Source organism: Urocitellus parryii, chromosome 4 (genome assembly GCF_045843805.1).
Source record: "Urocitellus parryii isolate mUroPar1 chromosome 4, mUroPar1.hap1, whole genome shotgun sequence".
Classification (NCBI taxonomy): Eukaryota; Metazoa; Chordata; class Mammalia; order Rodentia; family Sciuridae; genus Urocitellus; species Urocitellus parryii.
Window position 1 is genome coordinate 9,968,971 of NC_135534.1, and position 72,089 is coordinate 10,041,059.

At 36.9% G+C, this 72,089-nt stretch overlaps 1 protein-coding gene across 1 annotated transcript; it reads left to right on the forward strand.

Annotated features, from left to right (window-relative positions):
• Positions 1 to 12,855: 12,855 nt before the first annotated feature.
• On the forward strand, positions 12,856 to 51,559 carry LOC144254458 (steroid transmembrane transporter SLC22A24-like). The gene is made up of 10 exons (XM_077797624.1): positions 12,856 to 13,257; positions 14,083 to 14,186; positions 20,896 to 21,050; positions 21,150 to 21,318; positions 23,045 to 23,168; positions 34,132 to 34,247; positions 48,021 to 48,235; positions 49,850 to 49,958; positions 50,395 to 50,598; positions 51,499 to 51,559. The coding sequence occupies exons 1-10, from the start codon at positions 12,856 to 12,858 to the stop codon at positions 51,557 to 51,559; spliced, it is 1,659 nt and encodes a 552-aa protein (XP_077653750.1).
• Positions 51,560 to 72,089: the final 20,530 nt, after the last annotated feature.

The following is a 72,089-nucleotide window of genomic DNA, read 5'->3' on the forward strand; positions in this document are numbered from 1 at the left end:
GGCAACAATTAAGCACCAAACATCTTTTCAAATACCACCCTCACTGTAAGTCAAAATATTGCTAACAAATCCTGCAGGTGTCATAGAAGAACTTTTTTGTAATTGTCTTTTATCAATTTTTGGAGACCAGTCTAAAATATACCCACTATCTTTAGATACCTTATGTTGTACTGGAAAAATATTTACACAATCTATCCATCTAGGAAAGGTGCCAATCTCAATTGTAGAACTATTAGGACAATGAGGTATTCATGGAGGTTTTGCAGAAATGACTGGTTTGATATGGGAAAGTCCCATTTTGATCACTGATCTAGTATAAGGTATTAAGTCTCCATAAATAGTATGATTAATCAGTCTAGGTCTCCCAGTCACTGTATTTTCCTCAAATGATACTCTCAGACAGCCAGCATGTTTATTGTGGGACCAACACAAAGGTAATTGGTCACTGTAGCCAGAATAATTAAATCTAGTCTCATGATTGGGAGTAATATGAGTATCTGTAAATCCTCCCATCATGAATGAGTCATTAGTAAACACTGGAATAGATTCTCCAGTCCACACAGCTGGATGTACCAGGGGTGGATCTTGGAAATATGTCCAGTAAGTGGTCTCAAATCCCTTTTACCTGACAGCCCAGCAGGGTAATCAATCACTGTAGCTACCATCATCAATTGGGTCTTATTCCTTCCTAGGAGTTGAATTATTCATGAATCGTGTGTTGTCAGCTTCTTCACATCTTCCCATGAGATCAGCTTTACAGCTAGGTCATGTTGGTATCTCTTCATTCTTCTTCAATATCTCTTCTTTTTGAGTGGAGGCTTCTCCAGGTTGATTTTCAGTCAGTTGAATCTCGGCTCTATCTCTTCCATGTCTGATTGCGTATTCAGGCACTCAGATAGGATGGAAAGCACCTTCTGGAAAAATACAAGCATGACCTCTGCCCCACATAATCACTGTATCTGGGCCTTTCCATTGTCCAGTCTGCCTAAAGAGCCTGTTGTTGTGGAAGATATATGTCTCTCAGCTGCAGTGTGACCTTCTGTGTCACAATTTAAAAATTTTAAAACAAGGCATGGTTGAGGCTGTTTTGGGGAGTCATAAACCTATTCCCCCTTTTTAATTTTGTAATTTCAGCTTAATAGATAAATGAGCTCATTCCACAATGGCTTGATCTTGGGGGTTATAAGGAATTCCTGTTTTATGGTCAATTTGAAACTCTTGGCAAAATTGTTGAAAGGAGAGCTTGCATTTTCTGTTTTAATCTGTAAAGGGCATCCTAACAACAAAGGTATCTAGGCAATGAGAAATTACAGGTTGAGTATTTTCCTTAGTACATGCTGTGGCAAAAATAAATCTGGAATATGTATTAACTATTACATGTACATAACATTGCTTACCAAATTGAGGAATATGAGTAACATCCATTTGCCATACTTGATTGGGTTTTAATCCATGGGAATTTACTCCTGATGGCAGAGATGGAATGTGAATAACACATTTATGGCAGTGACTTACAATTTGATGAGCTTGTTCTCTGGTAATATTAATTTTTTTACATAAACTAGAAGCATTTTGATGATGTATAGAATGTGAAGCTTGTGCACACTCATATGGAGACATCTATTGACAAACAGCTACCAATTTATAAATTGTGTCATTACCTGATGTTAAAGATCCTGGAAGATTAGTGTGAGCTCATATGTGTCCTATGAAACATGGGTATTTTCACATTTGCACTACCTTTTGTAGATTATGAAATAATTTAAATAGCTCTTGTGATGAGGTATATCCAATAACTGAAGTTTCAATATTTTTGGTAACTCCAAGTGTATATAAGCTGTCAGAATAAATATTAATAGGTTCATTTGTAAAGTAATTTAAGGCACAAATGAGATACCTCTGTGTGAACATAGCTATAAAAAACTGCTTTACCTGAACTTGAACCATCGGTGAACACCGATAGGAGTCCATCTATAAGCTGGCCATGTATAATCATTGGAAAAATAAGTGGTGTTATTGACTCAAATTAAATAATTTTATCATGAGGGTAATGACTTTTTATCTGAGCAGGAAAATCATCAAAGACTATTTGCCATAAACTAGAAGCTTGAAAAAGCCAATTATTTTGTTGAATAGAAAATGGAATAATTATAATATCAGGTTCAGATCCAATTAATTGTAAAACTCTCATTCTACCTTTAATTACTAATTGAGCAATAGAGTCATGAAAAGGAATTAATGTCTTTTGGGGAGAGTGGGCTAAATGAATCCACTCAATGACTCCCAATCTTTTCCATATGGCTCTTGTAGGGGCATGAGCAGTTGGAAATAATAAATATACCAGCTCTTGAGGATTAATTCTGGTAAGCTGTGCATTTTTAATTACACTTTCAACCTTTTTAAAAGCTGCTCTAGCCTCTATTGTCAGCTGATGAGGAGAGGCTGGAGAAGGATCTCCTTGTAATATCTGGAATAAAGGACTTTATCAGAAGTAGTTAGTTTTAAAGATGGCCTCAGCCAATTGATATCTCCTAATAGTTTTTGAAAATCATTAAGGGTACATAACTCCTTAACTTTTATCTGTAGATTTTGAAGACAGATTGTACATCCTTGAATTATTTGACCCAAATATTGAAAGGGAGGCATCTTTTGTATCTTTTCAGGAACAATGCACAAACCCATTGCTGTAAGTGAAGCCTCTAACTGAGTAAAATTTTCTGAAAGTACTTCTGGATTAGCATGAGCCAATAATATATCATCCACAAAATGAATAATATATGCACCAGGAAAGTTATTTCTTATAGAGCTATCACTTGAACCACTTTTTTTTACATAAAGTAGGACTATTACGCATCCCTTGAGGAAAAACCTTCCAGCAATATCTTTTAACAGGTTCTTTAAAATTAATTGCTGGGACACTGAAAGCAAATTTTTCACAGTCCTCATGATGTAACCTTATTGTGAAAAAAAATAATCTTTTAGATGTATTACCATTAACCTATAATTTAAAGAAATTGCTCTGGAGGGAGGAAGTCCAGGCTGCAATGATCCCATAGGCTGAATTGCATGGTTCATTGCTCTTAAATCCTGTAGTAATCTCCAATTACCTGACTTTTTCTTAATAACAAAAATGGGGGTGTTCCACGGATTGATTCTATATGACCAGCCTGAAGTTGTTCCTCATCTAACATGGAATTATCTTAAGTTTTTCCCCTGAGATGGGCCACTGAGAAATCCATATAGGCTGGTAATAAAGATCCAGGCTATCTTTTCTGATGTTTTTTGGATGGGGGAGACACCAGGGCCCCTAGTAAAAATTTTGGTTTGGAGTATTTACTAATCACTGTCAAGGAGACTGGTTTATAATCAGGTACTCTCCCTTATAATTTCCCTCATTATCTCCAGGAAGAAGCCCTTGATTAATTTCCTCAAATGATCTCATGGAATTTGGAGTTACTAATAATAATCCTATTTTGCTTAATATGTCTCTTCCCCATAGGTTTACTGTTAAGGACTCTAACACATAAGGTTTAAAAACTCCTCTGCTCCTATTAGGATCCACCCAACAGAGATAATTAGCACTTTGAGCAGGCTGTGAGATTTGTCCAGTTCCCTCTAAGTTAGCTGGTGCTATATGTAAGGGCCAATTTTTAGGCCAGAAGTGACTGGACAGGACTGATTTATCTGCTCCAGTGTCCACTATGCCTTTGAAATTTTTATGATTAATTTTAATTTCCAGTAGGGGGTGCTCCTGCTGAACTTATTAGACCAGTACACTCTATCTAGTAGTTTGGAAACTGAATTTACTTTTGGATGTCCACCCGAATTACAGGGTAATAAAATTAATTGAGCAATAGTATTTTTTGGAGTAAGCCGAAGGGGATAATTTGACTTTACAGTAACATTTAATTCTCCCAGAAAACAAGAATCTACCACTCCAGGTATCACCTCATTAGCCTCTTTTAAATTGTTACATCCCAAAATTAACACTATCCTTTCTCTAGGGAGTGGCCTGAAAATCCCAGTAGGGATTTGTTGTGGCCCTAATTCAGGATTTAATTCAATTATCATTGAGGGTGGTAAAAAAAACTGTCTGTGAGATCTGCTCTGGTAGAAATGGTAGCTCCCCGTGGTCAGCTCTGATGATGTTAAATTGTGCAATCTTTCTTCTTGTTCCCCTGTTTTTCTGGCCCAGGGATGGGTCAATCAGAAGTTTTTTGACTCCCTACTAGGCGGAAGTGAAGGCCAGAATGCGGGTTGATGAGCGCCATCTTGGCCTACCATGTGGTCTTCAACTCTGTAAATCTATTACCAGCAGCAGAGGGAGCCCTGGGCTTAAATTTGTGGGCATTACAATTTTGCACATAAGGGCCATTCCTCCCACAATGAAAGCACCTCCCGTGGGGTCTACGTACTAATTCTTGGGGCTGGAGAGTTTGGTTTAATGCCACTCCGAGTGTAATTGTTTGTAAATGGGGTGGGTTGATATCAGAACACAAACAAATAAACTCTGAAACCATACCCTTCTTTCTATGGGGTCTGAGAACATCTTGACAATATTTATTTGCATTTTCAAATGCCAACTGTTTAACAGTAAACTCACAAGCACCTAGATCTCCAATGGAGAAGTTTGCGGTCTGGTAGCGCCACCTACAAAATCAGAATAAAGTTCATTGACACCTTGCTTAACTTTAGTCAGAACTAAGCTAGATTGGACCCTGGAGGCAATTTGTCTCCAGGCACATTTAGCACATGCTGTAATCTTATGATACAACACAAATTCATAATTTAGTTGCCTTTCCAAATCAATAAATTCACCCATTCCTAAAAACATGTCCATGGGTGTTTGAAGAGCCAGCATCCAATTATTTCTGCCTGCTTGGAACAAAAGTCTGTCCAATATGACCACCAGGGTAAAAAATCCCCCCACTCAAGCAAGCTCTAGCGATAGAAATCCAATCACTAGGTGGGAGTGGCTGAGAACAAATAGTCTCAAGCAAGCTTTGCATGAATGATGAATTTGGACCGCAGGTGTTGTTTAACTCTTTAATAATTTTAAAAGGAATTACTGCATGGACTTGAACAAGCTGGTCCTTATCATTAACCTGCTCAAAAACCGGAAAGAGTTGAAAGTCGCTAGTGTCCTCCCCAGCTTCCTGGGCCTTTCTAATTCCCCGCTGGAATGGAGTAAGGAAAGTCATCGCCAGTTCAGAATATCTGTTAAAATTTGTCCTTCTAACAGAGAGCAGCCAAATTCGAATGACTGGGGCAGGTGCCATTAAATACAATCTGTTAAAAACCCTGGCAAATCCTGGACTTCATTGTATGACTCCTCTCCCTTAGACTGTGATTCCTCCATGGGCTCTTCCCTGTCACCATGTTGAATCTAAGCTTGTAAGTCTTGTGAAGGAGAAGGACTTTATGTTTCTCTATGAATCTCCTCTGGATTCTCCTTTCTGGGAGAAAGACCTTCTATCCCCCTGGAGGCCTCCTTTTATGATTCTCCTCTCTATGGTCTTCCTCCAGACTACTCTGGTTTGATTCAGGCAAGACTAAGTTTTTTACTTTCAGTCTTGCCCCAAGATTTTTTTTTTTGAATATAATTTGTTTTTATTTTTAAGCAGCTTAGAGGAAATGAGATTTCCTTAGCCTCAGGCAATTTTTCCATTTGAATAGACTTAATGGCTCTCTGAATACCTTTCAATAGATCTTTAGGGGGCCACAGACTATGGCCCATGTAATCAAAAAGACAGATCTCTGATGCAGTCCAAACCTTTTGAATATTCACAAAATTCCAGGTAATTCATTAAAAAGGTAAATTTTATGTAATTTCCTTCCTAATTTGTCCAATGTATGCAAATTTGGTGAATCTTAGTCAGAAAACCAAGGGCAAAATTCACCTACAATCTTCAATAATTGCAGCAAATAGGTCTTTTTGACCTGCTTTCACTTCTGAGTAATTACTGTCTCTAAAATAGTCAAATACATGTCTTTATTGATAGAAGTTGAATTCCCCATCATTAAAGATTTTTTAACGTCCATCTGCTCCAAAAGTGCCTGGTACTTTCGTGACCCTAAAAATTGTCAGAAATTCTGCATTTCTATAGTGTGCTTTCTAACTCAACCTAGTCGATTTAACTCACGAACCTCAATTCAGGGCACCACTTCTGCCAAGCGACCAGCACTGGCTTCATTAAAGATGGTTCAATTCATGAGTAAAATGCTAGGGAGTTTTAAATTAAAGAGACAAGACTCTAATTACCTTTAAAACCAGCTCCAGGTTGGCTTCTCCTAGCTCCTGCCTCCAGCCACCATGCGGTAGCGAGGTTTACTGAAGAGGCTGGTGAGATAAAGGGAACATGCCAGGGAGTGGGCTTTTATTTGGGTTACAAAAAATTCCAGGGAAAATCCTATCCAATGAAGGTTAAGGGGGGCAGCATCCCAAGGTCAGGGGCAGCAACTGGGACTTCCGGGCAGTGGCCAGACATGCCTCTGAACAGACAAGCCCTCCAACCTGGAATAGGGTGGGGAAAGCTCTCACACAGCTGTGTCTAAGAATCTCCCACCCAGCCAGGGTGCAAGGATGGCCTCCCACAGTGAATTAATCCCCTGATTGGATTAACTAAATGGAAACTGAAGGTGGGTGGGTTGTGGCTGGAGGAAGTGGGACACTGGGGTCCTGTCTTGTTGGTATATATTTTTTATCTGGCAAGTGGAATCTCTCTCTGCTTCTTGATTATCATGTGTGGAGCTTCTCTCCACTACACTCTTACACCATGATGTTGTGCCTCACATTGAGCTCTAAGGAATAGAGCTTGCTGTATTAGGATTCAAACCTCTGAAACTGTGAGCCCCAGACAAGCTTTTTCTCTTCCAAAATTGTTCCTATCAGACCTTTTAGTCACAGCAGCAAAAAAGCTAACTGAGAAGTGGGGCCTTGGCTATGACAATGTTGTTTGGAAACTTTGGGGGATTTTTGGAATTTGGGGGAGGAATTTGAGCTGTTTAGTAGCGCAGACTGGAAATGTTTTCGATTGTTGTAAGCAGAGCTTAATGACTCATTCTGATGTGAGCTCAGAATACGAGAATGCCAATAGAACCATGGATTGTAAAGACAGGGCTCAAGAGGGTTCAGAGAAAGAGAACCATATTGGAATTTGTAGTAGAGACAATTTGTGTTATGTTCTGTCTGAGAAATTGTCTGTATTTTGCCCAAAGTCTGTGAGGCTGATTTAAAATTTCTGGTGAAAGAAGTGTCTAGAAAGCATAGAATTTCAGTGGTGGCATACATGTTGCTGGTGGCTGTTAACCACATTTATGGTGATAATCAAGAGAAGAAAGCAGAGCAGAAAGATTTGAAAAACTTTGACTTGAAAGGTGGGAGTAAAACTGAGTCTATGGAAGTTGCAGTTGAGAAACACATTACCTAACTAAAATGCTAAAACCTTTTCCCAGAGACAATAAGAAAGATGGCTATAGAGCATCTCGACTCAAGAAAATCAGAGTAAAAATTCTCTTGAGAAGAGACCAGTGGGGACCCCTTCTTGCAGAAGGGGACCTAGGAGTTTTTTCAACAGAGTAATATACCCAGGCACTCAGAGGCTGCCACAGCCAGGGTCCTTGGAGGCTTAGCTAATGTTCAAGTTGGTGGCAGACCTTGCTGTCAACCACCTGGTTCTGCAGGAATGTAACATGGTGGAGTGTGGAGGTCAGGGAAGCCTTCATCAAGATTTCAAATTAAGGGGGCTGGGGATGTGGCTCAAGTGGTAGCGCGCTCGCCTGGCATGCGTGCGGCCCGGGTTCGATCCTCAGCACCACATACCAACAAAGATGTTGTGTCCGCCGAGAACTAAAAAATAAATATTAAAAAAAAATTCTCTTTCTCTCTCTCTCTCCTCTCTCTCACTCTCTCTTAAAAAAAAAAGATTTCAAATTAAGGTGTGGGAGTCCAGAAAAAGTGCAGCAGCATCATAGTTCCTGCAAGCAAGGAGGGCAATGCATAAAGATGTGAGGAAGAAGCAAAAGCTGCCATGGCAACCCTCCAGAATAAGAAATTCCAGTACCATGGAACATCCATTGAGAAAGACTGCAGCAACCGAGGTGAGTCAAACCAACAGAAAGGCCACGTGGGCTACAATCAAGAAGGCCACATATTGGAGTTAAACAAGCCCTTTGGACAGAACATCATGCTATGCGCCCCAGATGCCAGATGTGGAACTACAGGACTTGTTTTCCTAGCTGGATTTAGACTTCCTGAACTCCCTGTACATTTATATTTTGGATGCATGTTTATTGCTTTTGAATTTTTACAGGAGCTCATAATATGAGCTTACCCTGAGTCTCAGAGGATATTTTTTTAATATAAACTTTTGGGCAGCTTGAACTGTTCAGCCTATGGGAACTCTTGGAAATGGACTAAATGTATTTTCCATAATAAGATGAACATGAGCTTTTGTGGGTCAGGTGTGGAATGTTATTATTTAAATATTAGTTGTCCCCCAGAAGCTCATGTGTAAGACAATGCAAGCATGTTTAGAGGAAAAATGATTAAGGAATGAGAGCCTCAACCCAGTTAGTGGGTTAATCCCCTATCTGAGTGAAAATGGAAACAGGTAGGGTGTGGCTTGAGGAGGTGAGTCATTGGGGGTATGCCTTTGGGGTATATATTTTGCCTGGCAAATGGAGTCTCTCTCTGCTTACTGATTATCATGTAAACTGCTTCCCTCCATAACACTCTTTTACCATGATGTTCTGCTTCACATGGAGCCCTGAGAACCAGACCTTGCTGTCTATGGATTGAGACCTCTAAAACTATGAGTCCTAAATAAACTTTTCCTCTTCTACAATTGATCTTGTCAAGTCTTTTATTCACAGCAGCAAAAAAGTAACTAAAACATCAATAGAACAGAATAGAAGATATAAAGACAAAACCACATAGATACATAGCAATCTGATACTCAAAAAGGTGCTAAAAACACAGGTTGGAGAAATGATGATCTTTTTAATAAATGTTGCTAATGAAAACTGTATATTCATATGTACAAGAATGAAAGTAGATGCTTATTTTTCACCCTGACAAAAGTCAACTCAAAGCGGATCTGATACCTAGGAATTAGACCAGAAAATGCAACTGTTGGAGGAAAACATAAAGTCACCACTCCAATGTATTGGAGCAGGCACCAACTTCCTTAGCAAAACCCTAAAGCTCAAAAAATCCAAGAATGAATAAGTGGGATGGCATCAAATTAAAAATCTTATGCACAATAAAGGGAACAATTAAGTGAATGAAAAGAAAGCCTATAGAAATCTTTGCCAGCTACTCCTCATGGAGGGATTAATGTCCAGAATATATAAAAAAAAACTCAAAATACTTAACAAAAAGGAAAAACACAGTGAACAAGTGGGCAGAAGAACAAAACAGATATTTCTCAAAAGAAAAAATATAAAAATCAACAAATACATGAAAAATATTCAATATTTCTAGCAATCACGGAAATGGACATCAAAGTAATACTGAGACTTTATCTTACTCAATTTAGAATGTCAATCATGGAGAATGCAAAGAAAAATAAATGCTGGCAAGAGTGGTGCACTCAAACATTTTTGGTGGCACTGAAAACTAGTACAACCATTTTGGAATGTAGTTTGTAGATTTCTTCAAAGCCCAGGAATGGATCAACCCTATGACCCAGCTATCCTGTTTCTTGTTGGACATGAAAAATAAATAAATAAATAAATAAATAAATAAATAAATAATAAGGCCATTACAGTGAAACAAGAACATCACATCAATATTTATAGCAGTGCCATTCACTAATAACCAAGTTATGGGACCAGCCCAGATACTCATTAATAAATGAATGAAAAAATAGGATATGCCATATATACACAATGGAGTTTTACTGAACCATGAAGAAGACTGAGATAATGGCATTTGCTGGAAAATGAATTGAACTGGAGAACATAATGCTAAATGAAATAAGTTAGACTCATAAAGTCAAAGGTTGAATATTTTCCTTCACATGCAGAAGCTAAAGCAAAATAAGAGAAAAAGATAGGTGGAGGGCAGTTACTTGAAAAAAAAAGGCAAGAGAGTGGAGTAGTATAAAAGGATAGAAGGGAAAGGAAAAGAGAGAAAAAGTAAGAGACTGTGGAATAAAATTAACCACATTATTCTATGTATCTAAATTTGAATACAACACAGTGGCTGATCATGGTGGCACACCCCTGTAATCCCAGAAACTCAGGAAGCTGAAGAAAAAGGGTTGAGTGTTCAAAGCCAACTCAGTGAGACTCTGTCTCTAAATAAAATATTTTAGAAAGGGCTGGAATTGTGGCTCAGTGTTTAAATACCTCTGGGTCCAATCCTCAGTACCCCCCCCCAAAAAAAATTTAATACAACACAGTAGAGTTTTCTTTTATGTATATCTATAAAACATCCATTAAGAACAATAAATTCATCAAAGAAAGACCAGTAGAACAAAGAAAGGGGAATAGGGGACAGTGGAAAAAAAGAAAAGAGGTGGTAGTAGAGACTGAAAAGGAGCAAATTATTTTCTATGCATCTATGGTTGTGTGAAAATGAATTCCACTATTATATGTAAGTATAATGCACTAATAAAAACATTTTTATTAATTGAAAAGAGAAGCCATATGATCCAGCAATTCTATTACTGAGAATATACCCAAAGAACATGAAGTCAGTGTGGAATAAGATACCTGTGTGCTCATGTTCATTGCAGCCCTATTCACAATAGCTAAGAAGTGGAAACAAGCTAGAACTTCATAGATGAATGAATGTATAAAGAAAATATATATTCATATGTATACATATATATTCATAAAGAAGAATGAGAGGAGGAGGAGTTGCAAGGTGGGGGAGGGGAGGCAATGGAATGTGGAGTAATGGGGATTGAAATGGAGCAAATTACATTTCATGCATGTATGAATATGTCACAATAAACTCCACTACAATGTATAAGTATAAGGCACTTATGAAAAACATTGAATTTTTTAAATGAAAGAGCCTAGAAACTAGTGGAATGGAAAAACAGAAATTAAATCCTATCATTTGCAACAACATGGATGGATCTGGAGGTCTATATGTCAAGTGAAACAAAACAGGCTCAAGTATTGCATATCATACCAATGTAGAATCTAAAAAAATTAGAGTATAATGATGTTGCCAAAAGGTTAGGAGAATATAGTGGACAGATGGCAAAAGTTTGATCAATTTGTACAAAATGATAGTTGGATGGAAGCATAAAATATTGGTGTGCTATTTTACACTGAGGAGACTATAGCTCATAATAATGTGATGTACATTTTTAAAAGTTATAATAATAATTTTGATAGTTTTCACCATGAAACAAATGATAAGGTCTGGGACTCTGTGTCAGTGGTAGAGCACATGCCTAGCAAGTGTGAGGCACTGGGGTTAATGCCCAGTACCACATTTAAAAAAAAAAAAAAACCTACATAAACAAAAAGTATTGTGTCCATCACAACTAAAAATATTTTAAATAAAAAAATGGTATATATTTAAGGAAACAGATGTTTGGCCTGATTTAAATACCATATAATGTATACATGTGTCAAAACATAAAAGGGTACCCAAAATATGTACATTTTTAATGCTTTTATGTATGACTTAAAAACATTTCATTTAAATTCTCAAAAAGTCATTTCCTGAAAGAATTTGTGCATTCTGGACAGAAATCTGCATTTTAAGATGTTGCACAGGTGATGGATTTAAAGTTAAAGAATAAAACCCTCTAGTTTGCATAATTAATTCCAGATATTCTGTTTGGTTGCTGTTTTGGTTTTGTTCAACCAGTTCAACTCCTACCATTATTAACCTGCATGTTCTTCACCTTTGGAATATCCTACAGGTACAGTTATGTCAAACCTTTTTATATAATTAGGTACTTATAATTATGTACTTTCTTGATCAGAAACTTTCCTTTTAATCATTTATTTTCTCAGGAATTCTCCTTTACAAGTTCAAAGTTTTACTTCTAGAGGGATGACTCTCCTGTCCCATTCTACCAAGTAATAATTAAATATTTTCTGCAAAATTGGTTATGTGTTTATCTCTCACTAACTGTAACATATGACCTTATAACAGCAAACTCATATACTATTTCCAAATTTGTAAGTAAGTACACTTTTATATTGATATAAAAGACCAAAAAGCTATTTGAATAAATTAATACATCTAATAAAATAAACTATGGCATAAAAGTTCTGTTTCCTTCCTCCCTGTCCCTTATACTTGTTTCCGTATTTCAAAAACTTTAAAATCACTGTCACTATTTAAACTGAAACAGAATTTCAGTTACCAATAGTGAGCATTTATATTCAATATCCCTCTTTCCTTTATTTTAACCAAGAATATTTATCAGTAACTTCTAGTGAAAATTCAGTCCTAACTAAGAAAAGCCATGCTCTATCATTTACACAGTAATATCAGAAAGCTTTTTACTTTTGAGGTTCCAACATTCCTTTTCTAAAAAGGACAGATCATTGAAAGGTATGTTTAGGGTCATTTGGAGATTACACCCGCTGAAAGCCCACTGTTGACTTCTCATAAAGCTCAAAGGTCAGAATCATTCACAGAGTAATCTTTTAAGCAGGTTCAGTTGTCAGCAAGTAGAAGTCTCGTTGCCAAATATTTCTGTAAATTGAAGCTATCTGCCTGTCTAAACCCATTATTCTGCAGCAGTGAGTAATAGACCATCAAGGAGAAAGTTGAATGAGGATCAACATATTATAGGTCTTGGAAAAGAAGCATTTTCTCTTTCTGAATTTGCCTTCATAAAGTGATTCCTATAGGTGATCCCCTGTTCAGCCTCGATGTCCTTTGAAGAGCTCCTGGATCAAGCTGGAGGCCTGGGGAGATTCCAAATCTTTCAGCTAGTTCTCTTTTGTATCACCAACATCCTAACATACCCACATATTGTACTGGAGAATTTCACTGCAGCAATTCCTGATCATCGCTGCTGGGTCCAGATTCTGGACAATGACACTTCCTCTGGTAATGACACTGGGACCCTCAGCCAAGATGCCCTCCTGAGGATTTCCATTCCCCTGGACTCAAACCTGAAACCAGAGAAATGCCGTCGCTTCATCCATCCCCAGTGGCAGCTCCTTCACCTGAATGAAACTGTCACCAACACAGCTGAGGCAGACACAGAGCCCTGTGTGGATGGCTGGGTGTATGACAGAAGCTACTTCCCCTCCACCATCATAACTGAGGTAAGGTGCCTCATCCCAATATACTGTTTGTATGATCAAAGAGTTGGCAGGTAATACCAAGAAGGGTCTTCCTTTAAACATTTAGTCCTTCTGCAGGTAGCAATTGCTTATCTACTTACTCTATGATGCTGTTGAGAATGTACAGTATTGGAGTTAATGAACTGAACAAACAAAACATATACCTATAATTATCATTTAATCTAGTGAGAAACATCTATAATTTTAAAAGTATTCAAATGTTATACTAAGTCACTGGTTCTCAGTGCTGAAAAACTGACCCTGAGAGCAAATAAATCAGAATCTCTGGGCATAGAATCCAAAACCTAGTGTTTTTGATGTTCTTTAAGTGATTCAATGTGTGGCCAAGGAAGAGAGATATTGTAGTAGTTGAAGTATGGACTGCTGAGAAAAGTCAAAGGCAGGACCCTAAGTCACTTACATGATAAGGAAAAAAGTTAGAGTTTAAAAAATTTTGGTAATTGTGTTTTTATATGTTTTAATTGTAGTAGCTAATGAATATGTATAAGTTAATAGAATAAAGAGAGTTGGTGGCCTGAAGCTAAAATTGAATAAAGTCATGCAGAAAAAAGGTGCAGAATATTGGAAGCATATGAGGCAAGAGAGAGGCAAGTGCACTTGAAGGGCTGTAATAAGTGGAGGAAGGGCGACCAGGGGAGAGTGACTATAGGTGAAGCCAGACATCAGGGCAGGATCCACATAGCAGAGATCATATGAGGGAGTTTGCACTCTGTTTTCACTGACTGAAAAGTTTTTAAAGGCTCAAAACCTTCTAAAACTCCACTGTGCTTTTTTATTTTCCTCCAGTGGGACCTGGTTTGTGAATCCCAGTCATTAAAATCAGTGGTTCAAACTCTGTTTATGACTGGGTCACTGTTGGGAGGTCTGATATATAGCCTTCTTTCAGACAGGTGAGTGACACTTTTCTTTCTTTTGGACTCTTGATTAAATTAAGTATTCAGTAAATTCTTATTTCTTTTTTTTATTGGTTGTTCAAAACATTACAAAGCTCTTGACATATCATCTTTCATACATTTGATTCAAGTGGGTTATGAACTCCCATTTTTAGCCCGTATACAGATTGCAGAATCGCATCGGTTACACATCCACATTTTTACATATTGCCATACTAGTGACTGTTGTATTCTGCTACCATGGAAATTGAAGGAGACCCTCATTGTTATACAAAATTACATATAAGAGGATGTGAGGGGAAAGGGAAAAAAAGAAAAAAATAAGGGAGAGAAATGAATTACAGTAGATGGGGTAGAGAGAGAAGATGGGAGGGGAGGGGAGGGGGGATTGTGGAGGATAGGAAAGGTAGCAGAAATACTTATTTCTTTATTTAAGAAATCTTGACGAGGTCTCTGTGCTTTGCACTGAACTGTGAACTGGACTCACTTTCTGACTCTAGCAAACTAAGTATTAGCGCTTAATACATACACTGGAAGTTAAAACTTGTTGTGAAAAGTTATTTTTTCTGCATTAAGGAGACAGAAAACGGTATGTTAATCATATTAATTTCAGGGGGCAATTTGCAGAGCAAATCTACAAAGTGAGGTGTATGACTAACAGTTCAACAAAGGGAAAGAAAGTAGAGTTCAGGTAGAAGGCACTTGCATGTTTAAAAGTATGTTCCTGGTCTTGGCAATATTCTGAACCACCTAGATTCTGTAAGATAAATGAGCATAGATATTTTTATACCGGCCATAATTTCACACATGCAGTGTAGGCACACATACAGAGGTAATCATCATTATAAAATCTGAATCTGAGGATTGAGTAGCACTGTGTCCCTGATGGGATGGTAAGTCACTGGACCTGTAACCTGGATGCTGGTCCTTGTGAAATGACTTTAATAGGTAACATTTGTAACCATATTTTTGTAATCAGAAATGTTAATTATTAAGAAGTTAGGAGGATGAAACTTGGAGGTGAGAAGTTTGTGGCTTCTAGCACCCTGCCAGAGCTACAGAAGGCAGTCAACCATGGCTCTCATCCACACATGTCTCCCACAAGAACAATGATGGGAGTGCTGTTTCTGAAATCCACCTAGTATTCTCAGTTCAAAATTGTGACTTTGAGCATACAAGAGATAATTGGTGCCTGTATGGCTTTCTAGATCAGAGAGTTCATTTCCCCCTGGTTTTCAGGTCTCTGTACTACCAATTTGTATTGGAGAATGAATTAACAAAACAGTTAAAAGAAATATATGAATAAGTAAGTTTTCTTTGAGCATAGATTCAGGTTACTACCCATAAACAGTAGAATAAAAATGTATTATATTCATATAAATTTCTATTGAGCCACAAGAAAGAACAAACTACTGCCACATGCAATAACAGGGGCAATATTACATAACCCAGGACTATATAATACATGATTTCAAGTTCCATGAAGACCAAAGCATACAGAATAATATATGGTGTTAAAGTTCATGATCTTAGATATCTTTGGTGAGAATGGTGTCCAGGAGAATGTCCAAGAACAACTTCATGAGACTGATGTTCTATTGATTTAGGACTGGTTAAATAGAATGGTTTTGTGAAAATAATTAAACTTGTAAACGTTTGATATCTACACTTTTATGTGTAATTTAAACCTCAATGAAATACTTAATAAGGGATGTAACAATGGTAGGGATGTAACTATTGAATTAGAAGTATAATTTGATAGAAGGCAATAGTAGCAGCCAGGAAACAAGTTGTAAAAGGATTAACTTCAGTACTGATGACAGAGATTTGTAAGATGGCCCTTTCAGATCTAAAGTAGTAAATGATGGAAGGCAATAAAGAAATTTACTTTATTAATTATTTTAATTCACAAATATATGGAATACATTAATTTGGTATATTTATATACATTAAATACATACAGTGTGTAATTATCACGACAATGTAGTCAATATTTCCATCACCTTAAATATTTAAAAAATGTTTATAAACACATAATAATTGTACTATGAAGTACTATGTGATATTTCATTTTATGTATACCTTATATAATAATAAAATCCAGGTAATGAACATTTCCATCTCCTTATCATTATTTTGGTTTGGAGCTTTCAAGCTCCTCTCTTCTAGTGATTCATAAAATATACTATAGGTCATTGTGAATAATAGTTGCCCAATTTTGCTCTAAAACATTAGAATTTATTACTGCCATCCACTTGTGCTTTGGTGCCAATTTTTCAACTTCCTTCTACACCCACTCACCTCCCCCTGCTTCTAATACCAGAAGTTATGGAGTTCAAACCCCCTATCAAATGAAGGGACCTCTGCATTTCTGACAAATAACCACCCAGTTTCTTAGAACACTTTAGAGTATGTGTAGCTCACATTTGAAGCTAGCATTTGGCATGCATTAATAACACACATTATATCCACACACTATGTTGACCTGTGTCTTCTCAAGCTTGAAAATTTTCTGCCTTTCTTACACAGGTAATAGCCAGTGATTTTCTGTCATACATAGAATAAAACCCCGAGTTTCTTATCAAGTCTTGCCATTCTGTCATATGGCCCCAGCCTCCCTTCCTCACCTTGTCTACCCACTTCTCCATTCTCTGCTAGTCTTCAGAACATCTAGCTGGATTCTACCACATGGCATTTACATTTTCTATTCCTTCTGCCTATAATACTTTCCCCTGTGCACTTGTCAGCCCAACTCAGAATCAAATCTTACCTTCTGAAACGTCTCTTCCCTGATTCCCTATTTAGTGGTACTTCTACCCATGTTATTCTTGTTGCAATTCCCAGCCTTTAAATTTAATGGGTGTGTGGGCTCTCTCTTGTCCAGCAAGGAGGTCCACAAAACTGGGTACAGGAGTGTGTGGCTGTGGAGTCCCTAAACAAGTTCTCTGGAGGCCAAGCAGGAAGCAGGTCTGATTTTATTACACAGTTACCACGTATTTATACTAGGGCAATAGCTAAGCAGATTACTGGTAGACACCAATGCAATTTCTGATAACTATCCTTGTAGCAAGCAATTGAGGAGTGAGCCGTGGAGCAAGCACAGGCCTCACACCCATGGTCTCACACCCAAAGCTGTGCTTACAGGGTAAGTAGTCTGCCACTCACATGCCTAGCATGAGTCGAGTGGCCTGCCACTCAGATGCCCTTAATGTATGCCATGTGTGCAGTACTCCATGCACTTATCCCCACAAATGGGAATTTTATAACTTTCCTTTTAAATGTCTTATTTCTCCACTGAGTGGTAGCAAGGATCAACTGTCTATCGAAGTATCCCAGAGGAGAGATGATAGGAGTCTAAAGTATGTAGATATCTTGGAGATGGAAAGAAGGAGTTGGATTTGGGGAATGTAGAGGCATCAAGACCTTCTGGAGATTAAGATTATTTTCCACTATTGTAGAATTACTAGTGAGAGAAATGGAAGAATCAAAGAGGATATAAGCTTCTGGCCTGAAAAAATGACTAGATACTAGAATTAATGCCACTGTAGAAGAAGGAAGATAACTAGAGAAGAAGTGGAGAAATGTTGGTAGAGAAAATTTAGAAATCTCTGTTGTGTTGGACTTGCTGAGTGGGAGCTATTTGGCATTGTTTCGGTCAGCTTTTTTTGGTGCTGTGACTAAAAGAGCCAAAAAAAAAAGCAAATTTAGAGGATAAATGTTTATCTTGGGGCTCACAGTTTCAGAGGTCTCAGTCCATAGGTGGCTGACTCCATTCCTTGAAGTATCATGGTTGAAGAATATACTGGAGGAAAGTATTAGCCAGGAACATAGCACAAAAGGGGAGTGGGGGAGAGAGAGAGAGAGAGAGAGAGAGAGAGAGAGAGAGAGAGAGAGAGAACTCTCCTTACCAAGACAAAATATAAACTCCAAAGGCATACCACTAGTGACCTACCTCTTGTTAGCCACATGCTACTCAACTATAGTTACCACCCAGTTAGTCCATTCAACTGGATTTATGCACCAATTGGTTAATACTCCCATATCCCAATCATTTCACCTCTGAACTTTCTTGGATTGTCTCACACACATCAACTTTTTGGGAACAGCTTACATCTGTTCACATCTAAACCATAATATATATATTTTTTTCAGGTATCTAGTTGTACACGTACATTTGGGCCATAGAAAAGTTCAAGGCTGTGAATATCTTGAAATTTGCTATCATACAAATATTTGTATAGTTAGAGGAGTGAGAATAGGAAAAATATCAATTACTACAGTGATACAAAGTAGTTTAAACCTGCCTAAAGCAATAACTCACCATGTGCACCATTCTACATCACTGTAACTGAACAGGTGTTGTTGCCTCACATGATCAGGCAAGTTTTCCAGTCCTGACATCTTTCTTCTTCAGATTTCAAATGCACACAAATTTATTTATTATGTACAATTCAGTATCCATCTATACCCTTCTTCCTTGTACTCAAGGATAATGTCATTATTCTCATCTACAATGTTCTTATTGGTTTGGGAAAAGACTCTTTTCCTTGTGTATTCCCATTCATGTCCATGAATTTCCATTAATCTCCATTCCCATCTGTCATGGCAGAGAAATGTCCCATGTTTTTACTATTTCTCTTTCTACATGCTATGAAATATGTGATGTTTTTTAGTATGAAAGATTTCAAATTTATATAAGATGTATCTTTTTTGTCTAATCTATTTATTACTTTTTATCATTCACCACTAAGTTCTTTTTGGTCTACTTATATTTCCATGTATGTAATCTTTTGTTTCAAAGTAACCCAGAGCTCCCCATGATAAGCTCCCAACACTTTCCCTATTCTATTTTCCAGTGTTGGTTTCTTTGATTCCCACAGCATCCCTAAAACCACACCTATCTATTGAAACAGGGTTTTCCTCAGGTGAGGCTGACCTTAAACTTGTGATTCTACCTCAGCATCCTGAGTCACCACCATGCCTGGCAATGAGATTTAAAAATTTGCATCAGTTTTAGGTTTACAGAAATATTGGGTCCAAAGTACAGATAGTTCCCAATATCCCCTCCCACAAACAACCTCACATATTATTAGCATCTTACATTAGTGTAATGAGTTTATTATATGTGATAGACCAATATTTATATGGTATTGACTAAAGCTCATGGTTTACAACAGGACACAATCTTGGTGTTACATGGTTTTAGGGGTTTTGGCAAAAGTATAAAGCCATGTAGCTACCAACAGAGTATCTCTTTTAAAATATCCTGTTCTCTACCTGTTCATCCTTTCCACTCAAGCTCTGGTAACCATTACCAGAAGAATTTAGTTGTTATTAATTGTCTACTGATTATGTTTCATTTCTCAATATTCCAGTGATTGTTTCATCCTCAATCATGGCTTGTAAAAAGACACTTCTATCTTGAATTCTCTTATTCAAGTTTAGTAACACAATGTATGTGGCAAGAACCTACATTTTGTAACAGAAGGTAACATAGTTCATAAGACTTTTAATGACTTAGATTGCTAAGTAACAAAGGTTATAGGGAAAATGTTCAAAAGTAAAATTTTGTCCAGGTATTAATGTCCTAGTCAGCTTTTTCACTGTTGTGAGTAAAGGATCCAATCAGAACAACTGTAGAGGAAGAAAAGTTTATTTGAGAGCTCACCGTTTTAGAGGTCCTTAGACCATAGAAAGACAGCTCCATTCCTTGAAGCTGGAGGCAAGGCAGAATATGATGTGTGTGGCAGAGGGAAGCATCTCTCATTGTAAACAGGAAGCAGAGAGAGATGGCTGTCACCAGATGAAAATATATTCATCATAACTGTGACTCTAATAAACCACTTCCTCCAGCCACACCCCACCTGCCTCCATTTAGCACTCAGTTAATCCCACCATGGATTAACTCACTGATTAGTTTAATTAGGTCATTTCTTTTCCAAACATTCTTGCATTGTCTCACATGTGAGATTTTGAAGACACCACATCTAAACCATAAAAATTAACATTACTGAAAACTTTGTATCAGCTCATGGAACTTTGTCCAAGTTAACTCCAGAATGAGACCCTTCCCTGGAGCTTCAAGACACAAATATTTCCCTGTTCTTTTTGTGTGATATGTCCTTCAGTTTCTTATTCTCTGTCTCTCCTCTTGGACCTCCTATCAGTTCCTGTGCTAAAGGGAACAGTTGCCAGGTCGTCTTCTGAAACACATTTCCAGAGACCTATGAACACTGACATGGCCCACAGTAGTGGTTATGCCATCTATCTGCAACTTTGATGTATTGTCTTCCCACACTTCCTTTCAAATTCTTCAGCATTTACCTAAAGATTACACAGATCCAAGTATGGATCTCTTGATTTCACTCCTCAGCACTCTGAACATGACACATAAATCCACTTTCCTAAGTGAACGTTTTTAAAACAAACATTTGTTATGACCTCCCCTATTTCCTCTTCTTGATATGGCTCCATATGGCATCAGAGTCCTCTGCCATGTGCTTTGCTGTGCATTCTGACATCATTCTAAGATTAGCAGGGATGCTTACATCTGTGATTTTTGTTGTTGACTAGTATAATGATTATGCTAGACCATAAGTACAATCTCCTATTTGTTAAATATTTTACCCTAGTTATTTTATCTTTTCTTGTTTTCCACATATTACTTTTGTTCTGAAATAAGCTTACCTGTTCCAATCTTTCTTAGGTTTGGGCGGAAGGTGGTCTATCTGTGGTGCTTACTCCAGCTGGGCATCGTTGATACCGCAGCAGCCTTCGCCCCCACCTTCCTCATTTACTGCATATTACGCTTCTGGGCTGGGTTGAGTGTCATGACTATTATGATAAATTCATTTTGTCTCAGTAAGTCAATAATTTGAGACTTTCATTTTCTCCATGCCTGAATTGACTGTGAAATTACCCTTTGCCTGGAATGACAATTATGTACATATTTTATTCCAGTGTCAGAATGGACAACATCCAAAAGGAAGTCTATAGGAATAGTCCTGATGATGTCTTCCTACAGTATTGGGCAGATGTTCCTTGGAGGACTGGCTTTTGCCATTAGAAGCTGGCACACACTGCATCTGGCTATGTCTGTACCCTTGCTTGTCCTCCTCTTCCCCTCCAGGTATGAACAATCTCCACATTCTTTACAAGAGAGGCCAAGGTGATAACAGAAGGGCTATGTCACTGGGTATGTTTTTGGTTCCAATATTGGTCCCTATTAACACCCTTTGAGCCATCCAAGGTGCAAGAGAGGAAATAGGATGGCAATTTGAATGGTGGTTGGCACTATGCATCATCATTTTTGTATAATAGGCAGAAAATTGACAATGAATAATTGTAATACAAAAATAAAGCATTTTATTATACTTCTATGAGTGCAGTATGATAATACATAATAGTGGAGTTCATTGTGACATACTCATAAATGCACATAATATAATTTCCTATGTCTCATTTTCCCTTACCTTCCTTTTCCCTGCCCTCTAACTCCATTCCTTATGGTCTCTCTTCTACATGTTTACTTTCTTAATTGGTTCACTATTATCATATATAAACATGGAGCTCATTGTGATTTGTTTATACATGCACATATCACACTTTGGTTGATTTCAATGCCCAGCATCTCTCCTTGGCAACCCTCATTCTTGCCTGTCTTACTCTGCTATACTGTTCTCCCTTCTATTCTCATGAGCTCCTTTTATTTTTCCCTCTTTTTTCCTCTTTACCTCTCACCTATGAAAGAAAACATTCAATCTTTGGCTTTCTGAGTCTGGCTTATTTCACTTAGCATTATGCTTTCCAGTTCCATTTATTTACCAGCAAATAACATAATTTCATTCTTCTTTATGGCTGAATAAAAGTCTATGTGTGTATATACCATATTTTCTTTATCTGTTCATCTGTTGATGGACACTAACAATGGTTTTATAACTTAGCTATTGTAAATTGCACTCCTACAAACATTGAAATTCATGTATCACTAGAGTATACTGAATTGGGGGTTTTGGCATAAATTTCCTAAGTGTGGAACAGCTGAGTCATGTGGTGGTCCCATTTCTAGTTTTTTGAGAAATTTCCATAATGTTTTCCAAAGTGATTTTACCAATTTGCAGTCCTACCAATGATTAATGTTATTTTATTCAGTTTTTTTGTCACTGTGATTTAAAGACCAACCAACAATTGTAATTATCTTTTCACATTGTTCATTATTAGTGTATATGAATACAACTGACCTTCTATGTTGACTTTGTATTATGCTATTTGGCTGCATTTTCTATTCATTAGCTAAAATATCTTTTTTTCTGGAATCTTCAGGATTTTTTTACATGGAAGACCATATCATCTGCAAACAGATAATTTTACTTTCTCATTTTTTAATTAGATGCTTTTTATTTCTTTTTCTTGCCTAATTAGTACATATATAATTTTCAGCAGTATGTTGAAAATAAGTGGTGAAAGTGGGCATGCTTGCCTTATTTCTGATCTCTGAGAAAAATCTTTTAGTCTTTCACCATTGAGTATGATGTCCACTGACTTGGGTCCTACAAAAACATTATGATATGTGAATTATAGATAAAAATTATATATCAAAAAATTGGAATGCAAATGGATGATTTATACCATTTGATCTTTGTTTACTGATCTCTATAATTATTTTCACACATTAATGAACAGATATGTCCCTGATCTTAGTGAAAGACAAGTCCAGTGGAAAAGGAAGATTTGGTTAGAAATTACACAGCCACAATAATAAAGTATGTATAAATGGAAAGGCAAATGAATTTCAAGGTTGTGTGAAAATTAAGTAGTTGAATATTTATTATACCTTTCTTGTCTTCTTTAATCAGGAAGTTGGTGGAGTCCTTCCGGTGGCTGATTGTCACAAATCAGCTAGAAAACGGTGTAAAGGAACTTAGAAGAGTTGCATACATAAATGGAAAAATGAATGCTGAAGAGACCCTGACCATAGAGGTGATCTAGAAGGGGGATTGGGATGAAATGACATGACCTCATAATCACACTAGGCTATGTTCCTGGGTCTCTGGGGGTGACTAAAGGGTCTGAATGAGAATGCTGAATGAGCTCTTACATTCCTGTCCTGGTTTTCCATGGATTCATTGTAGAGAGGGGATCTTGAAAAAATGTATCAGGTATTTGGACATAGATGTTGCAATTCATTCATGGAAGTACACAAATTGTACCATAATTCATTCTCACTATTTAAATAAATCATGGTCCCTTTTAAAGAAAATCAGAAAGCTAGTAAGACAAAGAGTAGTTGACCATGAAAAAGATAGCATTAAAATTGTTTTTTAATTCTATCCATTTATTTATCAATTCAAAAAATATTTATTGTGCAACAAATGAATCACATACTCTTCTACACAATATAAACATGACAGTAAAATATATAAAATTCCTTTCCTAATTCTTTTGACATTTAACATTGTTCTCACTAGAGAGTAATAAAATTGAACCTCTGTGAAAAATCTTTGGACAAATCTTTTTTTCTTTTTTTTCTCCCTGAAGTTCCCTCCTCATGGGAGCCAGATTCTGATGTGGCTTATTCCAAAAATACTCTCATTAACACATTTAAAAATACTTATGCATCTCCTGTGTGCCAGCAGGTTAATATATATTAATAAGCAAATAAATCAGATTTTCTGCCTTTAAGGAACTTACATTTTAATTTGGGACAAAAATTAAGAGACAATTACAAAAAGAGTGATATGACAAGTCACGTGAAAAGAATTTTTGAGAGAACACAGCTTTAATGGACCAAAAAGTATTGGGGGTTAACTGATAAAAGGAAGGTAAAAGCATTTCAGGCATCACACAAAGTGCTTGGTGGAGGGACAACTAATAGACTTTCCCACATTAACCCTGAAAGAGAGTAAAATGCCCCAGAGAAGAAATTGTTATTAAAGGAAAACACAAAGGATAGATTCTATGGCTACAAAATTATTCTATCCTTCTTACCCACTAAATAAATTGACACATTCTCAATTTCCCCAAAAGTCTTATTTTTATACTATGTTCTTGAAGTCCAGAATATTTTTTAATTGCCATCATTTGAACTAAAGACTTTACACTTGATAGGAGAGCACTCTAACACTGAGATACACCCTGACCCCCAGAATCAAAATGCTTCAATGAGGTCCAAATGTGGATAAGACTACTTATGTGTTGTTCTCTAATCATAGAACCTGTATTTGTAAATACATGAAACTAAAGAGACAAAACACATGTCTGAAACATATCCAACATATACTGATAATATAAGTTTAGAATAACTACTGGAGACATTCCCATTCAAAAAGGAGATTTGAGATACAGAGTCTATAGCAATTATGAAATCAAGAAAGGCAAAGTTTAGAAATTCTTTGAGTAGGTTTAAAGGCTTGGAAAATTGAAGCAATTTGGCTCTCACAACCTCTTGTCCCTTGGCTCCAACTTCTGAATTTCTTCCCTCTCATAAAATGCATAAACATATTTTCATCTAAAAGATGTATTAAGTTAGCTTATCAGTGTAGCATTTTTGGGAGCCTTTCTCATTTGATAGTATTTCTGTTCCCTTCAGTCAAGGTGGAAATGTTTATTGTGACAAATATTTCTCAAAAACATTGTGGGAGCTCCTATGAACTTCATTGGGGTTTACAAAAAATTGTAACACTCTAACAAATATCTTTGATATAAACCCTTCTCGGCTTTGGGTGCCTGAAATGGCTGAAAGAAAACACATCTAATTATCTCAGAAGTTCTATTGTTTGTTTGAGATCTGATCCCCCTGAGATCTTGAGAAACATTGTACAGGAGGTGATGTATATGCTTATTACCCAATTTGTTCATGTATACAAAACATACATTGTGCTTTATAAATGTCAACTAAAGTTATAATTAAGTACTAAGAAATATTGTTCTTTCACATACTGGACCTTATCTGTAAATTATGATTCATTTCCAGCCATGTTTTCCCGAAAATGTTCCAAGGCTATTCCTCAATGGTAGTTTCAATTGCCAAATGGAAAGGCTGAAAAATCCTAGTTCTTTTTATTTAGTTTTATTTCAATTTACCTTGCTCTCCTTGCTTTTATTATTATCAAGAAATCAGAATATTTCAACCCACTGCCCAATTCTACATCCATTCCAAAAATTCAAGCTATTTTTTTACAGTGGCATTTCACTCCTAGTACCAACATGTAATGAAATGAGTTCTCTGTTTTTATGGAGTAAATTGTTCCTAAAAATATATTGTCTTAAAACAGCAACATGGGCAGTGATTATCAGGGTTCTGTGGTTAACAGTCTCTCGTAGTTTGTGGTCAAGATATTTATTGGGGGTGTAATATCACCTAAAGTCTCCCTGGAGGAAAACTTCACTTTCAAGACCAGTAACATGATTTGGGGAAGGATTAAGTTGCTCTCAGACTCTTGGAATAAGGACTTCATTCCCTGTCATATTGGTCTCACCAAAATAACAGCATTTAATTTAAATGTAGAGCTGGATAGGGGATCCAGCAAGGTAGAAGTCACAATTTTTCATTGTCTACCTTTGAAAGTAGTAATCCATTGCTTTTGGTGTATTCTGTTTACTGGTAACAAGTCACTATCTGCAATCCACAGTCAAGAAAAGGGGATTACAGAATCATGAAAATCAAGAGGTGGGGATTAATGAGGGCTACCTTTATTTTTCCACGTTTTTATTGGTGCATTATAGTTGTACATAATGGTGAGGCTCATATGAGAACAAAATATAACAATATAATTTAGTCAATATCATTCCCCAGTATTTCCTGTTTACCTAGCCTCCTACTCCCTCCCTTCTAATCTACTAATCTCTCTTTGATTTTTAGGAGGTACATCTCCACCTTTGTTTTCCTTCTTCCTCTCTAGTTTCTACATAGGAGGGAAAACATACAACCCTAACCTCTGAGTTTGACTTATTTTACCTAACATAATCTTCTCTAGTTGCATCCATTTTCTTGCAAATTACACAATTTCATTCTTTATGATAGATTTATACTCCCTTGTGCATATAGACAATATTTTTTAACCATTCATCTGTTGATGGACACCTAGGCTGGTCCCATTGTTTGGTTATTGTGAGTTGTGATGACATAAATATGTGTATGCATGTACCACTGTAGTATGGTGAGTAATTCTTTAGGATAAATACCAAGGAATGGTATATCTGGGGCACGTGATGCTTCTATTCCTAGACTTTTGAGGAACCTCCATACTGATTTCCATAATGGTTGTACTAATTTTTAGTTCCACCAACAGCCTAACAGTTTCCTTTATCTCCGCCACCTCTCCACCATATGTTATTGTTTGTATTCTTGATGGCTGCCATTGTAACAAGAGTGAGATGACATCTCAGTGTAGCTTTCATTTGCATTTACCTAATTTTTAAAAAATTTTGACTATTTTTTATTTACTTGTGGTCCATGTGAATATTTTGAGAAGTGTCTCTTCAATTTATTTGCCTATTTACCATTTAGGTTAGGGGTGTGTGTGTGTGTGTGTGTATGTGTGTGTGTGTGTGTATGTGTGTGTGTGTGTGTGTGTGTGTGTGTTTAGTTCTTTATGCATTTTGGAAATTAATCCTGTGTCAGAAGAGTAGCTGACAAAGATTCTCTTCCACTCACTTCACATTTTAATTGTTGTTTTCTTTGCTGTGCTGATTCTTTTTAATTTTATGCCACCCCATTTATTAATTCTGGGCATTATTTCCTGACTTTTGAGTGTCCTTTTGAAGGGTCAGTGACTATGTTGAAGTGTTGACCCTGTTTTATTCTAGAAGTTGCATAATTTATGGTATAATTCCAAAGGTTTTTGATCAATTTTTAGATGACTTTTATGCAGGATAAGAGATAGGGGTTTAGTTTCATGCTTCTACACTTGGTTAACCAGTTTTCCCAGCACCATTGGTTGAAAAGGGTATCTTTTCTCCAATGTATGTTTTGGGAATGTTATCAAGGATTAGATGATTGTAGATGTATTGGGTCATCTCTGTGTTTTCTGTACCATTGGTCTATGTGTCAGTTTTTATACCAGTATAATCATTGTTACTATAGCTCTGTAGTATAATTTGAAGACAGGCTTTGTGATGCCCCCAGCATTGCTTTTTTGGCTTAGAATAACTTTGGCTATTCTGGATCTTTTATTATTCCAAATGAATTTTAAGACTGTGAAGGGTGTCATTAGCATTTTGATGAAGATTGCATTGAATTTATATAATGATTTTTGTAGTATAGATATTTTAAGAATATTAATTGTGCCTTCCCATAAAAATGGAAATCTTTCAATCTTCTTCTGTCTTTTTCAATTTCATTCTTCAATCTTGTATAATTTTCATTGTACATATCTTTCATATGTTTTGCTAGATTTATTCCTAGGAATGTGTTATTTTGATTTTGATTCTTTTATGTGTTTTTGTTTATTTGTTTGTTGTTTGCTTTTTTGTTTTGAGTTTATTGTGAATTGAATTGTTTTCCTGATTTAATTCTCAGAAGATTTATTATTGGTGTACAACAAAGCTATTTATTGTGTATGTTGACTTTGTAACCTGCTACTGTGCTGAATTTGTTTATTAAATATAACAGTCTTCTGATCAAAGTTTTAGATCTTCTAAATATAGGATTGTATTGCCTGGAAATAGTGATAATTTTACTTCTACTTTTCCTATTTTTATTCCTTTTATCTTCTCTCATATAATTGCTCTAATTACAATTTCTAATATATATTGAATAGAAGTTGTGAGGATATAAATCCTTGTCTTGTTCCAGAATTTAAAGGAAATGCTTTCAATTTTCCCTTATTCACTCTGATATTGGCTTTGGGTTTTTGGCATATACTATTTACAATATTGAGGTAGTTCCATCTATCCTTCCTTCCTTCCTTTTTTTGTCAAGAATAGGAACTGAATTTTGCTAAATTCTTTCTCTGCATCTATTGACATGACTATGTGATTTTTGTTCTTAAATTTATTTATGTGGGAAATTACACGTATTGATTCATGAATGTTAAGACATCCTTGCAAGATTGGCATAAAAATCAATTTGGTCCTGGTGTGTAATCTTCTCAATATATGATTGAATATGATTAGCTAATATTTTATTAAGAATTTTTTCATCTTAGTTCATCAGGGTCATTGGCCTGTAGTTTTCTTTCCTTGATGTGTCTTTATCTGGTTGTAGTATGAGGATGATAGTGGCTTTATAGAATAAATTTGGAAGTGTTCCATCCCTTTCTATTTTGTGGAATAATTTGAGGACCATTAGCATTATTTCTTCTTTGAAATTCTGGTAGAATTCAGATAACAATCCATCTGACTCTGGGCTATTCTTTGTTTGAAGACTTTTCATTACTTCTTCTATCTCATTGGTAGTTATTAGTCTGTTCAGGCTGTCATTCAAAGCTGCGAACAATTATTTCCATATGAAAAACAAACTCCCCCTTTGTTCAAGTTTATACTCTGGCCATCTTGATCGTTTTTCTTTTTCTTTTATTGGTTCTGTTTTAGTTATGCAAGACAGTAGAATTTACTTTGGTATATTTATACAAGCATGGTTTATATCTTATTCTAATTAGGTTCTCAGTCTTGTGGATGTACACAATTGTGAGGTTCATTGTGTTCTATTCATATGTGTACATATGAAATAATGTCAGATTAATTCGACTGTCTTTTCTATTTCTCTCTCCCCCCATCCTTTCTTTCCACTTTGTCTAATCCACTGAATTTTTATTCTTCCCCTCCTCCCACCTTATTTTGTGTTAACATTCATGAAATAGAGAAAAATCTGACCTTTGGTTTTGGGGATTGGCTTATCTCTCTTAGCATGAGTCTCCATATCGATCCATTTTGTGGCAAATATCAAAGTCATTTATTTTATGGTTGATTTATATTGAATTGGGTATAGTATATATACTACAGTTTCTTTATCCATTCATCTGTTGATAGGCATCTAGTTTGGCTCCATAGGCCTGCTATTGTAAATTGTTCTGTTGTAAACATTGATGTGGTTGCATCACTATAGTACACTGATTTTAAATCCTTTGGATGTATACTGCGGAGAGGAATAACTGTTGTTTCCATTCCATTTTTTGAGTAATCATCATACCACTTTCCAGTATGGTTGCACTATTTTGCAGTCCCACCAGCAATGTCTGAGTGTTTCCTTTTCCCCACATCCTCATTAACACTTATTGTTCCTTGTATTCTTGATAATTGCTATTCTGACTGAAATGATATAGAATCTCATTGTAGTTTTAATATGCATTTCTCTAATTTCTACAGATATTAAACCTTTTTTTCATATATTTATTGACCATTCCTATTTCCTTTTTTGATATGTGTCTTTTTAGTTTCTTTTCCCATTTATTGACTGGTTTTGGGTGAAGGTGATTATGGTAGTGGTGATGGTGGTCGTGGTGGTGTTAAGCCTTTTGAGTTCTTTTTATATCCTGGAAATTAATGCCCTATCTGAAGTGTGGGTGGTAAAATTTTTCTCCAATTCTGTAAGCTCTCTCTTCACACTTTTGATTGTTTCCTCTGCTGTAAATAAGCTTTTCAGTTTTATACTAACCAGTCTGTTGATTTTTTATTTTACTTCTTGTGCTTTAGGAATTTTGTTAAGGAAGTCTGTTCCTAAGCCAACATGGAGTGTTGTGCCTACATTGTTTTCTATCAGGTGCAGTGTTTCTGTCTAATATCTAGCTGACCACCTTAATCTTAGAATCTTTTCTTTCATAGGGAGAGTTAATATTGATAAAATCACCATATGACCCAACATGATCTACACATTCAATGCAATACCCATCAACATATAAACTCTTCATAGATCTAAAAAAAAAGAAAAAAATGAGTCCTAGAATTCATATGGAAATACAGGAGACCCATAATTGCCAAAACAATTTTGAACAAAGAAAATATATCTCAATATCTGATTTAAAATTATACAACAGAGTTGTATTAAGAAAAATTACAATAAATGCTGGGAAGATGCTGGGGAATTGGAACTTTGATATTTGAACTCTGTAAGAATGTAAATTACTACAGTCACTATGGAAATCAGAATAGAGATTCCTTAAAACTAGAAATAGAACCACCATATTGCCAGGTATTAGAGTGAGTAATTATCCAAAAGACTTAATATTAGCATACTCTAGAGATCCATTCACATAAATATCTATGGCAGCACAAATCACAAGAGCCAAGTAATGGAGCAGGTATTCATCAACAGATTAAGGGATAACGACAGTGGTATATTTATACACAACAGTGTTGTGCTCAGCCATAAAGAAGAATGAAATTTTGTCATTTGCTAAAAAAATAGATGGAATGTGAGATCATTATGTTAACTGAAATAATCCAGACTCATAAATTCAAGGTCATATGTTTTCTCTCATATGTGGAAGTTGGATAGAAAAAAGGAAAAAAGGAGAATGTCATAAAAATTGAATAAGATTGTCAGAGTAAAGGAAATTATCAGGGGGAGGAAATAGAGTTCAATGGGGTGTTACTTGGAAATAAAATTAACCAAATTATGTTATGTGTATGTAGGAATAAGCCACAATGAAACCCACTATTCTGTATGATTGCGATTTGCACCAATAAAATTTTGAAATTAAAAAATCATTCCTCATGTGTGCTCTCAAGCTGATTTCTGCTTGCTACTTGAGCACTTTGAGCATACAGGCACTTTTCCTCTCAGTAGACAAAACATCTACCAAACAGATTATATTTTTCTTTTAGTTATCTGGTAGGAGGAAAATAGTAATAAATCATGGCAGGGAAATTATGTATTTTCTTGGAAGCATAAACTGAGACTATCTTTAAACCAGGCAATAGCACTAGATTTTAGAAAGGGGGGGGTCAATATATTTCCATGCCAAGTAGTACTAGGGAATGAAGGGATTCAAAAGGATAAAATGCCTCAACTCAGGTATAACCATCCCCAAATAAGTCCTATTTCTCAATTAAGGCCAGGTCTGTTCACAAAAGAACCCATATTCTACTGCACAACCAGCATGTTGGCTTCATACTAGAGGTTCGAAGCATAGAAGTTAACTAGTGAGATCAAAATAAACACACAAAACTCAATTTAGCTTTTTCTTTGACCAGGTCTGAGACAACTCTCCCTCGGGCTCCTGCCTCGAGCCACCCAATAGGGCAGCGAGTTTTACACAGACTAGCAGGAGAGAGAGAGAGAGAGAGAGAGAGAGAGAGAGAGACAGAGAGAGAGAGAGAGAGACAGAGAGAGATAGAGACAGAGAGAGAATGCCAGGGAGTGGCCTTTTATTGGGGAACAAGTAATTCAGGGGAAAATTCCATCCAATGTAGGTCGAAAGGGATAGCATTCCAAGGTCAGGGTCAGTGATTGGTCTCAGGGTGGATGGTCAGTCACACCCCCACACGGATGGGCTCTTGCACCTAGAAAGGGTGGGGATTAGTTCCAACACACTTTAGCCAGAATGCCTCACACCCAATCAGGGAGGTGCCCAATCACGTGCGAGAATGGCTTCCCACACCATATAATGTCATATAAACCTGACATTATTCTTAAAACTTAGTCCTGGAACTTGTTCTTCATAGTTTTCTTCCCTCTACCTGTGGAAGATGAGGGTCTCCTTATACACTGATCTTTATATACATCTTCTGGTTTTCACATTCCACTTTAGATTGGTAGTCAATCACTACTAGTATTCCATTGTCTTTCTTAAATGCATTCATAGCACGTTACAAGAGCTACTGAATTCTAAAATCCTCACAATTATTCCTTTTTAAAAAACTTTTGAAATCCTGGGATCATAAACAACCCATCCCAGTTTACCACCAGTGAAAATTTTAATACTTGAATTACAACTGCATGCACCAGCTAATACCACTATGGGATATTCATTGGATGATCTAGTTCTAGATTCTCATTATAGCATCAATTTATTTGACTACTACCACACAAGTATTATAGATCTGCCTTCTCAGAAACTGGGAAATCTGAGATTTGTGTGCAGAAGGTTTATTGAGGTGTTCTTTCAAAACATTATCTATGAGGAGAAAAAATGGAAATAGCCAGAAATAAAAGTCGGAGTATAATGCCGTTGTAATAGAGAACCCAGGAGATATTTCAAGAAACACTGGAACTAGGATTTCCCATGAGAATTCCTCTGCCTTGAAGCAAGGAAGCATGATTCTAATATGCTTGAATTCTTCAGTTATTGGATAAAAACAAGGGTATAGCATTGGGTGAGGATATTTTCTTTATCTAAGGGCAATTCACAGTTGGGGCCACAACAACCAGCCATCAACACTCCCAGAAGCTGGAGAAGTGAATAAAACATGTGAGTAGGATACAATAGCATCCACTAACCAGAGATCAGCAAACTCTTTCCAGAATAACACCTGTTTTTGTAAATAAAATATTATGGAACATAGTCAAACCCATTTGGTCTTGTATTATGAATGACTGTTTTGTGCTACAGCATCATAATTAAGCAGTTGCAATAAAAATCATTGCCTGTATGGCCTAAAATATTTATTTACTGGAGCTCCAGGGAAACAATTGTCTGTGGTATCCTGTGCTGAGTCAGTATAATTTTTGTTGTTGTTGTTGTTGTAGGGAGGGTGTTTTTTTTTGTTTTGTTTTGTTCATTTGATTATTTTTGTTTTGTTTTGGGCTACTTTGGGGGAGTTGATTTGTTTGTTCTGCATCAGGGATTGAAGCCAGGGTACTTAACCACTGAGCAACATTCCAGGCCCTTTTTATATTTTATTTTGAGACAGGGTCTAGGTAAGTTGCTTAGTGTCCCACTAAGTTGCTGAGGATGGCATTGAACTTGCAATTCTCCAGCTGCAGCCTCTTAAGCTGCTGGGATTACAGGCATGTGCCACCATGCACAGCTCACTGTATTTTTATTATCAGAAATAAAGTATTATTATTTTGAAAATTATTAAGTGCCTTCTCTCTTGTTGAATACATTTGATATTTATATTGTGATAACTCCAGTAATAATGTGAGGGGCTACTTTTACTTTTTAACTGATGTGTAATAAATTTACATACTTGATGATATTATGTGACATTCTGATGCATGGATACATTGTGTAATGTTCAACTTGGAGTAAGGATATCTATCATCTCAAACAGTTATTCTTTGTACTGAGAACATTCAAAATTCTTTATTCTAGCATTTCTGGAAATACAGAATATGTTATCATTATCAATAGACACCGTGCTGTACCATAAAACACCAGAATATAACATTTAGGTACCTAATGACCAACCTTCCCCCAAATAAAAAGTAACAGTAGTGTCAGGTCTAAAAATTCTAACCTTTAAACCAAATGTTTTTGCAACTATTATATTTCACATGGAATTTCACCAAATTTCATCTGCTGTAACATCTGGCCTGAGTGCAAATCATACTCCATTGACAGATAACCTACTATTTACACTCTTGTAACTCTGTACACTCCAATCATGAGTGTAGACAGCATGCCTACAATACCTAGAAAAGGTCCACTTGGGACCAAATCATAAAGTGGACCTAGCTTTTATAAAATCCATTAATGTACAGAGATAGACTCTAATGCTAACAATGAGGGAAAAGTCTCATTTCCAGTGAATAGGAAAGAAAGGTCAAATCCATAAACAAGTAACTTTTCATTGTTTTTGATTTACAGTGAAAATCTTTTGGTTAATCCTTTTTACCTATTATACAATAAATGTTTAAACTGGCTTTATTTGTAGGTAGTTTTCATTCTCCCCAATCACATTGTAGCTCACGCTACATGAGGTAGATCATTTAGCATCCATATTCCCAATGAGTCAGATGTTTCAAACATAGTGAGCATATTTATCTCATCCTCTTGTACATACTACTATACCTGCCCATTATTGACATGTTATAAATGCCTTTTTTTTGTTGTTTCAGTATGTGAAATCCACCATACAGAATGTGCTGGATGCAGTCCAGACCAAACCATCAATTTTTCAATTGTTCCATGCACCCAAAGTGATTATGAGAACCTTCTGCATGTGCTTTTCCAGGTAAGTACCATCTGATGCTTAGTAACTTCAAAATGTTTAAGATGCAGCCACATTCCTCCTTTCAAAAAATGTTAGCCATGAGGGACAAATATGGTAAAGTAGAGAAAGGTTGCACCTTCCAGTTTCTCTATGGCTTTGAATTGAATCAAGTGAATACTGTGTATCAGTGAGGCGTAGATGTTTAAGGGAACTCACTAAAATTCAATACTGGACAGTCAAAGATTTGGAGAGAATCCTGGATGGCATCTACCATAAGGAGTAGAATACATGCTGTTAAAACAGGCACACAGAAGATTTCATCCAGGAGAATACAGTTCAGGGATACAGAGAGGAGTGCGACTTACTTTCCCATGGAGTCTGGCGACTCATTTAATCAGCTGAAGATATTTAGGAAGCCAAACAGGCAGGCATGATTACATTCAAGGATTGAGCCTTGGAAGGCCATAGTCCTGGATAGTGAAGTGTGCTGTGCCCCCTCACCCAGGGAACTTGGTTACCTTATGAATAAAATTATTAAGAAGTGTCTGGGATTGGGACAACCAGAATAGATTGCCATCTACCTGGTCTTATTGGTTTATTTTACTAATGTCTCCAGAATATGACAAAGAATAGGACAAATAATGGATGGATTTCAACTGTGGGAACTTTCCATTTAGATCTTTGCCTCATCTCTTCCAAAAGCATACATTAACCTAGACTTTCTAGACAACATTCCAACAGATGGTAATTCTCATACATACTACCTTGTACTGATGAACTGAAAACCCAAGAGTCATTTCAATGAGCTTTGAGTCAGACCACTCCATATTTGGTTCTAGGTATATCAATTAAGAAAAAGGAGAAAGGGTTAATAATCCCCAAATCTTTGCTATAAGATGCACATACCCCCAGAAAGAATTGGAAGGAAGAGCAGTCTGGCATTTGTAGTAAATATGCATCCTTGGTCAGTTGCAACCACCACAATGAAGACAATTCTTTCATTCATTATTAACAAATTTTTTGTTCTTCCAGTTGCATTTGCAGTGTGGTTTGTATGCATACATAATATATATGTATATACATTTTCTTTTTCATATTTTACCAGATTTTTATTTTATTATTTTGTTTTTTAGGGTTAGTGAATTTTATCTTTTTTTTTCTATTGTGACTCTTTCTCCCATATTCTTCTTCTAATACTAAAATTTTTATGTTCTCTCTCTCTCTCCCCCACACACCCCCATCCCTCTCTCTCTCTCTCTCTCTCCAATTTATTTCATTTTTTAAAAAATTTTCCTTCTTGTTTTGGGGCTTCAATTTATGCCTCTTTTCTGCTTTATTTCTGTCCTTTATAATATTCTAATCTTTCTTTTTCACTTTTTCCCATTTTTTTCTCTTAATGAACCAAAATTTTCCCATATTTTAACACTACTTTATGTAATTTATGCCCACACCATTCATATTTTTACAGTTATTATTATTTTGGAAGTCATAGTTGACACCTGGTATTTTCTTTAGTGATATATCTAGTTCATGGCTGATTATAATTTTTGCTGTTGCTAATTTTTGACCCCACCATTTCTGTTTCGTGGCTATTAGTGCTGAAAATGTCATAGTTGGCCTCTGGTATTCATTTTAATGCTATATATCATTTACTAATATTGTTACTGTTATTTATTTTTCTTTTTCTGGGAGATGCTGGAGATCTGGTTTTAACACTTTACCTGCATGTGGTAGATATTATGCTTCTGAGCCACACACTCTACTCATTTAGGAGACAGTACATTTTCCTCCATATACTACCTAACTCACTCAAACTTCAGCAACACAATATCACAAAGAGTAGGAAAGAACCCCAAAATTGACAACCAGGAATGGCTAGAGGGACTCAGTGCTCACTCATGATCATATTTCCTTATAGAAACAGCAAAGAGAAATAACACTAAGACTGTGAATACCACATCTATGAAGGGTTTCAAAATAGATTGCTCACATACTCTTTTAATATATACAGAATTATCAAGTCTAGAAAAGCAATCACAGAGGGTATATTCCTTAAGCCCTTCTATATATAACACAATTGCCTGACCTACCAGAAAGACCCCCCCCCTTTTGAGATCTCATAGAAATTGGAATTCTCAAGCTCCAATGCAATACACACTATTAGATTATACTAAGCTTGATATATGCTGTTTCAGGATCTTCTAGCTTTCAAGATCTGTGTTGAAAAATCTGCCATTATCCTAATTGGTTTTCCCCTGTAGGCAATCTGATTCCTTTCTCTTGTGGCTTTTAAGATGCCCTTCTTATTCTGTATGTTGGGCATTTTTATTATAATGTGACTTGGTGTGGATCTGTTTTAATTTTGTACATTCAGCATCCTGTAGGCTTTTTAATTTGGAATTCTAATTCATTCTACATGTTTGGAAAGTTTTCTAATATTATTTCACTGAATAGATTGTTCATTCCTTTGGTTTGTACCTCTATGCCTTCCTCTATCCTAATAACTCTTAAATTTGGTCTTTTTATGCTATCCTATATTTCTTGAATGTTCTGTTCATGGTTTCTTACCATTATCACTGTGTGGTCTATGTTCTTTTCAACTTTATATATTTTATCCGCATTATCTAATGTCCTATCTTTCAAGTGGTCTACTCTGCTGGTGATGCTTTCATTTGAGCTTTTAATTTGGTTTATTGTTTCTTTCATTTCAAGGATTTCTGTTCCTTTTTTTGAACCTCTGTATCCCTGTTGAGGTAATTTTTTTCCTGTATTTGTCAAATTGATCTTTCACTGCCTGTATTTGCTCTCTTATGTCTTCCTTGAGTTCACAGAACATTTTAACCATGTGAATCATAAACTCCTTTTCTGTAATTTCTTCTGCTGGGCTGCCAATGATTCTAATGATGTGGTGTGTTAATTTGTTTGGGGCACTTCTTCCCTTGTCTTTTCATGCTGCTTGTGTGTCTTCCTTTCCAGCTCTGTGGGTCTGGAGTGTTATTGTTTTTACCCTATAGGTTTTTAGTGCTCTTGTAGGGTTCCAAGACTCTCACTTGTGGGAAAGGACAGTGTTAACAAATCCTAATATCAACAATATACCACTTATGAACAATTTGTTGTTATTAAGACATTTACAGTTTAGTCTCAATGTCCAGAATTGTTGGATTCAATTATTATCTAAAGTATAATCAGTAGTTTTGTAAAAAGGTTTCCAGTTTGTGACAATGGAAAATGAACTGAAGGTGGGGTGTAGGACAATATGCTGAGGAGGTAGGATGTGAGGATATAGAGTAATATATCTTAGGTAGTGCAAAAGAGACATTTAATGAAGAGGGTTAGTATCCAGGGAATAGACAGGAAGTAATTTATGGTAGACAAATACGTGGGAAGACAGTGGAGTACATAAAACAAACACAAATATGTATTTAGAAAAATACAGATGCTAAAATAGTAAATTTTGAAGGGGGAAAATGAAAGAAGAAAAATGGCATATACAACACCTCTGTATTATATTATTCAGATGACTCAATCCTCAAATCCTATTTTATGCAAAGTTCTTGGTTTCATATATGTTGGGGTGTGAGGGCCAGAGAATAGAAAGGTAGAAGAAAAAAAACAACCTAAAGGAAGAAACCAGGGTTGTTGCTAGCTTTAGAGATCTGTATCTTTCCTTCTTCTATTCTCATCCAATAGGTGGGGTTGTCTGTTGTAAGCTGGTGTCTCTGCTCTTTGGAGGGTGGAGGTAACCTGGGTGGGAAGACTGATCCTGATGCAGGGCACCTGGAAGTGGGGAGTGGCACCCACCAGTCCCTGCCTGGAGACTTCACCTCACTGGTCTCCTTTTGGGACTGCTTGTATGACTTTAGCGTGTGGTCCTATCTCCCTATCTTGCCTGGAGTTTTCCCAGTTCCTTGTCTCTCTGTTAGGCTCCAAATTTAGCCCCACCTCCCTCTCCCTTATCAGTTCCCAATTGAAGAAACTCTCACCCCAGGACTCCCATAGGTGGGCCCTGGTCACACTGCACACCTGTTTTGGGCAGCTACTGTGTTGGGTTACCTCCACTGAGGGGAGGGGATGTGATAAAATACATTACAAAACAAGTATCAGGAAAGATATACTATTAAACACACCTGGAATTATATTCAACAATTTACAGCAACATGATATCCAAAAACACTTCACCAAGAAAAGATTGTACCCTACAAATTTCTTGACATAAAATTGGAAGAGAAATCCATCCCAACAGAAGCACTAACCTTAAAACTGGAAATATGAAAAATTGTGGTAAAATGAAATATCCAAAGGTTAATAACTCACAAACAATGACTCCAAAGATATTGCAGTATATAAAATGCTGGATAAATAATTCAAAATAATAAGTATTTAGAAAGAGGATTGAATACCAAGAAAAGTCAAGAAAATTGAATAAACTAAGGAAGGCATTACAGAAGATGAATGAGAAATTCAACAAAAAATATAGAGACATTGAAAAAACTGGAAGAAATCTTGAAAATAAAAGGCACAGTAAGTAAAATAAAAAATCCAGCTGAATTAAAGCCTTTTTAATGTATTAGAGCAGGTAGAAGATATATTCTCAAACCTCAGAGATAATGTCATCATTCAGACAGTATTTAAGAAAAAATGAAACTACAATAACAATATACAATATCTCTAAGACATTATGAGAGTAAATATAAGGCCTATATACATGGAGTAATGATAAAAGATAGAGTCTAATAGCATTGATAACCTACTCAGTGATATAATAACAGAAAATATTTGAAACTTTGGGTATGAGATGAATATCCAGATATTGGAGGCATGTAGAGACCAAAATAAATGAGACCAGAAAAGAATCTCTTCATGACATATTATAAGTTAAATGCTAAAAAGTACAGACAAAAGAAAGAATTTTAAAAGTTTCCAGAGAATAATGTTGAGTCACATTTAGAGGTAAACCAATAAGGATAATTATGATTTAGCTCTGACCCTATAATCCAGGAGGGCTTGGCATTAAATAATACAAACTCTGAAATAAAATATTGCCAATCAAGATTGCTGATAGCCAACAAAGCAATCAGTCACAATGGAAGGAAAAGTTAAAACTTCTCAAGATAATGATAAAATAAAAGAATTCATTATCCCAGAACTACAGGAAATACTTAAAGAAGTACTACACTAGGGATACAAGATGGTGGGCCAGACAGAGGAAGCATTCTGTGTTGCTCTGTGACCTGTGATTCAAGAAGTGAGAATACCTCTTCTCTCAAGCAATATTACTGCTTTTGCACAGGAATCACAGCACTATGCCATGCAGTACTCACCCATGCAGGACTACCTGGTGCCTGAGAGGGACCATAGGAATCAGCACCCACATGAAGCTTTCATCCACCCACCTGAGCAGATGTCCCAGATGCAGCTCCCACACAGGATACCTGACAGCTTTCCACACACTGGATCTGAAGCCACCACTCTTGTGTGGACTCCCAAGTCACTTCCATCTTGGGACTCTGCAGCAACAGAGATAGTCCCCTATGCACCATAGCCTGCCTGCATCAGAGAACTTCACATAGACTCTGAAGAAAGCCACAGCCACACACTGCATGCCACATATCCAGTCTCTGAACTCATCATCCAACACCATCACCTGGCTCCCCCCCCAACCAAACCCGACACCCCATGGATAAAACCAAATGCTTCCATCTTGGGTCGCCTACATGAGCATCTTTAGTGGGGAAAACTCCCATTTTGGAACTCCAGCTAGCCAGGTTCCCAGTTTCTAACTCCTCCTGCTCCCCAGCAGCTGTTTACCCAGCACAGTGACTGCCCAACACAAGATAGCTCTCAGCAGGGCAGGTGCACAGAATGCCAAAAGCATCACACACAAGAGCCCCAGAAGGAAATGTCCTGTATTAGGAAGCAGTAATGGAGAGAGTGTGATAAGTTTAGAGACACAGAGACTAGGAACTGGGAGGTCTTTAGGTGAGATAAGAAAATAAGACCAGGTGCTCACATCACAGTAGCAGGCCTCAAAAGAGATCCTTCTGGTGCAGTCTCCCCTTGGGGACTAGTGCTTGTCACACCCCACTTCCAGGTGTCCTCCACCCAGGAACAACTCAACCTCCCCTGGTTACCTTAACTATCCCAAAGGTGGAGTTACCAGCTAACAACAGAAGACACCACCTATTGGATGAGAAGGGAAACAGGAAAGATAATAATCTCCAACCAAAACAATCTATGTTCCTTCCTTCAATATTTTTTCTTTCTTCTCTCTCTCTCTATTCTCCTGCTCTCATTTCCCAAACATATATGAAACCAAGTACTTTGCATGAATTAGGATATGAAAAATGAGACGACTGAATAGTAGAATATTAGTTATGTTGTATATTCTTTTCCTTTTCTTTTTCTCCAATTTTTACTACTTTAACATTTTTATGTTTTTTAATATATATGTGTGTGTTTGTTTCATGTACTCTACTGTCTTCCCACTTACTTGTCTACCAAATATTACTTCCTCTCTACTCACCTGCTACTAACTTCTTACTTAGATTTCTCTTTCACACTTCTTAAGATATAATAATTCTGTATCCTCACTTTCTACTTCCTCAGCATATCATCCTACACCTCACCTCCAGTTCTTTGTCCACCATCAGAATATGTAAACCCTTTTACAAACCTATGGTTATATTGTAAATATTAATTGAATTCACCATTTCTGTAAATTATGACCAAACTGTTAACATCTATTATCAGCTATTTGTTTTTATGTGGTATATTGTTTATGTTGGCATCTGTTAACATTGTGCTACCCATCAAAGGAGGGGTATTGAAACCCTACAGGGGCACTATAAGATTATAGGGTAAAATGGTAATGCCTTGATCCACAGTGCTAGAATGGAAGACACACAGGCAACATGAAAAGACAAAGGAAGATAATGTCTCAACAAATTAAGATACCTCATTATTAGAATCCATGGGCAGTATAGCAGAAGAAATTACAGATAAGGAGAGGAGGAAAATAAGGAGCCCCCAAGGAGGGCAGAGAGGACTGGTATAACTTCAGGAACCAGATCAACGAAGGTTTCTTGCCACCACAGATCCATCATGATTTCAGTCCATTCGGCATAGGTCTTGACTGGAGGTATCATTAGTAGCTAGGAGTTGGTAATTCCTGAGGAGAAGCTGGTTAAAAGCTTGATTAGAAATTTTTTACCCACCCAAGTCTGAATGAACTTTATGATAAAGGGGAGGAACAGGCACAGTGAGTTTTTATACCCAAATATAATGAGGTCTCTGGGTCTGCAAGCTGCCTTGTTGGCACAAAGGGGATTAAGTGTTAAGCCTTGAGTGGGGGCTTGGGCGTTTGGGCTTGAAGCAAAGAGGTGATAAAGAACCAGACAGAGAGTTTGAGAAGCCAGGTCATCCTTCAGCTAACTTTGTTTGGCATGCCCTGAAGACCAGCCTGTCCTGCACCTAACACCCTCAATTCCACTCTTCATTCCTAGTCCAATCTAGCTCCCTTCCCTCTCTGTTAAGGCTGCTCTTCAAACTCTCTCCTACCTGGGTGTCTCTGAAGCCAGCTTGCTTCTCTCTTTACCTTTCTGGAAATATCCCAGCTTTCCAAACCAGCTTGCTTCTCTCACTTATCACTGTTCCCAGCTTTCCCTAGTCACACCAATTAAGCACGGGCTTTGTAATAAAGAAGGAAGCTTCTCCCACTCGCTGAATGAAGGTTGCCAAGGGAGGACAGTGGCCCATTTTTACCAGATTTCCCTTTGAGAGCAGTCAGATCTCTCCAGGTTTTATGTGAAACACCTCAAACTTAAATACTGATACTTGAAATTCTTATGAAACTGGGAGGACAAACAAAACACACATGTTTCTCCTTAGGCCCAGAAGGCAACTGGTAAAGTGCTCTCTTATGATAAAGGTAGTTCACACTTATTCAGGGGTCACTATGCTCTGGACACCTAAGTGTTTTGTCAGAAGGACAACACACAATAGTCCCACTACCAGCCAGATTCAAGCAAGTAGGGGAGGGGTCAGGCTGGAGGAGGCCTTTAGGGTCATTTGCCTTGAATCTACAGATTAGGGTGAAGAGAGGACCCAAGAGGGGCCCGAAATGAGGAGGAGCATTGACAAGAGTACTTAATGACAGGTAATGATCCTTGGCTCTTCTGATGAAGGTGTAGGAGCACCAGGCTTAAGCCTAGAAATGTGAATCCATGGGGTAAGTTGGTTATTAGACAGCTTGAATTTGGCTGCCAAGGGAGTGCACATAATCACCTGAGCAGGACCCTCCCATTTTGGTTTTAGAGGGGGCTAATCCCCCCGTGAGCAATAGTAAACAAGTTCACCAGGTGTTAAGGAGATAGGGTTTTGAGAGAGACCGGTCAGGAAGGAGCCAGTCTTGATAACGCCAGAATTCAGAGCATAGATGGAAGAGGAGGGGCAGGGCATAGGTTTTGGAGATGGATAGGGGTTCTGTAGGCAGTTTGGGAGGAACGAGGGGATGGCCATGCATGACTTCATAAGGTGAGAGATTAGAAGACTTCTTTGGCAAGGCTCTAATGCACAATAAAGCAAGGGGAGCACCTTTACCCAGTGAGCTTGGTGAGCTTGTTGAGGGTCTCTTTAAGGGACCAATAGATAGGTCCTTTCAACCTTTCTGGAAGCCTGGGGGCGGTAAGGGCAATGCCAAGATAGTGATAGCACGTGAACCAGTCCCTGAGTTATCTGTGAGGTGAATTCTGGGCCATTGTCTGATTGGATAGAAGAGGGCATCCCGAAACAAGGGATTATGTGAGTAAGCAACAGATCAACTACCATAGAGGCCCACTTGTTAGAAGTGGGAAAGGCTTCAACCCATCCTGAAAAATTATCTACCAATACAAGAGGATACTTTATGGTTTTTACTTGGGGCATGTTGGTGAAATCAATCTGCGAGTCTGCAGCCAGGGTATGACCATGGGCCTGATGAGAAAGGAAAGTTTTTAAGTTTCTTATTGTGTGGGGAAAGGGTGAAAAAAGAGTGAAAGAAAGTAGTGAGATTCTGTGGACTAGAATGGAATAGAGAGTGAAGAAACTGAAAGAGTTGTGGGAATCTTTGGGCTGATTCCTGGTGGTAACAAAGAGTAGCAGAGAGGAGGTAAAGCTCTGTAGAGTGGCTGATTGAGCTGCTTGATTGGCCTTTGAATTATCCATAGTAGTAAGGGAGGAGTCAGTTTGGTGGGCCTTGCAATGGATTATTCCCAGTTGGGAAGGCAGCCTGGAGGCTTGTAGTAGGCCAGAAATAAGTGTGGAATTATTGACTGCCATCCCTCTGATGGTCAAGAGCCCCCTTTCTTTCCAAATGGCTGTGTGGGAGATCAGGATATGGAAGATGCATTACATAGGGAGAGGGTTTTTCCCTCCACTAGTTTGCATGCCCTTGTAGCAGCTATGAGTTTAGCTTGTTGGTTGGTGGTATTGGGTGGGAGGGTTCCCTGGACATAGGCCTCCTATGGGATCTAGGAAAGTCAGCCCCAATGACCTTGTTGTTGACATTTAGGGCATGGGGTACGTGGAGTGCATGGTGCTGGGTATGCCCTGGCCCAATGTCCCTTCTAGCCACACTTGAAGCAGGCGCCCAGGGCGGTTTTTGGTGATGGGTGGAGACTCAAGGAAGCATCCTGCAGGGCCTGGGTAAGCACAAAAACCTTAAAGGCTACCACTGAGATCTCAGTCTGGGAGGGGGGGTGGCAGGACCTTGTTTGAGCTTTTTTAGTTTGGCCCGCATGTCAGGGTAGCTCTGTGAGAGGAAATATATCATAAGGACATGATGGCCTTCTGGGGTTTTGGGATCTAGGTTACTTCTGAAGGGCTTTCATAGGCCAACCCAGAAATTCCGATGGGGTCTCTTGTAATTTTTGGAAATTGACGGCCTTATGTGCTGCTTTTTTGATCCCAGCAATAATATATGCGGAGAATCAGTCCCTACTCTGTATGCCAGCTTGTGTATTAATCCCAGTCGGGAGTTTCTGGGGCAGCAAGTGGCCCCAGAGGGTGATTGGGATTAACTCAGTGAGTTTCATCCTCATGGGCTCTGGCAAGTTCCCAGACTCTGGTATATTCCTCAAGAAGGAGAGTATTAGCCAATAACATATATATATCATGGTGAGTGGAGCTATAAGCCTGGAGGACATTAAGACTCCGGGACCTAGTTTGGTGGGGACTAAATGTGTCCACCGAGTCAGAGGGAGCACCTGAGGGGCTGGATGAAGCTGACAGGGGAGGTCTGTAGAGAGGGGGTTCATCTGCAGGATAAGTCAGGGTGAGAATAAAGAAGAGAAAAAGCCTCAACATAGGGGATCTCCTTCCACTTTTTCGAGTGCTCACAGAAGTTAAATAGATCTCTGAGAACTGCAGGATCTAGGGATCCTCCTGGGGGCCATTGACTTTGATTGTCCAATTGATAGTAAAGCCAATCTTGTGTGCAGAATTTAATAAGGGGGAGTCTGTAGGGAGGGAAGAAGAGGCCCCCATAGGTCAGGAGAGGGACAAGGGTGGTTAAGAGAGAGAGAGAGAGGAGTGCCTGTTCTTTCACCCCTCAGTATCTCCCGCTCATGAACTGGGCTCCAGAGAGTCCACCATGACCATGAAGGTCGTGGTGGGGTGCGTTCTCTCCTCCAGATTGGTGTCAGAGGTTTGCCAGAAAATCATGGTCAAAGCCCCTGCATATAGCCCCTCTGAAGTTGGATACCCAATAGGGGAACTCACCTACTGAAGAGCTGGTTTTGTGAGCAGTGTTTGAAAGAGTGGACAAGGATGGCAAGCCTTGAGAGAAGGGCCCTCGAGCAGCGAGGCATTCCCCATCCTGGGTTTTGGCACCAATGAAAGAACTAACATGGCTTGTCGTTGGAGAAAATGCCCATTTATTGAGGAATGGCTCTGCATATTTATAGAGCCAGGGGTGGTTTGACAGTTATGACAGTTTAATGGTTCAACGGTTTGACAGTTGGCATGGGGTGCTTTCTGATTGGTGAGTAAGGATCATGTGAGCCAGCAGGGCTAGTCTGATTGGTGGGTAAGGATCATGTGAACCAGCAGGGCTAGTCTGATTGGTGAGTAAAGATCATGTGAGCCAGCAGTGCTGGTCTGATTGGTGGGTAAGGATCATGTGAGCCAGCAGAGCTAGTCTGATTGGTGGGTAAGGATCATGTGAGTAAGCAGGGCTGACCATTGGACGGCTCTTCTCGGGGGATGGGGAAGTTAGTCTTTGGAGACAGGGTGACTCCCAACAGCACCTAATTACATAAAATAAATTCCTCTTGACATTAAGACTAAGATAGACTTCAATACAAAAATACTGGTGATTTCAACACATCCCCCTCATAAGATGTAAAATCAACAGATATGTTATGGCTTGGGGATGAGGCGTCCTGACAAAACTCTTGTGTTTATGTTCTGAGGTGGAATGTTTTAATTATGAAAGCTATAACCATATCATCGGATATTTCCATTTGATGGATTAATAATTTTTTTTTATTTGGGGGGTACTGAGGATTGAACTCAGGAGCACTTGACCATTGAACCACATACTCAGCCCTATTTTGTATTTTATTTAGAAGCAGTGTCTCACTGAGATGTTTAGCACATTGCTTTTGCTGATGCAGGCTTTGAAATCATGATCCTCTTGCTTCAGCCTCCCATGCAGCTGTGATTATAGGCATGTGCCACCACCGCCATCTGGGTAATAATTTGAATGGACTAACTGGGTGGTATTTATAGGCAGATGGGTCTCTGAGGGTGTGACCTTGGAAACTATATCTGATTTCCATGGCCCCTCTTTGTCTCTCTGTGTTTCCTGACTACCACAATGTGAACAATATTCCTCTCTCATAATGTTCTTTCTGTCTCATCTTGGGCCCAGAGCAATGGAGACAGCTGACCATGGACTGAACCTCTGAAACTATGAGACTAAGTAAACTTTTATTCTCTAAATTTTTCTAGTCTGGTTTCTTACAGCAACAAAAACAACACAACACAACACTTCTGATCTAAATAATACCATAAATCAAATGCACACAACAGAAAATTATAGGCTATTTCATCCAATAACAAGCAAATTCACTTTCTTCTCTATAGCTCACAGAATATTCTCCAAAATAGACCATATTTTAAGTCACAAAACAAGTGTTTGAAAATACAAAATAATCAATATAATTCCTTTTATATTATCAGATCATAATGGAATTAAATTAGAAATAAACACAAAATTACATAAGCACATGGGGAATAAATAATACTCTTCTGAAAAGAAATGGGTCTTAGATGAAATAATAAGAGAAAGTTTATAAATTTCTAGAATCAAACAAGAATAGTGATACAACATTAAAAAGTTCTGGGACATTATGCAGAGAAGTTGCTAAGAGGAATTTTATAGAAGGAGATGCCTACATTAAAAAAAGAGAGAAACAAGTCCCAAATAAATTATCTAATGTTATATCTCAATGTGCCATAAAAGCAGGAACAAACTAACTCCAAAATGAGAAAAAGAAACTTCAAAGCCAAAACAAATGAAATAGTGTGGGGTTGGGTGGGGGGAGGATCAATGTAACAAATAATTCATTCCTTGAAAAGTTCAAAGACTGATAAATCTATCTATCCAAAAGAAAGAGTTTAGAGACCCAAATCAATAAAACTATAGATGAGAAAGGCGATATCACTACAAACATTTTTTAAATCAAGAGGATCATTAGGGACTACTTTAAAAATTTATATTCTGATAAATTGGGAAATCCAGAAGATAATGACAATTTCTAGACATCTATGACTTACTCATGCTGCGAAAAGAGAATATAGAAAACCTGAACAGAACAATATCAGGGAATGAGATTGAAGACATAAAGGAAGCTTTCAACAAAGACAACTAATATCAATCATCATCAAATTATATCATAAAATAGAAAGCGAGGGAACACTTCCAAATTAATTCCTTGAAACCAGTATCAGTATTATCCTGATGCCAAAACCAAGTGGAAAAAAATACAGACAACATCTCTGATGAATATAAACACAAAAATCCTTACTAAAAATATTAGAAAAATGAATTTGTACACTGTGATCCAGTTGAATTAATCCTGGGATGTAAATTAGTTTCAGCATATACAAATCAATAAATGTAATTCTCTCACTAAGTTGCCCAAGGTGGCCTTGAACTTGCAGTGCTCCTGCCTTGGTCTCCTGAGTCACTGGGATTGCTAGGTGGGCACCACTGCCCCTGACTAGGTCATTGTACTCTTAAAAACCAGGAAACACATGGAAAACTCTTCTCCCTAGTGCCTTGCAACCTTACTTACTAGGATTAAGGTGAAAAAAGGACTCCACACCAGGAATCAAAGAAGAGAGACTCACTGTTGCAAAGAAACAACTTCCCTAATTTCCAATGTCTAACCTTATCTATGTTCATTCCTTTATCCCCTGAAATTGAACAATAACCTCAGATTTCAAATTACCATTTTCTGCCTAGAATTAAGCAGTTCAAAAATTAACTTTTACTGGAATATTTGTGTATTTGCTATATATTATTTTATGGCCTCAGTAAAAATTATAGCAATAAAGAGCTCATGGTAATTTTATGGTAATTTAAGATCACTGCCTTAAAAACATTTTTTTCTATTATTCCATTCTATAATTATCATTGAACAGTTGCCATCTTGGGCCAGTATAATCATCATGTAGAATCTCCATCAAAATCTTACGGAATGTTCCTTAGGCTCTAAATGTTATTAGATGTCTCTTCTCCTTTCACTTCAGATTTTCAAGTGCTGTATCCTTTTATGGCCTCATCCTCAACCTGCAGCACCTGGGGAGCAATATCTTCCTGTTCCAGGTTCTCTTTGGAGCCATCACGCTCACAGCCAGATTTGTTTCCCTTTGGACTCTGAATTACATGGGTCATCGGACAAACCAGATATTGTTCTCATTCCTGGCAGGAATTTCCATTCTGGTCAACACATTTTTGCCCCAAGGTGAGAGAAACCAAGGTTTGGGGAAAGAAAGTGTTTCCCTCATTCCTTAGGAATTACATCATCTTACCTGCCTGATGCACAAGAATGTCATTAAAAGCCAAGGATTCTTTGCAGTTAATATGAAGATTTGAAATGGATTATGGCAAGCACTTGGCAGGACTTAGGCTCCAACTGTGCCTATGTCCTTAAGGTATGGTTCAGACACAAAGCTGCCCTGACCACATCCAAGATGAAACTGAATATCAGCCAATGGTACAAACAGTGTCTTTAGAAGAGGAGCTAACCACATGCCTCTGGCTAATGACACTTTTCAAAACAATCCTGGAGGGAGTAGGCCTTGCAATTGCATCTCCAAGTGGGCTTGTGATACTCTCCTTGGGACTCTTCCTGATTTTTAAGGCCTCCCTAACTCAATACATTTTTAGGGAAGGCTTCTTGAATGCAGTGAAATAAAAGTCCCTTGTCTTTAGACAGAAAGCAAGAGCACAGCAGGAGTAAGGGAATCATTTAATCTTAATATGTCTTCTAATGGGCTTTGTAATTTGTCCTTAGAGAAGAAAAGAATAATGACTTCTACTTTTATGTGTAATCATAATGCATCAATTAAAAACAATAAATAAATGAAAGGAAAATCAGTAGAATAGAGGATCAAGGAGATGGAGGAAGAGAGTGAAAGGGGAAGTACTAGGGGTTGAAATGGAACAAATTATGTCATAAGCACTTATGAATGAATCAAAATGAACCCCACTATAATGTATAGCAATAATGCACTAGGAAAAACACTAGAAACAGATTAAGAATACAACTCAACCTATTTTACTAACTTACCCAAATGATCTCATTAATGATTGTGGGAATTTCAGTGGTCACCATGCTCCATCGTGTTCCCAGAGCAGGAACATATTTTGTAGGATTTCTGACTGGAAGTCTCCATTCTTCTCCCCAACAGAAGTTTCCTGCCTTACAGGAGAACAATCTGTATTCTTTTACAGTCCTATTTTGATTATTTTAGTGAATTAAAAATAATCTGTTTAACCTCTGTTAATTCTGTAATTCAAAAGTATGTGATTAATACCCAGGATGGCATTATAAATTTCTGAATAGAATTTCTAATGTCAGGCCTTTGAAATCCTGAATTATTGCCTAGAACTCACCTCTATTCACATTGTCCAATCCCTTTGTCACTATGTGGAGGAAGACCTGCCCCACGTTACACATTGTTTCCAGACTCTTAGTTATAAGTCTTTCAAGACGTGGGTTATAAACTCCTCAGTTTTTTGTTCACATATAGTTCTAGGCCCTTCAGAAAATTCCCTGAAAAAATGATGGAATTAATAAAACAAATATTTCCTGATTTCTCTTTTCCCACTATTATGAGCAATACTCAAATGTGCAGAGAAAATTGAAGCAAAAGATTTAGATCCTTTGGTTCAGTGTTTCAGCCCAGCATTCAGCAGCTCATCAACCTCTCCGTCATCTCTGAGGGGTTGCATTTTGTCTGTCATTTGTTTCTCACCTGCAAACCCTACAACAGAATCACCCCACAATTAGTTAGGGAAAGACAGATTTCTTCAACCAAGATTTTTTTTATTCTCCCTGGTCTCTTCTCTCCAGAAATGCAGACTCTGCGTGTGGTTTTAGCAACTTTGGGAATTGGATGTGTTTCTGCTGCCAGCACTGGTTCTACTCTCCACCAAATTGGGCTTCTCCCCACTGTATTCAGGTACAAGTGCTAAAGGACCTTCTGACTGCTTTCCAAACAGGACGTTCTGAACTAATTAACACTTACTGCAAAGATAAAATTGAGGTTGCTTATGTGTCCAAGACATGAATTGTAATACAAATTTTAAAAGCAACAAATAATTCACAATTATTTAAAACAAACTTTGTGCCTTGTAATGTGCCAAGTCTTTTACTGCACTTTTTCACTTAATCTGAAGAGCCACTCTACAGGATTGATGCTATGAATATTCTTATTTTAATTATGATAAAACTGATTAATTAGAAATCAATAGTGGTCAATGTCACAATGCATTATCAAAGTCCATGCATTCTATAACTATGCTGTATTGTCTCCCAAAATGAAATAGGGTTGAGAAGTGAAAACATATATACAGATTTGTACAAGATTTTCTTTGTTTTGTTATTGTCATCCTAAGGTCCACACTTGCAGGCATTGTTTCAGGATTCCAGAGATCAGGGGGAATACTGGCTCCTCTCCTGATGACCTTACTAGGGTATTCTCTCCATCTGCCCTGGATCATCTATGGAGTCATCACCCTCCTTGCTGGCCTTGTTATCTTGCCCCTTCCAGAAACCAGGAATCAGCCTCTTGTTAACACCCTCCAGGATGTGGAAAATAAGTAAGCAGATGCCCTGATTGTCACCTGAGTAGGAAGTGGCTATGTTCTATAGATCTCTTATGAGGAAGCTAATGACCATTTTCAGCCATCTGTCCTACACATAGGCTCAGATCTGAGCTATTTCTGTTTAACCCCATGTCTTTTATTCAGTGGCAGCTCTCCTCTACCCACAAAGCTGTATCTCTCCTCGTGGGATTCTAGACACACAGACCAACTTGCACCAGTTCTTTAGCAGTGAAAGGGTCACAATTAGCCCTACTGTGAAGGGCACACACTTTTTGCCCTATGGAAAGCACAGTGCTGGTGTTTTCTTGTAAATATATGAAGGCTCAAATACTTAATTCGCATACTTGTGGTATTATCAGGCATCAGTCCAATGAGTGCTCAATATATTATGGGGAGGAAATGAGCATGCCTCAAAGATACAAACTTGATTACTGCATCATTCAGGAAGGATTGTGGGACTAAAACAGAACAACCTTACTTACAAAGATAACACTATATCTAAAGGAAGTGGATTCTATAAGATTTAATCTAATTTAATAGCTTATATAGTGAAAATTTTAAGGAGAGAGAGAAACTGAATATATGGGCTGACAGAATTTGAAATGAGGAAAAATGAAAAAGTGCCCTCAGAAATTTTTAATTTCCCTTTGATATCCCCCCCCCAAAAAAATGTCATTGACCAAATGTCTAAATTGACAAGGGTAAGAGTAGCAAGACTCAAATCTGTCTTCCCAGGCATTCCTAGATATCAAGGCCTTTCCCAGCACAATGGTGTCTAGGGAGTCTTGAGATAGAACAATATCATGTAGAACTTGATACAAAGCTCATCATCTAGCATGGAGGATGTGTGCACTTATTCTACATCTTTGCTTCTTTTTTTCTTCTTCTTCCCAGCACAAAATATTCAAGAAAAGTAAAGCAGGAAGATACTTCCACAGAAGTAACACAGTTTTAACAACTTTCCAAGAGTTGATTCAGGGAAGAAAAAAATAAGGAATTAAAAAGTCAAGATTCTTCTTTAGGCCAATAAAACTAGTCAAAAATTTAATGGACAAATGGATGCTACCTAAAATCACTCAATATATAAATTTTCTCAAAATAATTTATGAGTTTATGTAATTTCACCAAACAATTGTTCGTTTGAAGAAAGACATTGCAAAAACAGTTTGAAGTTGATCTTGAAATTAATAATAGAAAAAGAAGCCTTTTTTTCCATGATCCATCAATCCCATTACTTGGTATACATCCAAGAGAGTTTATATGCTAAAGAGATACCTGCACTTCCATGTTAATTGTAGCACACCTCAGTGTCCTTCAAAGGATGAATAGTTTAAGAAAGTGTATTATATTACATGAAATGTAACACTACTCAACCATATAAATGAAGAACATTCTGCCATTTGAAATAACAAAAATGGACGGGGAGGAATTTATTTTAAGGGATGTAGGAAGTACAAACAGAAAATGATAAATACCACATAACTCATTCATATGTGAAACCTGAAAATTTTGATCTCAAAATACAGTAGAATGGTGATCTCTAGAGACTAGGGCACTTGGGTAGGGGGAGTGAATGGAAGATGATCAAAAGATTCAAAATTACAACTAGATAATAGAAGTAAGTAAAAGAGATCTATTGTGCAACATATTGACTATAGTTAATGACATCATATTTTATTATTGAAAAATGCTTAAAGGATGGCTGAGTGCTATCACCAAAAGAAATGATGACTGTGTGAGGTAATTCATAGGTTAATAATCTACATTTAACCATTACACAATGCACATGTACTGCAAAACAACATGCTGCACAAAATAAATACATATAATTTTGTATGTCACAAAATAAAATTTGATAAAAATAAAAAAGATAAAATTTGAAAGCAAGAAAAGGAATTGGAGTAACAATGAGGTTGGCTCATATATCATGAATCATGTGCTACATTTTATCAAGTTTCAGAGATCTAAAGAGTAAATGCCACCACAAATCATAATAATTCCAAAAAACATGCTTGTGTATGAATAAACACTTAATATATGAATTTTTGGCACCAAAAACACTTATCAATTGAAATATTCTATAATAATATTAATTAGATATCTGGGAATAAATTTACAAAAATATTTGCAATGACTCTATTTATGATAATATTTTATTGTTTTTCCCCTGGATTCTTTCTGACTTCACACTTTAAACAACTAATATGAATCACTTAAAAATATTATAAATATTATCAGATACTAAATCACTATTGATATGATTTATGACTTCAACATATACATTTTTATATGTATTTCATATATAATTAGGAATAAAATGATACTTCCATACAAAAATGGGCAAAAGCAAGAGCAAATAATTCTCAGACAGAAAAAGTCACATAAAAATATGTAGAAGAAAAGATTTCTAAATTTGTGATCAAATAAATATACACTAAAATGAAATACCAACGTTTATTTGCCAAAATAACAAAAATTCTTAAACTTCTTATTTTTATTCTCCTGATACTTTTGATACAGTAAAATAAAAATTCATACAACACATTATCTCAATACAAATTGCAAAGCCATAGTGATCAAAAGAGCATGGTACTGGAATAAAAACAGAAACACACAGCACTGAAACAGAACAGAAAATCCAGAAATTAATTCTCATATTTAGAGACATCTGATGTTTTACAAAGGAACCAAGAACATACCTTGAAGAAAAGACCATTGCTTCAACAAATCATGCTGGAGAAATTGGATATACACACATAGAAGAATGAAACTACACCTCTACGACTCATTGTACACAAAAATCAACTAAAAGTGGATCAAGTATCTAAATGTAAGTGCTGAAACTATGAAACTAAACTACTAAAAGAAGTCTTAAGGAAAACACTTCAAGATATTGAAATTAAAAAAAAAATTTGGGGTAGAACCTCCCAATGCACCGACAGTAAATACAAAACTAGACAGGATAATATCAAACCAAGAAGTTTCTGCACAACAAAGGAATCAGTCAACAGAGTCAAGGCAACCCACAGAATGGGAGAAAATATTTATAAACTATTCATCAGAAAAGTGGTGATTGAAAGGTGTGTAACTCACCCCAGAGGGAGATTCAACCCAGAGATTTATTGGGGTCTGCCCAAAGGGAAAGAAAAGTAGAGGCAGAGAGCAGAGAGAGGAGGGGAGGAGGGCAGAGAGGAAGAGAGCAGAAAGAAGAGGAAGAGAGCAGAGAGAAAAAGAAAGAGAGTAGAGAGAGGAGAGAAAAAAAGACCTTGCAAGCTTCGTCTTAAGAAGGGTTGTGTAGGAGACATGGCCAGTGCTGATTGGCAGGGTGACTCAGGAACTGCTAGCTGACACTGTGACCCATGGGGATTGTAAGAGAAAAGATTTGAATTTGGCACTCTCTGGCTTGGCGCCCTTCACCCTTCAGAGAGGAGGGAGAGGGGTAAGGGATTACTCAAGAGGGAAACTTAACTTCAGCAGGGAATCTCCTGCACACCCAACAGTGATGATTGGGTGATAACCATTCAATAACAAAGAAAAACTGATTTTAAAATAGGCAAATGATTTGAATAGATGTTTCTCGAATGGCCATCACTAGTCATTGAGGAAATGCAAATCAAAACTATAATAAGATATCATCTCATCCCAGTTAAAGTGGATATTATCAAAAAGACAAAAATTACAAATGCTAGCCAAGATCCAGAGAAGGGTTAAGTTTCATACACTGTTGATGGGAATATTAACTAGTATAGCCATTGTGAAAAATAGCATGGTGAGTGCTCAAAAAACTAAAAGTAGAATTATACCATGATCCAGTAATCTCACCAATAGGTTTATATATCCAAAGGTAAGGATATCATTCTATCAATGAGATATCTGCGTGCTTATGTTTACTGCAACACTATTCACAAAGACAAGTTATGGACTTAGCAAGATTCAAAGATAATCATTTGAATGGAATTTTAAATGAGGGTATCTAGGGGAGTGTGGTGGTCTATGAGGCTCACAATACAAATAATGTGGTAGGATGTCTCTGGATCAGGTGAATGCCACAGATGGGGCCTGGCCAGCAGCAAGGGGGCCTGGGCTTTTGCCTCCCTCCAGTTCCCTAGAAGCAGGTTGCACCCAGACTTAAGCAGAAAACCAGAGGTGTCTCTTCCTGAACCCCAGCCTAAGCCAGAGGAAGACAGGCAACTTGGGTGGCCGGAGAGGGTCTACTGCCCAAGAATGAGAATTCTATTCACTCAGACATGGAGATGAGTTAATTTCCAAGAGCACAAAGTTATCATTGTTGAGTTGGATAATGCAGAGAAAACCAATATTCTTTACAAATTTTCTGTGAATTAAGTTGTAAATAATACCATAAAATGTAATGTAGAAGAGAGGATGGTGAAAAATACACATTAACAATGTTGGATATTGATGACCAGATGATCAATTCATTTTCCCTGGAGCACTTATTATGCTAACATAGAGTTTGTAATAGCTGTTGTGGACATAAAGAGGGCTTCTATAACTAGAGAAGAACTCCATAAAAATGTTCAGTGCATCAAAACCTAAAAAAACTAGGATTATTAATTTTTGTTAATAATCAAGATGTTAAAGAATTCATGGCTGTAGCAAAAATCTCTCACTTTTTGAAAAAAAGTGAGGTTAACTTTTCTTCCTTTTGAAAAGGTTTAGATCAGTTTAAATAAATATATCTAAACTATTAACTTCTGCAGCCCGTTGGTAAAGCCCAGCCTTTTATTGATAAAGAGTCTATGGAAAGGGCTGGGTATATAAGTTAGCTGGTAGAGTGCTTACCTTGCATGCACAAGGTTCTGGGTTCAATACCAGCACTGCACAAAAAAAGGCTTTGGAAATAGGATAGTAGAGATCTTCTCATCTTTGTCTGTGATATCATCCATTCAAGAATCACCATGTCAATGGGGACTCTTATTAGAAATTGATAAATTTATATAGATGAATGGCTTAGATGTATTTATCTGGGCTGAGAATATAGCTCAGTTGGTAGAGTGCTTGCCCCACATGCACAAGGCCTTGGGTTCAATCTCCACCAACAAACAAAATTAAAGATATTTATCTAATGGTTTAGATATATTTATCATAAACTGATCTAAATTTTTTGGTAGATATATTTAATATAAGTTGATTTAAATTTTTTGACAGAAAGAAAAATCAACATCACTTATTTGAAAACAAAGATGAAGTCTTACCTTCCAATTTATTTTCTCTTATTTCCTTCCAAAGTAAGATAGTAAAGCTGTGATTGACAGTTTCCCCATAATGAATCTATTCAGGACATGGTGTAGCCTGCAACAAATAAAAATTGAAATGAATATATTTTTGACATTAAGTGCTTTGTTATCAGTATAACCCTCTGTAGTTGAAGGTCGATCCCTTCTTCTTCCATACAGTCCAAATAAATCAGCACAGATATTGTTTCTAGTACTTGAAAATGTTGTAATTATTTATATAAAGTATTTCACACACTATTGTGTATGTATTGTGTATACATCTCAAATTCAAGTTAATGGCTTTGATTTATGTTACAAAGAAAAGTGGATAACAAAAATATTAAGAACTTCTTTATTTATAACCCTAAAAAGATAGGTACTGGCATTGGTGGGAAGTTCCATTTTGTTATTTTCCTCAGGCTTTCCATAATATACCAATCAAAACCCAAAATCACTTAGTGACTTTTAAAAATAAGGAAATAAAAAGAAAAAACCTTAAGAAAAAGATGCATATATACACAATGGAATATTATTCAGCCATAAAAAGAATGAATTCTGGTCATTTTCAACAAGTAGAGAAAATGATGTTATGTGAAATAAGTCAGGAAATTACTGGAATAAGAAAGACAACTTGTGAATGTTTTCACTCATTTGTGGAAACCAAAAACCAAAAATAGTTAATCATATAGCAGTAGAGAGTGTAGAAGTCACTAAAGGTTAGGAAGGGGGAAGTTGTTCATCTTTCTGTCATTATGAAAATATATCTGAGAAAATCAACTTAAGGGGGTAAAATATCTATTTTGGCTCACAATTTTACCATGGTTGCTTGTTCCTGTTGCTTTGTCAGCAAGGCAGTTCACCATGACAGGGAGTGCTTGGTAGAGCAAAGCTGCTCATCTCTTGGTGACTGTGAGCAGAAAGTGATAGAAATGAGTTGGGTTCCCAATATCTACTTTAGGAGCACAGTCCCAGTGACCTAATAGCTTTCAACTAGGTTCTACCTCCCAAAGCCACCATCCCAATAGCCACCTCTCCACCCCTCCATCTACTAAAGTGCAAACCTTCAACACATGAGCTGTGGGGGAACAACTAAGTTATGAACTATACTGGGGGAGTCGCTCTAATGTCCTGTAGTGTGATAGGAGAACTACAGTCTATGCAGTCTATGGCAATTAGGTACATATTCCAATATAGCTAGAGAACAAGAATTTGTAGGACCCAATACATAAATGCTAACTGACTAATTTGATTGTTATACGGTATATATATATCTCTTTATGGAGTTACAATACTGTACTCCATAAATGAGCACAAATACATGCCAATTAGAAAAAATAAAATTAGTATTTAAAAAACAGAAGCTATAATTTTCTGATCTGTTGAGATAATCTATTTTCTTTCTTTTTACTCTCCAACTATGGAAAAGTACAGTGATGACTTTTTAAATGTTGAAACACCCTTATAATTCTACAATAACACAAACTTGGTCATGATGTTTTGGGTTTTTTTTTCTCATAGAATTCATCAGTCAATCTATGTGCCGCTGTAGTTTTTATTTTATTTTCATTGTTTTTTTTTTTTTGATAATCAGTTTGATTTGCTTCTTGCTTTTGTTTAATTTTTTTAAAGATAGAATTAGTATTGTTTTACCTACAAACTATATTTTTAGTAGATATATGAGGCTATTAATATTGTCTAATTCTTTTATAGTGATTTTTGTCTTATTAAGAATTTTAAAATGCAAATATAATCCATGGTAAATTTTATTACAATTATTTTGAAGTCAGAGGAAGGATTAAAGTTTTTCTGAATGTAAAGAATATCCTCTAATATCATACAAAGAATGGCTTGGAAATTAGATTGTGCTTTTAACTCTATAATGTTTCTTTATGAGTTCAGCCTAAAATTATAAGTCAAATCACTGAGGGATGAACCTTATAATACATCAAACTCACTCAGATGACAAATAATGTTTTTTGAATAACAAGCAATGTCAGCTGCTTTATATAATTCCTGTACTGTCTAATGTTCATGCAAAAGGCAAGAACCTTAATACCACACAAATTTTCAACAAAAAGCATTTTGACTCTTGTGAGAATTCACTCAAGGGTGACCAATATTCCCTTCCAGGGATAGGTTCCCAGTGAGCTAACGACATCCTACTACACCTCACAACTTAAAGGGTCCACCACCTCCCAATACTACAGCCAAGTTCCTAATGGAAGAACCTCTGGAGAGACAGACAACACCCAAACCATAATAAAATCTATTACCAGTTTTTATTTCGGTTTGTGTTATTTGTTTGTTTGCTTTGCTCTTGAGTTGTTGGAGTTCCTAATGTGGTATAGACATCAGCCCCTTGTCCAGTGAATAGCTTGAGAAGAGTTTCTCCCATTCTGTAAGTTATCTTTAGGCTGTTGATTGTTCCATTTGCTGTGCTGAAACTTTACAGTTTGATGCAATGCTGTTTGTCTAGTTTTGCTTTTGTTGCCTGTGCTTTGAGGATCATATCTAAAAAACTTCTTGTCCTGTCCATCATATTTAAATATTTCTTTCTTAAATTTGTTTTGTAGTGTATATGGACATAATGCCTTTATTTTATTTGTTTATTTTTATGTGGCGCTAAGGATCAAACCCAGTGCCTCATGCATGCTAGGCAAGCACTCTACCACTGTGCTAAAGCCCCAACCCCATATTTAAGGATTTCATGTATGTTTTCCTCTACAAACTTCCTAGTCTTAGGTATTACATTTATGTCTGTAATTCATTTTGAATTGATATTTTTGTGTGATAGGAGTCAGAAATCTGGTTTCATTCTTCTACATGTAAACATCTAATTTTCTCAGCATCATTTATTGAATAATTTGTTTTCTTTTTTTCCTTTTTTTTTAACTAATGTGTGTTCTTGGCACATTTGAAAACGATCAGTTAACTGTTGATGCATTGATTAATTTCTGAGCTCTTTTTGGTTCCATTGATCAATGTGTCTGTTCTTATGCAAATAATATGCTGCTTTGCAATCCAGGAGCTTTTGTGTAACCTAATATCTAGAGAACACTCTAATAGAATTCTTTTTTTATTAGTTCTTCAAAACATTACATAGCTCTTGACATATCATATTTCATACATTTGATTCAAGTGGGTTATGAACTCCCATTTTTCCCCCGTATACAGATTGCAGAATCACATCGGTTACACATCCACGTTTTTACATACTAGTGTCTGTTGTACTCTGCCGTCTTTCTTATCCTCTACTATCCCCCCTCCCCTCCCCTCCCTTCCCCTTCCATCTTCTCTCTCTACCCCATCTACTGTACTTCATTTCTCTCCCTTGTTCCCCCCCTTTCCCTTCAGCTCCTCTTATATGTAATTTTGTATAATGATGAGGGTCTCCTTCCATTTCCATGCAATTTCCCTTCTCTCTCCCATTCCCTCCCACCTCTCGTCACTGTTTAATGTTAATCTTCTTTTCATGCTCTTCCTCCCTGCTCTGTATGCTCATGAATTAATATCAGTTTTTAGTATTACCTACCTGTGTAAAAAGACAATTGCAAAGATTAAATATGCACAAGTTCTTTATGGATCATCATTAAAACATGAATATGTACAATTGGCTTTCAGAGGTAGCACTAATTTTGAACTCAAATAAATAAAATGTCTCAAAGGAAAAATAATTTAATTCTCATTGGCAGGCTTTTATTGCAAAATTTTTTACTCAATTGTTGTTATAGTTTAGTCTTGTCAAAAAACTAATTAGGAAGGAATCATATCTGCCATGTGTCACATCTAGGCCTCAGTGTCAGTGCAGGACTCCCAGCTACTTGTCTATAGAGCACCTCTGGGTGACCAAGTAGGAGCACCTGCATTAGCACCCATGCAAAACACCTGGCCACAGCCCATGGGCAGGAACTCTGGCCACTACTCCTGTGTGGACCCCTGTCTACTAATGTCAGGATCCCCTGGTTGCCTCCATCTTGGAACACTGCAAGCGGAGTTGTTGTCTGGAGACAGCTGCCAGTCAGAATACTGCCACAGAGCTGCATCTCTGAACATGCTGCTCAATGTGACTGGCCAGCCCCACCTGACCTGACACCCTATTGCTGAAAGCAACCACCTGCATCCTGGGACACCTTAATCACCATATTTACCTGTGTAAACTCCCAGCTTGGAACACTGGCTAGGGCTTAGAAGCAATATAAAGGTACCAAAATCCTCAACTCCCCTCTCATTGGCAGCTGCTAATCTGTCACAGTGCTTTCAGCTATGAGGCTGATCCTGTAGCTCACAAAACTGGGTCCTGAACTGTCCAGTATAAAACATCTCTCCTTAACATGTGTGCAGCCCCCAGAACACAGTCCACAAGACCTCTGGAGAGAAAAGTTCATGATTGGGAAGTAGAAAGGGTGGGAGTAAGAAAGATACAGTTTAGAGACATAATTAGAGACCAGGAATTATGAGGTCTACAGGCAATATAAGGAGATAAGATCAGGCGCCCACATCACAAAAGTGGTCCTAAAGGAGATCCTTGGGGTGTAGTGTTCTATCAGGGATGGGAAAGTGCTATACCCTACCAGGAGCCATGCCCCCAAAAGCAATCCTCCCACCCTAATAAGTTTCACCATCCTGAGTGTGGAGAAACCAGCAAGGAACAGACAACCCCACCTATTGGATGAGAAGGGAAGCTGGAAAGATACTGATCTCCAACAAAAACAATCTTAGTATCTTCCTTTGAGATTTTTTTCCTCCTGCCCTCATATCCCCAAAATTTCTGAAACAAAATACTTTTCATGAATTAGGCTACTGAGTACTGGGATATCAAAATAGTATACTGCAATGGTGTTCTATATTCTTTTATCTCCTATGTTTATATTTTTAAATGTTTTAAAATATTTATGTTTATTTATTTTTAGTACTCTACTGTCTTCCCACTTACTTGTTTCCCCCAAATTATTTTTCTATATTCTTCTGCTTTTAACTAACTTCTTTTGTGCTAGAAAGGAAGACACAAGAACAATCCATAAAAAAGGAAAGATAGTGCTCCCTAAAAACAAAATATTACATTATTAGAATCCATGGCCAGCACAATAGAAGAAATGACAGAGAATATTACTTCAATAATGAGATAGAGGTTCTGAAAATAAAATCAAACAGAAATTCATGAAATGAAAGAAACAATAAACCAAATTAAAAGCTCAATAGAAAGCATCACCAACACTTTAGATTACTTGGAAGGCAGTACCTCAGACAATGAACACAAAATATGTTTCATGCTTTCTAAGATCTAATAACTCTATATCCTTACCTCCTTCCTTCTAAGCATCTCATACTACACCTCATCCATGGTTCTTTGTCCTCCATCAGAATCTGTAGATCCTTTTGCAAACCTACTGTTTTTATTATAGATAATATTTGAACTTACCATTTTTGTTTATTGTGACAAAACTGTAAATGTCTTAATAGCAGCTATCTGGTTTAAGGCTGTGTATTCTTTGTATTGGGGTCTGTTTGCATTGTTCCCTCCATGAAGGAGAGGTATTGGAAACCTGAAGGAACACTATAAGCCTTCAGACACTATTACACTTCAGATGCACAGTGTCACAAGGGAAGACACAAGAATATCACGAAAAAGCAAGGGAAGATAGTGCCCTAAACAAACCAAGATATTACATTATTAGAATCCAAGGCCAGCACAACAGAAAAAATGAGAGAGAATGAGTTCAAGATGTACATAATTAAAATATTCTCTGAATTAAATGATAATGTAAGAGAAAATACAGAAACAAAAGATCATTTCAATAAACATCTACATAAGTCAAGACTGAAAGCAAAAGATTACTTTAATAGGAGTTGGAGCTTCTGAAAACAAAACAAAACAAAAAAACAGAAATTCTTGAAATAAAAGAAACAATAAACAAAATTAAAAGCTCAACAGAAAGACAATAAAGACAAAATATATAATCTTGAAAAGAATGTAGACCACACAGTGAAAATAGTAAGAACCCATGAGTAGAATATTCAAAAATTATGGGATAATATAATAAGACCAAATGAAAGGACTTATTGGGATACGGGAAGGCATAGAGTTCCAAAACAAATGAATCAACAATCTGTTCAATAAAATAATATCAGAAAATTTTCCAAAAATGGAGAATGAATTGGAAAATTAAATACAAGAGGATTACAGGACACCTAATGTACAAAACCACAACAGATCCACACCAAAGCACATTATAATGAAAAAGAGTAGCATACAGAAAAAGAAGAGAATTTTAAAAGGCACAAGAAAAATGAATCAGATTAAATAGAGGAGAAAACCAATTAGGATATCTACAGATTTGTCAATCCAGATGCAGAAAGCATCCTGGAACAACACATACCAAGCTCTGAAAGAAAATGAATGCCAACCAAGAATCGTATATCTAGCAAAATGAAGATTTAGATTTGATGATGAGATAAAAACCTTTTGAGATAAACAAAAGTTAAAAGAATTTACAACTAGAAAGCATACACCACAGAACATTCTTCACAAAATATTCCATAAGGAGGAAACGAAAAACAACAATGAAAATCAGCAAAGGTATGTATTACACCAAAGGAAATACTAATCAAAGGAGAAACTAAGTCAACTTAAATACCCACAATGAACAAATATATCCAGGAATACAAATCATGTCTCAATAATAACCCTGAATGTTAATGGCCTAAATTCAATAATCAAAAGACATAGACTGGCAGGCTGGATTTTAAAAAAGACCCAACAATATGCTGCCTTCAAGAGACTGACTTCATAGGAAAAAAAATCCACAAACTGAAGGTGAAAAGTTGGGAAAAAACATCCCACTCACGTAGACTGTGGAAACAAGCAGGGTTTTCCATCCTTATATTAAATAAAGTAGACTTCAAGCCAAAGTTAATCAAAAGGGATAAAGAAGGACATTCACACTGCTCAAGGGAACCATTCATCAACAAGACATAACAATTATAAATATATATGCCCCAAACAATGGAGCATCTATATTAATCAAACAAAGGCTTCTCAAGTCCAAGGGTCAGTTACACCACAACACAATAATTCTGGGTGATTTTCACACACATCTTTCACTACTGGATTGATCTTTCAAACAAAAGCTCAACAAAAAATGATAAAAACCAATAATACAATCAATAATTTAGACTTAAGAGACATATATAGAAAATTTCATTCATCCACAAGTGAGTACTCTTTTTTCTCAGCAGCACATGAATTAATCTCTAAAATAGACAATATTTTATGCCACAAATTAACTCCTAGCAAATATAAGAAAATAGAATTAATATACGATCATTTCTATATGATCATCTCAATAGTTGCAGAAAAAGCATTTGACAAAATAAAGCACCCCTTCATGTTGAAAACACTAGAAAAACTAGAGATAACAGGAACATATCTCAATGCTGTAAAGCTACCTATGATAAGGCCAAGGCCAACATCATTCTAGATGGAGAAAAATTGCAAGTGTTCCCTCTAAAAACTGGAACAAGACAGGGATGCCCTCTTTTCCCACTTCTATTTAAAATAGAACAATGTGTTGCAAAAGTCACATTGTTCTATTTTAAATAGAAGTGGGAAAAGAGCAATTAGACAGATAAAAACCCAAAAAACTTAAATGGACACAGATGAGAAAAGAATTCAAATTATCACTATTTTCTAATGATATAATTCTATACCTAGAAGATCCAAGAAGTTACATCAGAAAACCTCTAGAACTGTTAAATAAATGCAGCAAAGTAGCAGAAAATAATAAAATCAATACCCATAATCTAAGGCATTTGTGTACATCAATAAAAAAAACCCTCCGAAAAAGAAACTAAAAAAAACACCCTATTTCCAACAGCCTCAACAAAACCTTGGGAATCAACTTAATGAGAGAGGTTAAAGACCTCTACAATGAGCACTACAGAATGGCAATTAAAGAAATTAAAGAAATTCATAGAAGATGAAAGACAGGCAGAAGAATTATTATTGTCAAAATGACCATACTACCAAGACCACAATACAGATTTAATGAATTTCCACTTGAAATCCCAAAGACATTTCTCATAGAAATAGAAAAAGTGGTCATTAAATTCACGTGGAGAAATAAGAGACCCAGAATAGCTAAAGCAATTCATAGCAAGAAGAGTGAAGCCAGTGACATCATTGTACCAGACCTACATTATATTACAGAGAAACAGTAACAAAAAAGGCACAGTATGGGCACCAAAATAGGTTTGTAGACTCATGGTGCAGAATAGATGACACAGAGACAAAACCACATAAATTCAGTTATCTCACAGTAGACAAGCCACCAAAAACATATATTCAAGAAAGAACAGCCTCTTCATTGCCTGGAGTTCAATCCTCAAAAAAAGAAAAAAAAACAACAAATAAAAGAGCTCACACTTCACTTCAAAACCCTAGAAAAGGAAGAGCAAAACAACAGCAAATTTAGCATAAGGCAAGAGATAATTAAAATCAGAGTGGAAATCAACAAAATTAAAACAAAAGAAACTATTGAAAAAATTGACAAAACTAAAAGTTGGTTCTTCAAAAAAATAAATAAGATTGACAGACCCTTAGCCATGTTAATGAAGAGAAGAAGAGAGAGAACTCAAATTACTAACATATAGGATGAAAAATGCAATATCACAACAGACACTACAGAAATACAAAAGATAATTAGAAATTATTTGAAACCCTATATTCCAATAAAATAGAAGATAGTGAAGACATCAATAAATTTCTTAAGTCATATGATTTGCCCAGATTGAGTGAGGACGATACACACAATATAAACAGACAATAATAATGAAGGAAAATGATGAAGCCATCAAAAGACTACCAACGAGAAAAGACCAGGACCAGATGAGTATACAGCAGAGTTTTACAAAACCTTTAAAGAAGAATTAATACCAATACTTTTCAAGTTATTTCAGGAAATAGAAAAAAGAGGGAGCTCTTCCAAATTCATTCTATGAGGCCGACATCACCCTGATTCCAAAACCAGACAAAGACACTTCAAAGAAAGAAAACTATAGAATAATATCTCTAATGAACCTAGATGCAAAAATCCTCAATAAAATTCTGGCAAATCAGATACAAAAACATATCAAAAAAATGTGCACCATGATCAATTAGGATTCATCCCTCAAATGCAAGGCTGGTTCAATATACGGAAGTCAATAAATTTAATTCACTACATCAGTAGACTTAAAGATAAGAACCACATGATCATCTTGACAGATGCAGAAAAAGCATTCAACAAAGTACAGCATCCCTTTATGTTCAAAACACTAGAAAAACTAGGGATAACAAGAACTTACCTCAACAATGAAAAACTATTTATGCTAAGCCTCAGGCTAGCATCATTCTAAATGGAAAAAAAATTGAATGCATTCCCTCTAAAATCTGGAACAATTCAGGAATGCCCTCTCTCACCACTTCTATTCAATATAGTTCTCAAAATACTGGCCAGAGCAATTAGACAGATGAAAGAAATTAAAGGCATAAAAGTAGGAAAAGAAGAACTTAAATTATCACTATTTGCAGGTGACATGATTCTATACCTAGCAGACCCAAAATGTTTTACAAAGAAACTACTAGAACTAATAAATGAATTCAGCAAAGTGGCAGGATATAAAATCAACATGCATAAATCAAAGGCATTCCTGTATATCAGTGACAAATCTTCTGAAATGGAAATAAGGACAACCACTCCATTCACAATATCCTCAAAAAAAAAATTCTTGGGAATCAACCTAACAAAAGAGGTGAAAGATTTATACTATGAAAACTACAGAACCCTAAAGAGAGAAATAGAAGAAGATCTTAGAAGATGGAAAAATATACCCTGTTCATGGATAGGCAGAACTAACATCATCAAAATGGCAATATTACTAAAAGTTCTCTATAGGTTTAATGCAATGCCAATCAAAATTTCTAGAATAGGGGATGGGAGAGAGGCAGGATACAGGAGGAACTGTAAAATGAACTTGACAAAATTATGTTCATATACAATTGTTTCAAAACAAATAGTATAATTTGTATAATTGAAAAGTAGCAAAAAACAAAGTAAATTAATAAGAAAATAAAATAAATGAGAAATAAAGCAAAATTAAATAAATGAACAATAGTATTTCTAAATGATAAAACATGTCTTAATACTCTGTAAACTTGAGAAAATTTGCTAGCAAACCAACAAAAATTTCAAAAGCAAGTGTTAGACCATGACACAAGAAAAGACCACTGACTCCAATTAAAATCAAATTAAAGCAAGCTTATTATTTTGACCGGCTGGGCTGCCTCTCCCACAGAAAAACCATGAGAACAAGACAGCAGCTGCATCTTTCCTGCAGCCCAGCTTTATAGCCCTGAAAGTTACACAAAGGGGGGGTTATAGATAACAAAACTCTAAGGAGCATAACACTAATCTTAGTTTACATTTTTGCTGTCCTTGACATCAGAATTTATGGAGATTATTAGAGTCTAAGAGAGGGTTTTTATCTAGCCAGGGAAGGCCAAGATTTGTGAGGCATTACTAAAGTTTTAGAGAGGGCTGCTATCTGGTCAGAGAGCCACGCATGGGTGAGTTCAAGGCACGGGAAGGTATTCCAAGTAGGTTCAGAATTTGCAGTAATTTATAGTAGAGCCAAAATTATCTTTCCATGGCTTTTTGGCAAGATGGCTCCCAATTTTAAGAAAAGATCAGTTGGGTATATCACAAGAGCATATCATCAATCTTCTCATGACAAAGCACATCCCTTATTTTCTCCCATAATTAATGCATGAAGGTGACACAAACCCATGTGCATTCTCAACAGATTTATTATGCCTTTTTGTTTATGCTCCAAGGGCAACAGCTTTTGGAATCATTGGAGTTTGCAGTAGTTTTGGGGCAGCTGTGGCTCCCCTGTTGATGACCCTGGAAACATATGCTGAACCCTTGCCCTGGATCATCTATGGAGCCTCCTGCTTTTTTGCTGGCCTTGTTGTCTTCCTACTTCCAGAAACTAGGAATCATCGACTGCCTGATTCCCTCCAAGATATAGAAAATGGGTGAGTGAACCCTTTCATGGTCCCTTAGAAGAATTATGTACCATAGATCTGAGATGAGAAGACAGATTCTACTGGGGCCATATGTCTCTGGAAATTATAGACTTACTCTCTTTCCATGTGGTCAGTACCATTGGTTTAGTAAAAGCAATAGGCTTTAATCAGTGATCTCAGATGTTCCCCTGAAGATTTCTAGATCATGCCAGCCAGTTTTTCCCAAACTGCCCCAGTAGGTTTAGTAGTAAATACATCACAATTAGACCTACTCAGTCCTTGCTGCTACAGTGTAACTGAAGGTAATTCACAAACATGCACATATACAAATGACAAATCTCACTCTCTATGTCCTACTATCCTGTAGCCCAATGACAGCTGGTAGCTGTCTGGCACTGTCATTTCTTATAGGCTTGAGCTCGTCCCTGGTCACTGAAGAACCCAGGGGTGATCATTACAGGACTAGGGTCCCTTCCATAGCTGACAATACATTTTAGGGGAGGAGTCTTGTTGTGTTGCCTGTGAGATTCAGACTATCTTGTTTTCACCAGGAATGAAAATGTTCAGAAAAGAGAAAAATGCAATGGTAAATAAAGGAATTTTAAAATGATGAATGATTGGAAATATTTTTAATTTTTTTGTACTTCCCTGGTTTTTCCAAAGACTTCTGTGGACAATGACATGGTGGCCAAGGATGGAATAGAAACCATCAAACCTGCCTTCCAAATATTATATTTGACTTTTCCTTTACAATATTTACTGAAATCCATGGGCAGGTGTCATTTTTTTTTTACCAAGGATGGTGGGGAAAGGATCAACTTGCTGTAAAGAATGCAGGAGATAATGCTTTCTCCATGTCCTTTCTTGTTTGTATTTCTTTCATCATGTATTTTTTTCCATATCTGTTCTAGTGGAAAAGGCTCAAGAAAAACAGAGCAGGAAGATACCTCCATCAAAGTGACACACTTCTAAGAAATTTCACAAATGAGATACTGATCAAGAGCAAGAAAAAGAAGAAATATAAAGATTACTCCAAGACATCAGCAAAAAGTTAAAATAAATAGAAGCAACAGAAAATTCCCATTTATAATGGTGAATCTAAATTATTGTATACAAGATACTTTATGGATCACAAGAAGTTGAACGAAACTACAGTACTTTTAAATACATGAGAGAATATTTATATAGTGTAGATACCTAAAATGTTTCTGAATAGGGAGATGGAATTAGCTTTAAAACATTTTTCTTTCTGAATTTATACAAAGAGTCTTCTTACTTAATAATACTCTTAAGAGTATAATTATAGGGGCTGGGGATGTAGCTCAAGTGGTAGTGCACTCTCCTGGCATGCGTGCGACCCGGGTTCGATCCTCAGCACCACATACCAACAAAGATTTTGTGTCCACTGAGAACTAAAAAATAAATATTAAAAATTCTCTCTCTCTCTCTCTCTCTCTCTCCTCTCTCACTCTCTCTTTTTTTAAAAAAGAGTATAATTACAATGAAGAATCCAACACTCTTGAAAAGACTTGAATCTTAGTAGTTCCAAATACATGTAAATACCAGTATGTGAGTCAGCTTTCTGTCTCAGCAACAAAATAAATTGAGTTAAATGACTTAATTAAAGGAATAATTTATATTGGCAATGGTTTCAGAAGTTTCTTTCTATGTTTGCTTTGCCCTGTTGCCTTGGGTCTATGGAAATGGAAAGTATTATATTGGGGAGTCCCTGGTGGAACAAACTTGCTCATCTCATTGAAGAGAAGAAGAGAAAGGAAGATATAAACATCTCAATATCTCCTTCAAGGTCACATTTCCACTGATTTAAATCACTTCAACTAGGTACAAATTTTTGAAATATTTACCACCTTCCAATCACACCACCAGCTGGTGGCCAAGCATATAACACATAATTATTTGGGGCACACTTCAGATCTAAGCTTTAACAAACTGCTCCCATGCCCCAAATTTCATGTCTATCCCACAATGCAAAATGCACTGAGATCAAAGATCCAAAAGCTCCCTTGGTCTTAACAGTTTTAGCATCTCCAGGATCAAAGTCTCTCCTAAAAATCAGGGCACATTCTTAGCTTTGAGTCCCTATTTAAAAAGTTATATACTTCCAACATACAATGTGGGACATAGTCAGGAGACACATTCCTATTCCAAAGGGGGGAAATAGGTGCATAGAAGGTGCCAAAATTCATCAGGGTATAGATTAAATCCTGTGATTCCATATCCAGTATTTCATACAAAGGGTGTGATTTGAGCTCAAAAGAACTGGAGCAGACCCACCCTTGTGGACTGCTCATAAGGTGACTCTCTTGGGCTGGATCAGGTCACTGATGGCACCTTTCCTTGGCAAGTGTTCTGTACTTCTGGACCCTCCAACTTCTTGGAGTCTCCACAGCAGCTTCACCTTCACTCTCACAGTTTGACACATCGTTATATTAAGGGATGTTTACAGGGCTTCCAACCCCACCACAATCTATGTGTTTTTATTAGTGAGTTTATGCCATTAACATTTATTTTTGCCATTAACATTCAGGGTTATTTTTGAGACATGATTTGTATTGCCAGGCATTTTTGTTTATTTTTGGTATTTAACTTGACTTGGCTTCTCCTTTGATTCACTTTTTCTTTAGTGTAATACATCCCTTTGCTGATTTTCATTGTTGTTTTTCATTTTCTCTTCATAGAATATTGTGCTGGGGATGTTCTGTAGTGCAGGCTTTTCTAGTTGTAAATTCTTTTAGCTTTTGTTTATCATGAAAAGTTTTTATTTCCTCCTCAAATCTAAAGCTAAATTTTGCTGGGTATAAGATTCTTGGTTGGCATGCATTTTCTCTCAGAGGTTGGAATATATTGTTCCATGATTTCCTGGATTTGAGAATCTGCGTTGAAAAATCTGCTAAGATATGAATTGGTCTCCCATATAGGTGATCTGATTCCTCTCTCTTTTGGCCTTCAAGATTCTATTTTTATTCTGTATACTAGACATTTTCATTATACTGTGCATTGGTATAGATATATTATAATTTTGTCCATTGTATGTCACATAAGCCTCGATTTTCCAATTCATTCTTTATGTTGGAAAATTTTCTGATATTATCTCACTGAAGAGAATGTGCATTCCTTTGGTTTGAAACTCTGTGCCTTCCTCTATCCCAATAACTTTTAGATTTGATCTTTCTATGCTATCCCATAATTCTTGGATGTTATAATAATAGCTTCTAATCATCTTTACTGTGTGGTCAACTATTTTTTAGATTGTATGCTTCATCTTCATTACCTGACATTTGTCTTCCAAGTGATATAGTCTGTTGGTGAGGCATTCTATTGAGTTTTTAAATTTGGTTTATTGTTTCCTTCATTTCAAGGATTTTTTGATGTTTTTTTTCAGAATCTCTATCTCTTTCTTGAAGTAATTTTTGCTACCTATATTTGCTCCCTTATCTCTTTGTTGGTGTGATCAGTGGATATATGTATTTGCTTCCTTATCTGTTTATTGGTGTCATCAATGGTTACCTGTATTTGCTCTCTTATCTCATTGTTGGAGTGATCAATTTTTGCCTGTATTTGCTTACTTAGGTCATTCATTAATTCACAGATCATTTTAATTATGAACAGTCACCTTCTGTGACATTTCATCAACTGACAATGGGTCTGTTACTGTAGTAAACTGGCTTATTTGGGGCACTTTCCTCCCTTGTTTTTTCATGTTGTCTATGTGTCTTCCTTTCTTGCAATGTGGATCTGAGATAATATGGTTTCTACCATATAATCTTGTAGTATTTGTGCATATTATCTGTACCTCACCTTGGTGTTAGTCTTCCAGACCCTTCCGGTGTCCCAGGGTGTATGCTACTGTAACTAAAAGTGATGGCGGCAATAGCAGACGTCACTTGAGATGGCAGTGGAAGTGCCCCAAGATGGATGCAATAACTTTCTGAGTTGGGGCTTAATAGGTGGGCCTTACAATGGCTTTGGGATGCCTGCTTCAAGATATAGCTGCTTCTAGGCTCTGTCTGTTGTCACACAGTAGAGGCTACTGTGTGGGGAAAGCTCTAGGGATGGCTGCAGTGACCTAAGATTGAAGTGGGTTAGGCCTGGGCTACCAGGTGTCAGGGGGCATACCTGGGCCTACCCTGGGCCTGGGCTCCCATAGGTCAGGAAAGGCAGTCCTGGACCAAGGCCTGAGATCTGGAGGGTGTCTCTTGTTGCTGTTTTTGTCAACTTTTTTTGCCACTGACAGGAACAACAGTAGAAGAGAAAGGTTATTTGGGAATTAAGGTTTTGGATGTTGCAGTCTATAGATGGCCAACTTCATTACTTTGAGCCTAGGCAGAACATTATGGTGGAAGGGCACAGCAGAGAAAGAAAGCAGTTTAGAACATGGCACCAGGAGAGCCGCCGCCAGCGCCTGTAAGGTAGGCAGACCTGCGACCAACAAACCGAACAGGCCCATCGGCCCACTGTTGTGGCACACACATCACCACACTTGGAGGAAGGGCCCAGCTGCTGCCCGCAAGGTAGGCAGACCTGCAACCTAGAGAACAGGCCCAGTGGCACACCAGCGTGATAGACAGATCACCCCTATTGGAGGAGGATCCCAGCAATTGCCCGCAAGGTAAGCAGACCACACAACCCAGAGAAGGGGCCTAGTGGCCCGTTGGTGTGATAGACAGATCACCACAATTGGAGGAGGAGCACAGCCACCACCCACACCTGCAAGGGAGACTTTGCAACTATACGAGAGCAATATAAATATATAGTACAATAATACATCAATAACACATCAGTTTCACCAAGCAGAAAGAAACACGAGCAGTATGAAAAGGCAAGGAAAGAAAGGACCACAAGAAATGCAGGTCAACTCAATTTTAGAAGAGGTAATATCTGCAGCAGATGGAATGTCAGATAAAGAATTCAGGATATACATGCTTCAGATGATCTGGAGTCTCAAGGAAAACATTAGATAGCAAAATCAAACAATGAAAGATCACTTCATCAATGAAGTACATAAACAAATCCAAGATGCAAAAGATCAAATATACAGGGAGATAGTGGTTATAAAAAAACAAACAGAAATCGTAGAAATGCAGGAAGCAATAAACCAACTTAAAAACTCAAATGAGAATACTACCAGCAGAGTAGAGCACTTAGAAGATAGAACATCAGAC

What these genes read in the sequence shown, in the direction of transcription:
- LOC144254458 (XM_077797624.1), top strand. Translation starts at nt 12,856, where the DNA reads ATGTCCTTTGAAGAGCTCCTGGATCAAGCTGGAGGCCTGGGGAGATTC. An exon ending in CCTCCACCATCATAACTGAG is followed by an intron (nt 13,258 to 14,082) that starts GTAAGGTGCCTC and finishes ATTTTCCTCCAG; the next exon opens with TGGGACCTGGTTTGTGAATC. An exon ending in TATAGCCTTCTTTCAGACAG is followed by an intron (nt 14,187 to 20,895) that starts GTGAGTGACACT and finishes AATCTTTCTTAG; the next exon opens with GTTTGGGCGGAAGGTGGTCT.